Source organism: Equus caballus, chromosome 17, assembly GCF_041296265.1.
Source record: "Equus caballus isolate H_3958 breed thoroughbred chromosome 17, TB-T2T, whole genome shotgun sequence".
NCBI classification, from domain to species: domain Eukaryota; kingdom Metazoa; phylum Chordata; class Mammalia; order Perissodactyla; family Equidae; genus Equus; species Equus caballus.
In genome coordinates this window covers 40,920,329-40,992,417 of record NC_091700.1, presented here as the reverse complement: position 1 = coordinate 40,992,417, position 72,089 = coordinate 40,920,329, and the positions used below count along the sequence as shown (strand labels likewise).

The following is a 72,089-nucleotide window of genomic DNA, read 5'->3' as shown; positions in this document are numbered from 1 at the left end:
TACCAAGCCTTCAGTATGTATTATCTCATTGAATCCTCACAATATCCTGGGGGGTGGGCATTGTTACTCACAGGAGAAAGTGGGCTCGAAAGGTAAAAGGATCAAACCAGGGCCTAGGGTTCAGGTCACTTAACTCCAAGATTTATACATTTTCTTCAGCATAACAGAAAAATGATGGAGGAAAGGAGAAGAGAAATCCATTATAAAATTAGGTAATCTAAAGTTAAACTTCAGGAAATCTTTTATGGAACCATCTCCTTGAATCATAATTCCAGTTGCACATTAAGTTCAGCTGTAGGGAGACCTGAGTATAAACATCTGTTGATTAGCCTCGCAGTAAATCTGTGAGATAGAAAGTCAGTAAATCCTCATGTTACAGATTGCCCTCGCTACTGACTTTGACTCTCAGCTGTTAGATTGATCATTAGCAAATAACTTATGGGCTGTGTGCCCTCATCAGCTCTGAGTAAACTTTGGGATTTTTCTTTTCCTCTGACTTACAAAACCTGTGTGTGTCTTCCCTGGTAACCCCCGTAAGCGATCAGTCCGCCCACCCTAAGGTCAATATCCTCATTCTGTATTTATTTTCTCCTTGATGGTTAAATGGTATGTTGAATCAACATTTCCTCAAGAGCTTTCTTAGCACTTACAACTAAAAAGTTCTTAGTGAGAGCTGCGTTCAGTTCAACTTTCTCTGTGTTCCTTTCCCTTCTCTGGTTTAGTGTGTCGAAAAATCCTTTTGCATCAGCATTTGTGCAGCATATAATTTTTTTTACTCTCATCCAACAAGCACATTTGGATTTACTATTTCACTTGAACAGTTGGTGTTTACTGGCAGCAACAAGAACAAAATTTATAGCAGCAAATGGAAGCTGAACTTGCATGCTGGCTTTGCAGAGAAGAACTTCGTGTTTGCCATTTCCTAATTGTGAAAACAATATGTCCAAGATTTTGCAGTCATCAGCATTCTAATGTAACGATTTCCATCTGGTCAAAGGAAGAAATTCAGAACCTCTATCTCCTTGAATTTAATTTCACTCCAATGCAAAGGTAACTGGCTTAGGAAAATGTTGGAAGAGGGGAGAAATTCAGACTAAAAACGTTCTGAAAAGTGTCTGTAACTTTCACTTATCCAGAGGATAATTTTCCTGAAGAGCCAACAGGTAGGGAGAGAATTTGCCACAATCTTCTTAATGGAAGTGGCTCTAACTGGAGCAAGATGACAGGATTACTTTGAGGTGAGAGAGGATAAAGAACGCAGGATGATTTGTGGGGCGTTCCAATTGGAGGTAATAAGGAGTCAGAGATCCACAGAGACGAAGCAATCGGAGAATAATACCGAGGCAATGGAGGCCAACAACGTGGTAATAAGAAGCGGTTTAACATCCCATCTCGTCCCATCTGGCATTAAGAATTTGGCACTGGTTGTTGAAATAGAAAACTCATGATGGCCCTCACACTGCTCCAGTGACCTCCCTTGCTCATTAGCGTGGAGTTCAAGCCGAAAGAAATGTAGCATAATATTTCAAGTGCTTGGTTTGCATTTTTCCATATTCATTGATTCAACAAATATTTATTAGGCACTACATTGTATGTCAGGAATGGCATAGGTGCTGGGGGTATGGGTTATAAGCGTTTCTTGGATGTCTGTGATAGATAATTAAATGAGAAACATAAAATGCGCATAGAGTGGTCCTAATTTTGAGATGTTGTTTGCAGCTCAAACAACCTGTAAAGAAGACTTTTCTATATATTTATTGTTTTCTTTATACTTTATATTTGTCTTTTTCTTCTTGAAATGAGTACGGAAAGGAAACAGAATTCTAGAAATTACCTTATAGCTGGCCTTCACTTTATGGAGTTAAGTGAGCTCTGGTCAGGAAGAGGACTCTATCCATCATCTCACAATTCCTGAAAAGCAACAGCATTGTGAACAAATCAGCCTCCAGAGTGCAGGCCGTAGCCCTGCACGTGGTAGGCATTCAATCAAGAGATCTTGAATGACCAAACAGAGGAAGCTGGACTAGATTGTTAGAGGCTGTGGAATCGTGGTTCCAAAATGATGTTTAAGGGCAGCAACATGAGACAGAAACAGTGGAGAAGTTGCCTCTTGCCTGCCTCCCCCCTCGGATACACATCAGTCTGCATAGGTGGAAATGACCCAGATTCTGCCCAGCATGTGGCCTCCGTTACTGGGCAGTAGGGTCCTGCCCACACACAGACCATGGGTTCTGTCACAGAGCTGCCTCTTGAGCCCCCACTTCCCTCATCTCCATGCTCTGTTGGAAATCCAAGCTGTGAAATCATAAAACTCAGAGAGCAAAGGGTCACCTCTTATATGCACTCTAACTATATCTTCCCAGTCCATTCCATTCCTGCGGAGACTCTTGTAGAAAGACGTAAGTATCACGTTTCCCTGTGAGCCATTCTTCACCCAGAACCACCAAACACCAGCTCCCTTCTCATGCTGCAGTCTCTACCTTTGGCCCCACCAAGCCCAAGTCTATGGCTAGAAGCCTTGTTTCATCTATGTTAGCTAAGTCTTGGGTAACTTTCTTTTTGTCTGAATTGTCTCCCTTCCCATCCTGATGGTAAATTCTGTCTCTGGGATCACATCTACCTCTCCTTCTTTATCAGAGCAATCCCAATCTATCCAACATATTTTAAGAACATTAAACTTTAATGTTTAATGTTTCCCTAAAGAAAGGGCAGGCAGGGGCGAGCCGGTGGCGTAGCAGTTAAGTTCACATACCCTGCTTCGGCAGCCTGGGGTTCGCCAGTTGGGATCCCGGGTGTAGACTTATGCACCGCTTATCAAGCCATGCTGTGGCAGGTGTCCCACATATAAAATTGAGGAAGATAGGCATGGATGTTAGCTCAGGGTTAATCTTCCTCAAAAAAAAAAAAGGAAAGAGGAGGCAACTCTGCTGATCTGTACATGTAACAGGATATTAAAATAAGACTTTCCTTTTGTCTCAGTGTTACCTCAGCCCTAAAGCTGAGAATAAATATTGTTAAATACCCATCTATTCTAAAGAAATGTAACTTGTTAAGGAGTGACCAAAAAATGGTCCAGAGACTCTTAGCCCTTCTCCCAATGGCAGGTGTACAACGGGAGGTCTGTGAATTGATGAAGAGAGCCAGGAATTTATCAGAGACAATTTTTAGGCTGCTGAAATGTTTCTTCTCCCCTTGCCCATGCTTTTCCCTCATCCTAAAGAAGCGAGAGGAGGCTTCAGAGACCCACTTGAAAAGCTGACCTGTGTAGAATGTGTAAGTTTCCGATTGCTGCCATAACAAATGAGCACAAATTTAACAACCTAAAACAACAAATTCATTGTCTTACGGTTCTGTAGGTTAGCATTCGGGTGGGCTCAGCTGGTTTCTCTGCTTCAAGCCTCACAAGGCTGAGATCAAGGTGTTGGCAGGGCTGTCTTCCCTTCAGGAGGCTGTGGGGCAGGATCTGCTCCAGGCTCATTCAGGTCGTTGGCAGAATTCAGTTCCATTCGCTGTTGGACTGAGGTCCCTGTTTCCTTGCTGGTTGTCAGCTGGGGACCACCTTTGGCTCCTAGCGACCTCTCTCTGGTTTGTGCACAAGGTCCCTACATCTCAGAGCAGGCCAGAGCACGTGGAATCCTTCTCACGCTGTCGCATCTTTCTGCTTCAGCCAGGAAACGTTCTCTGCTTTTAAAGCTGGTGTAATTATATTGAGCCCACCCCGATAATCCAGGATAATCTCATCATCTCAAAATCCATAACCTTAATCACATCTGCAAAACCCCTTTTTGCCATGTAATATAAAGTGTTCACAGGTTCTGGGCATTAGGGCGTGGACATTACTCAGTCTACCACATATATATTGGTACCTGAGAAAGACAAGGCTACCGGAAGCCAGGCTCAGGGGAAGGGATAGCAGCCAGCTGGAGGAGACACCTGTGTGAGGAAACTGCAGTGGGAGCTCCCAGTGCCCGGTGGAGGTGTCTCTGAGGAACTCTAAGGATGCCTCATGAGAGAAAACATAACCCTCCAGAGAGCTCCACACCCAGAAAATTCTCTCAAATTACAACCTTGCCTTTCCTCCCTACTGCTGTCCCAATACTGGAGGACCAAAGGCAACATGAGAATCCAAGAATAGTAGGAAAGCAAGGTAGGAGAGGAGAAGCTACCCCTGCCTGGCAGCCCCCTGTACGTCCCGCTCTGAGCAGGTCTGAGCTGGGGGAGGGAGGAAGGTGAATTGAGTGAGCAATTGAAACTTCCATGTTAGACTGAACTGGACTTTCAAGATCTAAAACACAACGTATTTGTTAATATCTGAGAGTGGCTTAAAAGTTATGACTCTGCCCAGGATCCTCAAATGGGAAAACAAGTTCATCAGTCAGTTGTAGTGAAGAATAATGTCACTTTCTGCTTCTCTTTGTGGTTTAATAGCCCAGATACATAAATTACTCAGCCCTTCTCTAGCAACCTCTAAGTTCTGATTACCAACAGCCACCTCAGGGGAAGGGCCGCACATCTCCATCAATAGGAACTCAGACCCTTGTTGAGTTAAAATGCTGGATAACAGCTTAATGATTGAGATTGCAAAGCCAGAATATTGAGTTTTCATGTGATATATTATTTATGTGAAATAATACCTTGTTGCTACCATGTTAAGCACAGTAAATTCTCTGAGAACTGACTCTATAAAGAATATTTTAACTGGTCAAGAAGGGCTAACATTTTTTGATCTATGATCCTTGGGCTACCTTTTCTGTGATGTCATGGAAAGAACATTAGACTAATTGTTCTAGAACTGAGTCTTCAGATCGTTTCACCTCTTTGAGCCTCAGCTTCTTCATGTGTAAAATGGCTAACAGGAATGTCTGTCCTGCCCGTCTCATAGTTTTATAGGGAAAATCAAATGTCATAATAGTCATGAAAACATATTTCTAAATTGTAATCTGTATCCATAATAAGGTATTATTAGTAATTGAGCATTTCTATATATTCCACAAGAGGTTATAATTTGTAAAGAAATCTAAGTTTGTTTAATGGACTATTAATAGTCCATGCTTACCAGACTTCTTCTGGAAGGACACATAAGAAACTAGTAACAATAGTCCCCTCCAGAGAGAGACTTGATGAGAGTGATGGGGAGGAGAGAGACTTATTTTTCACTCTATTTCTTTTTGTGTCCTTTGAATTAATACCATATGTATACAGTGTGCATTCAAACAAATAAAATTTAACAATAATTTGAGGAATTGAAGAAAGAAGATGTGTTTATTCTTAATAATAATCTAAACATAATCTAGTCTTTCTGTAAAAGTACTTCTTAGGATCTTTAATGCTTCAGAATTAAATGAGATGATTTAGTTGATGCAACTAGCACAGAACTTGGCACATGGTAGGTGTTGAGAAAGGGGTAGTGCCTTTTCTCTTAAGTCAGTGTTATGACTATCAACTCCCAGTGAATTAGCTTTATACAAGCATATAGCTAATGGGATGCTGGATATTAGAAAGTTTATTGGATTTTACTGGGATGTTGGACACAGATGGTAAGTGGGAATGCCAGAAAGTTGATGAATCATCTGGTAAACTAGTGGAAAAGGTGAGTGGAGCCAGAAACAGGCCAGAGAGGGCAAGAAAACATGCAGGTCTGGAGAAAAGCAGCTACACTCATTATATCATGTAACCTGCTTTTCAGTTGCTGATGTTTCTAGAATGTTAAGAGCATTTTGCAAATTGGAGTTATTCTGATCTTCGTGGTATTAAATGCTCATTAAATAAAAAATATCTTGAAATCTCATTAGCTAAACTGTGGAAAATTTTTTTTTCAAGTTTATGATTTCTCCTCATTTTATGGTGAGGAGCAGTGAGTCCATAAATCAGAACACTTTATGGGAAGCTGTAACACCTAGCCCTAATGCCAAGACTGAGAACCTGATAACATGGTTATTAAAAATTAAGATCCCTGAAAGACTGCGCTTACTGCTAATAGAAATGCCCAAAGCAGCCAGATACGATGTCTGTCTTTTTGTTTTAATGTAGTTGCATCAATTCTGCTATTCTGTTATAAAGCAAGCACCCAGAAGGACTCTTAGAAAGCGAGCAAAATGAAAATAAAACAAAACTGGGAAGAACTAGCCCATGCAGAAATCACCACTGATGTTACGGCGTTGTTGGTGTTGTTGAGATGGTATGGGACAATGTAGAATCTTGCTGCTCCTGGTGTGGTTCCCAAACAGCTTGTTCCCAACACAGAATCTCAGGCCCTCCCCCAAGACCTACCGAATCAGAACCTCTAGTTTCACAAAAGCCCAGGGTGATTTCTATGAACATTTAAATGTATCAATGTGCCTTAGGCAAAAAACATCCTAATTGAAGGGCAGCATCCATTTTATCTCAGTAAGGAGAAATGGTCAGCTTTGGATTGTTCTTTGAGAATAAATAATTAGTAAATAAATTCAGCCAAAGAGATAACATGGAGGCACTTTTCTAAAGAAAAGGCTTTGGGACAGTGGAATCATTTGAGGGGTATGGGAATTGAAAGAAGGAAATAGATGGGAAAAGAATAAGCTTAAAGGTGTGAGGCTTGAAGTCTTGGCAACTGATCAAATGGAGACTCAAAGATCCCCATTCTGGTGACTAAGAGAATGAGGAGGCTGTTAGCTGAAGAAGGAAATCTACTAACTAGTGAGAGGCCAGTGAAACGAAGGCCCCATTTACAACCTAGGACATTTAAAACCTAGGACCTTTTCCTTATGGGATCGTCTGTTCTTCAAATCAGTGATTCTTCTTGACATCAAGAGTTGCTTTTGGTGCTTTCTCCCCATGGACCCTTGATTTAAAAGACTTCATCTTTCACTCTTTATTTGTTAAGAATATTTTTCCATTTTTATCCATAAAAGTGCTATTGACCAGTGTGAAAGCATGTGTGTTACAACTGGGTTGCCATAATTCCAGCTAAAAGCAAATAAACTTGATAATTTAGTTGGTATATGAAGTTTCCCGACATGATTTTGATGAGAAAATAATTCAAGGACTTCCCCTAAGTGTGAACATGAGAAAGATTCCACTGGTAACCTGAGTGAAAGTTCCCAGGGTTGCAGGGGAAGAAGAAGAACTGAGGACAACAATGGGGGTAAAATTAAGAAAAGCTTTTCCTGTTTCTGCCATGAGCGCCTTCCATTAAAGGGCTCAGCTAAAGGAAACGGGAATGAACATATATGCCCGGGAGTGCTCAGAGGTGTCCCACTTGGAAACAAATCGCAGAAAAGGTAGACATCAGCAACCAGCTGGAGACTCTTTATTTTGACTCCTGGTAATAATAAATTAATGAAAAAAAATTCTGAAATATCACTTCCAATGTGGAAGACCTTCATCATTCTAATTGTAGGGGACCAAGTGATAATCCATTACAATGAATAATCTCCCTTGGAAAGTCCCTACATAATAAACCAGACTATCAGGACACCAGCCAGCTTTATGTTACATTTTTGGTGACTCAAGGAATTTGTTACAACAGATGACGTTCCTGATAGTGGAAAGTTACTTACATAGAAGCAAAGTCTTAACCTCTTAAGTAATTTTCAGTTGGCAGAGATAGAAAGTCTTCTCTAGCATTCAACTACACAGCTTTTTAGTGATGGTTTCAATTAATGAAAATTAAGAAACTCTTTCTTAAGGTGGTAACTTTTATAGGTATGTAAACTAGATAAAAGAGAGTTCTGCGTTGGCAAGTTTGAAAGACAATGTAGCAGATGTTATTGTGGTTGATTACTTAGGTCCCAGCTTGAACAGACAGAGACAACTCTTTTTAAATCTCTGTTCTATGCATCCGTCTAGGTGCAATCATCACAGCTTTGAGTCATGCTTGTGGGTTTCCATGTGTTCCAACGACTGGGTGAATAAGCTACCATGTTTCAGTGTTAATAGGAATTAATATGCGGTTTAGTTAGCAAGTTAGAACTGTTTCACATTAGACACGACTTTGCAGCAGACAGTTTTATAAGGAGAATGGAATGAATTGAATACCGTCACTTGAATTAGAATATCTTTTATATTCTCTGTGTTCCCTGGGAGCTGACGACAAATCTACAGCAGCATGCTAGAACAAGCAGACCAGAAAATTAAATTCTTCTCATTCTCCCTTTGCGCAGGAGGCACGATTCAAAGTGTTAGCCTCAAATATCTTTCTGTGTGTTTTCTGTCTTCTTTTCTTCCTTTCCTTCTTTACAAGTCAGCCAGACTTGGTAAGATCATTAAAAAATGGGACTTTTGCAAACCTAATGACTAAATCAGGGAAAAATTGGGCTGGAAAGATTTTTTGAGTGAGTCAGGTCTGGTGCTTTGTCTCCTGCTGCCCAACGTCTCAGGACTTGTGGGAATCAAATGCGATGATGTGTGTGAGGGCACCAACAAAATGGAGCAGGCGAGTTTGTGTGAAGATATACATTGGTATTTTTATGAGTATGGCACTGGACCATCCCAGATTATTGGAAAGTTTTGTTGTTTATTTTTTATTTTTCTTTCTCATAGACAGGAGCTATTTAGTTTACTTAGTGGCTTAACACGTTTTTAAAACAAATTCTATCCCCATGTCCACCCTAATTCATCCCCTAAATATATCGGACCATTTTCCCATTCATTTCTTAGCATTGTGGGAGAAGAGCTGGTCACAATCCTCTCTCTAGAGTGAAAACTACTTAATTTGACACAAGGAACCTTTTAAGATGAAGAAAACTGACTCCCTAAAAAAGAAAAGAACTAGAAAAAATGAGCAAAGAATTGCCTGAACCAGCGTAAGGAAACCCTTTCTAAGTAACATAATGCCAAAGGCAGGAACTCTAAAAAAAAGATTGATAGGTTGGTGATATATAAATTTTAAACATTTGTATATTAAAGACTACCATAGAAGAAAAAAATGCAAATTATAAACCGGGAAATAATATTTGTAACTCATATGACAGACAAAAATGTATGTTATTTGTTATGTTTATTTTATGTTTTTTGTGTTACTACCAAAACGTCACTAACATGATGTTAAAGAGATAAAAATAATACAAAATGACGGAGAGAACAGAAGAAGAGACAAAGGCAGATAAGAGAAGAATGAATTTTTGAGAGATGGAGAGCAGATGGAAAAAGCAGCAGAACTGACAAGTGTGAGCATCAAGTATCTGAAGGAAATGCCAGTGGGAAGTGAGCTAATCCCTGCAAAGCAACAGCAGAGAGTTCAGGAACGGGAAGTACCAACTAGGGTGAAAGGCAGACTATTTTACAACAAGAAAACAGCAATAGCCAATAGTATGATCAATGTTTTCAAAATCACTAAAAAGAAATACAAATTAAAGAAGAGATCAATATCAGACTGCAAATGCTTAAAAAATAATATTTGGCGTTTGTTCATTCATTCACCAAATATATACCAGGAGCCTAAACTACACGCACGATACTCTTCTGGGTCTTCCAGATAAAGTAACAAATAAAACAGAGTCCCACCACGAGAACGAAGACCCACACTACAGGGGGATCAGTGAGGGGCCTGGACCCGCAGGCCTCTCTGCGGGGTGTGGGGGAAAGATCAGCAGACCTAGGCTTTCCTTTCTCCTTCATTCTTGGCTTCTGGGAGTTTCCCCTTTCAGCAGTAAAGTGTATCACTTGTCCCTTTACTGCTTGACAATGTGAATATGTCCCAATGGAGGTTCAGTCAGATGGGACTGACCTGGAACAGCAACAGAGACCCAAAATAATAGTGACACAGGGTGCCATGATTGGGCGTTTTGAGTACAGTATGGGTGAGCTTATTCGAGAGTGGGCTTTCATTACAGAGAAAAAGATAAGAAGATAGAAATTACACTCACCACAGTGGGAGGAGACAGAAAACAAACAAATATATCATGTCAGGTGGTTATAGACACTAATTAAGGAAAGGGAGCAGGATCGCTATTTTCTGTGCTGTGGTCACAGATGGCTTCTTCCTTCGAGCAGAAGAGACCTGAGGAAGTGAGGAGATTACCCCTCAGCTCTCTGGAAGAAGGGCGCTCCAGGCAGAAGGAATAGCAGGTGCAAAGACTCTGAGCAGGGAGAGTACTTGGCTTGTCCAAGAACAGGAAGCAGGCCTGGTCACAGGAACCACAAGATGTGGGAGAGAGTGGTAGGAAATAAAATCAGAGCAGCGTTCCAGGGGCCAGGTCATGTGCAGCCTTGTAGGCCATGATAAAGACTTTGGCTTTATTCTGAGTGAGACTAGAAACATTCAGAGTGTTTTAAGGAGGGAAATGATGGAATCTGATTTGTGTTTGACAAGGATCCCTGACTTCTTTGTGGAACATGGATTTGGGGCACAGCAAGGACAAGAGAAGGGAGATCACTTCAGAGACTGCTGCGATAATCCAGGCAAGAGACCAAGAGGTATGAAGTGGTGGAGGGGTGAAGGCGGTAAGAAGTGGTCAGATTCCGGATATAGTTTAAAGGTTGAGCCAATAGTACTTGCAGATGGATTGGATGTGGTGCGGGAGAGAAAGACTGGAGTCAAGGAGAACGATAAGATTTTGGGCCTGAGCAACTGGAAGAATGGATTTGCCACATGTTGAGATAGGAGGCTTGTGGAAGGAGTGTCTAGGCTTTGTGTAGCTGTGGTTACGGTTGCAGTTGGGAGACGCAGAATCAAGAGTTTGGTTTTGGACTTATTGAGTTTGAGACACCTATTAGACATCTAAGACAGATGTTAGGTGGCAGTCTGGGATTCGGAAGAAAGATCAGGACTAGACAAATCAAATTGCTCATCACCAGCAGAAGATGCTTACTCTGAGCCTGGGTACTTGATAAGCTTACTCGAGAGTGAGGGCAAATCGAGGTCTGAACTCGTGGGCAGTCAAATACTTAGAGTTCCCACAAGTTAGGAATATGAGGAAGATGTATCTGAGAAGACTAGAAAGGACCAGCCAATAGAACAAAAAGTGAAGGTAGAGCCAGCCAGAGAAGGAAAACCAAGGGAGGATGGCATTCCAAAGACAAAATAAAGAGTGTTTTGAGACAGAAGGAGTGAGCAACTGTATCAAGAGCTGCTGATAGCTCAGATAAGATGAGGACCAGGACTTGACCACTGGATAGGGCAATGTGGAGGTCTTTGCAAGAGTAGATTTAGTGCAGTGATGGAGAAAGAAGCCTAATCGCAGTTCAGGAAAAATGTGAAGGGAAGAAGTAGAGATAGCAGGTAAAGACAACTGGTTGGAGGAGTTTTGCTGTAAGGCCCATTTACATTTCTTTCACAGAGAAACGTGATGATAACTGGAGAAGAACATGGGATTGTGGTAATGGTTCCATTTCTTTACTAGTCCCTACGTCTATGCCCTTTGCTGTGTGACTTTGCATTGTCCTCTCAACATGGGTGGGGTGACCTGCCCCACCCTTGATTCTTGGCTTGCCTTGTGACAAACTTTGGCTCAAAGAAAAAAGAGAAAGAATGAGGTGGAAGTGATGATGTACCAGTTCTGAGCCTAGACCTAGGCTGTTCTCTTGCATCTTTGCTGTCACTGTGACAACATGCCAGGAGGAGGAGCCAATGAGAACATTCAGATAGCCACAAAAATGTTATCAATTGCACCATACCATTTTACAGTCTTCTGTTTTTTAACTTTGTTAACAAATCCCTAAGTCAATAAATATTCTTCTACAATATATTCTTTTTGGGAGATTCTTATATATACATAGATAGATAGATGTATCACCATACTTCCGTGAAACAAATGAACAAATTACAAGTACATTTTCTCTGTGTGATTCTTCTGTTTATTTACATTAAATAAGAGAATATCTTTTCGCAAATTAAGGATTGCTCTAATGCAGAATGGATTAGATGGTGGAATTAATTTCCAAAATACGATTTCATCTACTCAAAGTATACTCATCGCCATTCTTGGCCACCTTCACAGAATGCTTTACAATAACGGTGATCCATAACTTTAGAATTTCAGAATAAGAGCTCATCTCCAAGTATCATTATCCTTCATAAACCAATCCCACTAATTTTTTCATTTTTTAAAATTAAACTTATTTTGAGATAATTGTAGATTTGCTTGCAGTTGTAAGAAGGAATACAGAGAGATTCTGTGTACCCTTAACCCAGTTTCCCCCAATGGTAACATCTTGTAAAACTATGGTACCACATGGCACCAGGATATTTACATTGATCTGATCCGCTGATCTTACTCACATCTTCTCAGTTTTACTTCAATATATATACTGGAAGTCTCTACCATCATGTAACAAAATATTGAATGGCTGATTATCTGGGTGGCAGATTATAGGAAATTCTAGAATTTTTTCCTTCTATTTCTCTGTGTTTTCCAGTTTTTATTCACTGAGCATGTACTATACTTGTGTTTACAAAATATACAATTTTGAAAAGAAAGGAATGTTTTAAATTATGAGATACAGATGATCAATCGACATGTTTAATAACAAAAGTTTGGGTGGCACATAGCCCATCACTAATTGAAGAAATAGCTTTGAATCATACATTCTTTTAAACAAATTAATATAAAACTAATGAAATTCTACTGTATATGATGATAGACACTATCACTCTCCATCTACTCTTTTTCAAAATAATTATCAAAATTTATAATCTGTTTTCCACCAGTGTCTTATTTACTAATTTATATTGTAAAAATATTTTTGCTCTTTTCTGAATACATGCCATCCTTTATGTTTTATCCCTGGGACTTCTAGGTGAACTCAGAATGGTATACTTCCAATAATCTCCTTAATATTAAGAAGCCATTGGAGGGACAATGGGAGCTCACAATGTCACAGCTCCTCTACCGGAGAAATCTGGTAGAAAAAAAAAAAAAGCAACAAAAACTTCGATGACTACCCGAATGGGGCAAGAGTACATTGAAGGGAAAGTTGGTATAGTGTAAGGGAAGAGAGATACAGAGAATGAGTTGATTGCCTTGGAAATGATATTGGAATTTCTTTTAACCAAGATGTGTTAGGCTTTGCTGCAGTAACGAATAACCTCCCAAACATAGTAGTTTATTCCACACTCACTCATGCTATATGCCCATCGTATAGAGGTGGGTTCTGCTCATCATAATCACTCAGGAACCCAAACTGCAGGAGCAACCACCATGTCGAATGTTGCTGGTTGCCAGGCCAGAGGGAGATAGAGATTCTCCAGTAATTAAATGCTCTGGTATAAAAGTGGCATACATCATTTCTACTTGTAACCTATTGACTAGAACTATTTATATGACCCTACTCACCCCACTCAACAACAAGGGGAGACAAGGTCATCCTACCACAAGCCTAAAAAGGAGAAGACCTGAAAATATTTTCCAAACAGTGCTAATATCTACAACAGGTATGGTCTGTGCTGACTGGATGCATATAAGCCTAAGTCTGTTTAACACAATTCTCAAATCCCCCACTTGCTATGCTCTTGAGTCTCTGCCTGGTGCCAGCAATGGGTGACCCTGCCTCCAATGCCCGCAATTGTGAAGTGTATGCAAAGGGAAGCACGCTGAGGCAGGGAGGGGGGAATCTGGGTCCCAATCTTGGCTAGCCAGCTGCATGGCCTTGGGCAAGTCACACACGACCTCACTAGGCTGTGATTTCCCAGGAAATCTGTCACATCTCTTCCTGCTCTAACCTCCTTTGATTTGTAAGGATGTGCACTTGTGTACGAGTTTGCCAGATTCTAGCGAGTGTGAGAGGCCATGTCCTATTTCCGATTCAAGGTTTGGTTTTTCCCTCCTCCAGCCAAGATGGGCACTGGAGGCTGGGAACCGCTGCCCTGAGGCTGGACCTCAGCCCCCGCTCCCAGGCTGCTCCACCCCCAAGGCTTTTAAATACAAAGATATTAGCCATCCTTGAGATTCAGCGTGAAAAGTCAGTCCTCATAGCACAATTTAGTGTTTTTGTGAATTTAAAAAACAACAAGAGCTAGTAAGTTTAAAAAACAACAAAGAGAAGGAAGGGAATCCAGCCGTGGTCCAAGGAGGAGGAAGGAGCAAGGGGAAGGAGCGGCTGACTTTAGTCTCCCCAAAGGCCACCCGCTCAGCTGCTGGAACTGATCTGACTAGGTTGAGCTGAACAGTTTGACCAACTTTTTATGTTTATTTTTCTATTATTTCCATACTACATCTACCAGTAGATTTTTTATTTCACCAAGTCAAACAATTATTTCACCAGTTTGGGATTAGCCTAGGAATATTGAGGAGCCCTAATCATTAAAGTGTTTGTCTAGACTGGTTGGTTTTGGGTGGTTTGGGTTGGAAATGTATTCTTTTTCCTCATTTATTTATCCTATATTTCCTAAGCATTATCCTAGCATCAAGTATGTGCTAAACATTATTTTAGGCCCTCGGGATACATAGATCAATACAGTGTGATTCCTCACTTCAAGGGGCCCCTTGTCTTGTAGAAGGAACCAAAAAGAGTTGTCAGCAAGCAGCCTGACCACCAATACTGTCCCCACTGCTGTCCTGTGGCCTGGAATTAGGTGACATGGTTCTGCTGACCTTCTGGGTGCTGTTAAACTTGTGAGGTCTCCAGCCCAGCCTCCCCTCCCCGCCACCCAGCACTTTACTTGCTTCCTCTTACCGTTCTCCTGGGCAACATTCCCATCCCTTCCTCTCCTCTTCCAACACCCCCACTCACCTCCTCCTCCACAGACAATCCACCTCTCCAACAGCTTTTCCCAAATCTATCTGGGCATCAGCCAGCCCCAGTCTCAGGACTTTCCCTCTCCCTCTTTGTATATAGCAAAGGCTTCCATTTAACTAGAAAGACATGTTTTTTTACTTAAATTTCCCTTGAAAATACACAAGGGTTTAAATTAAGGGTAAAAATTGCATTTTCAAATCACAAAAGTTTTTGCCAAAATCCAAAATGTTTGAAAAAAAATAGTTCAAGAGGCTTTCTTAAAGCGTCAGGTTTTCCCATCTGCGGTTAGATTTGTGGATCACATGTGAGGCCCTTTCATGTGTGGATGTCGTCGTTCCAAGAGCCTGCTGGCTGTGCCTTTTATTTCTCCGGGCAGGGGTAGTGTGTCATGGGGGTGGGCTGAGTACCTGAGAGTCTAGGCAGCAGTTCCCAATTAGGGCTGTGACCTTGAACATGGTCCCTAACTCCCTGGGTCGAAGTAAATGAGGATAGCACCAGCTTAGCCCATAACTGAGCCTGGAGAACTTCGTGTCTCAAGGCACACTGCGATTCTTGGATAATACCCGAACATCCCAATTAATCTTGTTCTTATCAGTAAGAGGGAGGAGATGTGGAGAGTAGAATTATCTATATCCTCAATTTTACAGGCAAATTCAAACACTGAACTCTGTTTTGCAAGGCAATGTTTTCAGCACTGTATGTGCTGAGCATCTGCTCTAGATGTGGGGCAAAATTTACAGCAGGCAACGGAATGAAGACCTTCCTCCTCTGAGCTGTAGAATGATGGGCTATGTCCTCTAAGGGCAGGGGCCTGGAAAGACTGCTGTGCTGAAGACTATAGCCCTATGCGTTCTGTGATTTTATTTTTGCCCTTAATACGTTAATATGCGCTGTTATCTGAAGGAGAATAAGAAGTTTCGCGTGTGCATGTGTGTGTCTGTGTGCGTGCATGCACCGGGGTTTGTGCATGTGTGAAAATGAGAAGATTAAGAAATAATTTTGTGATATTCACAAATATGAGATCTCGGCATTTTTTCCCCTCTTTTTTTTAAGGGAGCATGTATGCACATATACGTGTACTGGAGCTGAAGAATTAACAAAACCTTCAATTGAATACTAAGTCAGTTTGAAGGTAATTCAGGACGAGGCCTGATTTCACATCTGCATGGAGTCACAGTATTTTCTCTTCCACTGAGTTGTTCATCTGGGAGACGGGGGTCCTTGACACCCAGCTGTTCTTGGGTTTCACATCAGTGAAGAGCTGTTTAGATGCTCTTGCTGGACTCTCACAAGAAGCAACCTCCCAGCCTGGGCTCCCGAAACCCTTAGCGCTCCTGTGTCTGTTGGTCTCAATTTTCCGGGTCAGTCCTCTTCCACTTACCTGCAGAGATTTGAAGTTACCCCCTTGCTTTTCTCCAACCCTACCCCGACCACAACCCCACCCTCAAAATGAGCAGAGCCATCCTCTACCCTGGGCTCCAGTTAGTCAACTCTCAGTCAAAGCCAGCTGGCCACGCTGCTGACTGGGTGCCTTGCCCACGCTCCATCTTCTTCCAGGACCAGCAGTCTTCTCCCTGCTCTGAGCCTTCTGGCTCACCGCAATGTGCTGTGCTTTCCTCCAAGCTCCTTAAACTTCAATGTGCATGTAAAGCGCCTGGCAATCTTGTTCAAATGAAGAGTCTCCTTTGCAAGCCCACTGTGGGACCTGAGATTCTGCATTTCCAACCAGCTTTCAGGTGAGATGAATGCAGTCTGGCCAGGGACCACTCTTGGAAAGCGAGCTTTGAAGTGCAGGTGAGGCTGCAGGTGTTGGTACCCAGCAGGGCCGTCCCATGGGCCCCTAAGCAGCCCTGGCCACAGGCGCACCTCTCGGGAAACAGGAAGAGGCCAGTCCTTGGATTAGAAAGGAATCACCTTAGACTGAGCTTTGGAAGAAAAAACCCAGGAAAATGCAGCTTTTTCCAATTACAGATAAGAAACTAGTTATTTTAAAGAGAAATAAGAAACGTAATAGACTAAAATTGCAGTTTCCTAGGTATATTCTAGGAAATATTGGTCCTATGGGATGTTAACAGGAGTTGTGTGCAAAAGAGGTTTCTATGCTCAAATGAGTTCTAGAATCTAGAATCTAAACATCGGGTTAAACAAAGTTTAATAGGTTTCCTTACCGCAAAACCCTTCGGAGGCTTTCATAAGTTAATGTGCACTGTAGATCTCCAAAGAGGACGTAAAGCACACAACATTCCCCAAAAGTATTTTCCAAGGAAATCCTATTTTTGTTTTTCAGGGAGGCTAACAGGACTAAAGCTTCGTGGAATGCTCTCTGGGAAGGGGTAGCATAAGCACGTGCCCAGAGTCAACTTCATCGACCTTCTCACTTTTTCCTTTTCCTGCCCTGGAGATTACAAAATGGGAAAGTGTTTGTTTTCTCAGATCAGTTTGCTGATAACTTAATCGTTTTTAGGATGTTCATGGATCTATAAACATCTGGCCATTATTATCTAATTTTTTTTTAACCAATGTCACACATTTTTTTCCAGTGCTCAGGCCGGAATGTAAAAATCATGACATCTGTTCATCTCCACATTATATCAAAACTGAAAAGTATTCATTCCCCACTGTTCCCTCGCCTTACTAGACAAGTAGAAGGGTTGTGGGTGGGAGCAGAAGAAAGGTTAAAGGAAGAGTGTTTAAGACTATGAGAGGAGCACATTTCTCTCATGGCATGGCACCTATAATTAGAAAAGCCTAAAAGGCTTGATTTGGTTAAACATGTTTGAAGAAGCTTCAGAGTTTCTCTTTGAGATTCAGGAGTTTGTCTGAACAGATAGTGGGGAAATGCAGAATAAGTAGCCCCTGAGAGCAATGCTTCCTCCAGATTTTGCTGAGGGGTCTGCATCCTTGTGAGTATTTAGTTGCACATAAAAGTCGAATACTCTCTGGGGAGTCTCCTCTCTTTTTAGAGTGAGGCATGCAACTGGAAGTTCTGTGGTTCTGTCGCAGGCAGCAGGGAGAGGCATTTCACACGGTCACAGCCACAAACCAGTATGCAGAGGGGGCATCCAGTTTGTTAATGGCTGCATCCCCAACCAAAATTCTGTTGGTAATCTTAGGTGGCAGAGATGGAGCAGCTGGAGTGGTGTGTGTGTGTGTGAGTGTGTGTGTGTATGCATGTGTCTGAGCTGGTAGGTAGTTGAGATTGGAGATGGGTGGATTGATGAATTGAATAAAACAATAAATATCATACTTAAACATAGTGAAAGTGGAAAATCACGCCTCCACTGTGATAGCATATTTCTCCCCCCTGGGAAAGTATTGGACGTATTAGAGCTGGCAGGGTGGGGCCTTTAGCGTTGAGGTTGCTATGACAACTGCAATAAATGAGCTTTCCTCTAAAAACCTCACTAGCCCAAGAACAAGCCTGGGCAAGCCGTCAATTCAGTGGCTTTAAGAACTTTTCTTATTCTAAAGTATTGCAGTGATAATTGCGAAGAATCATAAACAGAAGAAGGAGAGACTATTTGTGCTCGTCTTTTCCTCCTGTTTAGCACCTTTCCTCACATAATGACCTTTCCCTAATTAGCTAGAAACCTCAACATGAGGCACTCCCAATTATAAATTCAATGTCCACTTTCCAAAATGTAAAATTAAGAAAAAAAAAATTCTGCCAACTTGAACATAGAAACTTTTAGGCATCTCCGTGAAATAGTTAAAAATCTACTTGGAGTGTTTAGTTTATTAATTTACATATATGTATATTAATTGCATAAAACTGAAAAGACAATTATATTTATTTGGAAATCTTGCTTTATTCTACTCTGACATTTCATGAAAAGATCTGATTGAAATGTGTCATGTGTATCTTGGCTCTCAGAGACTTTGCCATCACTAGAAATCCCTGTCGATTTTTTAACAATTTCCAAAATATGTGGTCTTCTCTGGCACCCAAGTTTGACAACATAGTCATTGTCAAATCCAGATGCGATGCTATCACAAGAAATTTTATCCCAGATTGTAAGTACTCATTTCCACAATATTAGGACAGATTTTCTTTTTGTAATTCATCATTTACTATTTAGTGATCTCTGTGATGTGACCACTTACTGTGTTGCCTTTTTAAAAAGCTTGTTTCCAATAACATACAAGATTTGAAAGGATGAGCTTGAACCATCCAAAGGAAAAATGATTATACTGTTAAATTTCTTTGACTCCTTTTTATTAATTTAAACTTAATTCTATTCAATGATCTAACAAAATAGTTTTAGTAACAATAACTAATACTTCCTGAGCTCTTATCATTGTGCCAGGCACTATTTAAACAACTTATGCATAGAAGCATCTCCAAGTGTGGCAGTTGAGGCTTCCTGAGCGGATACAGCTGTGGACCAGGCGAAAGCATCCCTCACTCTGTGGTGTGCTGAGGGTATTGAACGGTGTCCACTTGTGTGTGAATTACTGCTGCTTAGTCACCTGGTTACCAAGCACACCCACACACGCACATGCACAGAAAATGAGCATCCCCTCCTTTCCCCAGAGGGGTATACAAGGACAAGATCTTAACAGCATGCCGTTGTTTTAGATTAACGGTTCTCAACCCTGTCTACACATTGGAATCATCTGAGAAGCTTTTAGAAAACAGTGGTGATGCTCAGGCATCACCCCAGAACAAACAAAGCAGAATCTCTGGGGTGGAGTCAGACCATCAAAAGTTTTTAAGGCTCCACAGGTGATTCTAATTTATAGCCAGATTGAGAACCAAAGTTTTAGATGATTAGGCATAAACCAAACGTCCTCATATGTCTACCTGGATAAACCAAATGTCCTGATGTCTCTAACTAGGCAGTTGGGAAATACTCAGTATACTCTGCAGATTTTCAAAAGTTCTGCTTTACATGAACGTCTGGTTGGCATGTGTTTTCTCCTTTCTGTACTTCCATCTTTCCTTCGCCCCATCCTTTAAAACACCCACCTCACCTGTACACTGAGAACACACCCAAGTTCTTCTGGACTAACAGCGCCACCCAGAGACTGGTGCAGGGAATTCATCTCCCACCAGCTCCTTCCCACTCACTGGGGGTTGCACCCTCAACTCCTCAACTCTGTCCCCCTCTGCCTACACTCACCACATTTCCTATCTCCTGTCTCACAGTCTTCAGCTGATAAAACTAGAGACATTCTCTTTCTCATGTAACAGCTTTCCTCCCACACTTTTCTTCTAATAAAGTCCACCTAACAAAATAATAATAATAACTTCCATTTTGACCGTATTATCTGTCATACATTGTGCTAGGCACTTTACATCATTTATGCTCACAACAAACCTAGGAGAGTCTCGTTTTGCAGATAAGGACACTAAAGCTTAGAGAGAAAAAGTAACCTGCCCAAGATCCCCCAGGTAGCAAGTAGCAGATCTGGGATTCATATTATGATATATTTGACTGGAAGCTCCAAACTCTACCATTACCATACACTCTGACTTCATTGACACGCAACTCGTACAGTTACACAGGGCCCTGTGCTCAGAGGGCCTCACGCTTGGTGTAGTGCTCTCTGTCACTGTCTTGAAATTCTCAATAATCTTTCAACAAGGAGCCCCAGATTTTCATTTTGCTCTGGGCCCCACAAATCAGGTAGCCAGCCCTGCTCCCCATCTCCCGTCAAAAATAAATAAAGGCCAGTCACTCCTTTTCCTTTGGTAACCAAAACATATTCAAATCCTGATCATTTAGGAAAAAAGAGCATTCACATTTAAAACAAATCTGTGAACTTGGAGATAGATCAAAATTACCCAATCTGAAAGCCAAGGAAAAAAGAAGAGAAAGAAGAACAACAGAACAACAGCAACAAAGTCTCAGGGACCTGTGACCCAAATCCAAAGGTCCAGCACACTGGAATTCCAGAGGAAGAGAAGAGAACGGGATAGAAAACTTATTTGAAGAAACAATGTGCAAAAATATCTAAAATTTGGTGAAAGGTACACATTCACAAATTAAAGAAGTTAATAAACTCTAAGCTGGGTAAATAAAAAGAATACCACACCCATATCTACAAGAGATAAACTTTACATCCAAAGACACAGGTGATTGAAAGGAAGTGGATAGGAAAATATATACCATGCAAACAACAAACCTAGGAAAGCTGGAGTAGCTCTAATAATACCAGATGAAGTAGACTTCAAGACAAAGAGAGTTACCAAAGGAAAGAGAGACATTTCATAGTCATAAAATATCCAATTCATCAGTAAGATTTTTATTCATAAATGTGAGTGTATCTAATAACAGAACTTCTAAATACATGGAATAAATACTGACAAAGTTAAAAGGAAAAATAGACAATTCCACAGTCATAGCTGGAGAGTTTAACACACTTTTCTCAGACATTAATGGACCAATTAGACAAAATAGTTCAATAAAGACATAAAAGGTATGAATAACATTATCAATCACCTTGACCTAATTGATATTTATAGAGCATTTTATTTAAAATAGAATAGAATAGGCATTCCTTTCAAGAGCACGTGTTCACCAAGAGAGATCATCTGCTTGGTCATAAAGCAAGTCTCAATAAACTAAACAGTATTAAAATCACGCAGAGTATATTTTTTTATTACTATGGAATTAAATTAGAAATCAATAACAATGAGACATCTAGAAAACACCAAAACAATTGGAAATTAAATAAAATACATCTAAGTAATTTATGGATCAGAAAACATACAAGAAAAATTTTAAAACATCTGCAACTGAATGAAAATAAAGATATAATATATTGAAATTTGTGAAACACATCTAAAGCAGCTCTTAGAGGAAAATTTACAGCTTTAAATGATTATATTATGAGAGAAAAATGATCAAAAATTGATAACCTAAGATTCTACTTCAAGTAAACAGAAAAGGAGAGTAGAATAAACCCAAAATAAGTAGAAGAAAGGAAATAATAAAGATAAGAGCAGAAATCAGGACAGTAAAAAACAAACAATAGAGAAATTTACCAAAGCCCTAACTGGAAAAAACCAAGAAAATTGATAAACATCTAGCTGGACTGAAGTGGAGAGGAGGAAGAGAGAGAGAGAGGAGAGAGAGAGAGAATATAAATTATTAATATCAGGAATGAAAGAGGGATTATCACTACAGATCCTACAGATAGTAAATGAATAATAACAAATAATTGAATAGATAATGCCCAAAATTTAACAACTTAGATAAGGTGGACAAATTCCTTGAAAAATTCAATTTACCAAATCTGACACAAGATGAAACTGAATTCTGAATGGCCCAATATCCACTTTAACATTTGAAGTTGTTCTTAAAAATATCCCCACAAAGAAACCTTCAGGGCCAGATGATTTCACTGGAAAATTCTATCAAATATTTAAAAGATGGAGGGAAAGCTTCAATCTTACATCAAATCTCTCAGAAAATAGAAGACGAGAAATCACTTCCCAACTCATTCTATGGGACCAGGAAAATTGTAATACGAAAACCTGTCAAAGACATTAAAACAACAATAACAACTGCTAGATCAAATCCCTCATGCACATAAAGCAAAAATAATTAACAAAATATCAGCAAATTGAAATTATCAAAACATATACAAGATAATATATCATGACCAAATGGAGTTTACCCTAGGAACTGGAGGTTGCTTTAACATTCAAAATGTAATCCACGTAATTCACTACATTAACAGAATAAAAGAAAACCCATACAATCAATTCAATAAATGTGGTAAAATGTCTCACAAAATTCAACGCTCATTCATGATAAAAGTTCTCATCAAACTAGGAGTAGATAGGAATTTCCTTAATCTGATAAAGGTTATCTCTAAGAAAACCTATAGGTAACATCGTACTTAATGGTGAAATAGTAATTTGTTTTTCCTGTCTAATATCAAGAATAAGGAAAGAATGCCTGCTCTTACAATCTCTATTCAACACTGTGCTAGAGCTCCCAGTAAGTGAAATAAGACAAGAAAAAGGAAAATAAGGCATGAAAATCAGAAAGGGTAGTAAAACTGTCTACTTGCAGATGACATAGTTGTGTATATAGGAACCTAAGGAATCTAAAAAATGACTACTGAAACTGTTAAATTAATTTAGCAAATTTTCAGGATAAAAGGCTAATGTACAAAAATCAATTGTATTTTTAAAAGCGTCAACTTAGAAGTGGTATAGGGCATGAGAGCTCCCCCTACAGGCCTTCCAACTCCAATTTAGTTGTTTTCTTTTTATTAATTTCTACAAAAACTAGCAGCTAACCTTTGGAAAATAAAATAAAAAGCAATCCATTTGCAATAACATCATAAATTATTTGGGAATAAGTTTGACAGAACAGCTATAAGACTGTATACTAAAACTATAAATATTTTTAAGAGAAATTAAAGAAAGACTAAATAAATGGAGAAAAATACCCTGTTAAAGCATTGGGGAACTCAATATTAAATTGTTAATTCTCTCCAAATTGGTCTATAAATTCAATACAACCTCACTCATAATTCCAGCAAGATTTGTTATTAAAAATAACAAACTTATTCTAAAATTTATGTGGGAATACAAAGTAGCTGGAATATACAAAGAAATCTTTTAAAAGAAGGACAAAATTAGAGGACTTGTACTACTTGACTACAACATTACCACAAGCTACTATGGGACTGGCATTAGGAATGATGAATAGATCAATGGAACAAAATTGAGAGCTTATATGGCCATTTACTTTTCAATAAACATGCCAAAGCAATCAGGGGGAAATGGAAGTCTTTCACAAAAGGTGCTGGAAAAACTGGACATCCATGAGGAGTGGGCTGGGGGTAGGGCGAAGAAACTTTGCTTCTACAACACTTTATGCACAAAAATTATCTTGAGATAGTCATTGACTTAAACATAAAGCTAAAAACACAAAGTTTTTTGAAAAAAATATAGGAAACTATCTTTATAACTTGAGAGCTGGCAAAGATTTCTTAGATAAGACAAACCAAGCAATAGTAATTAAAGAAAAAATTGATCAATTCGACTTCATCAAAATTAAAAGTTATATCCCATTGAAAGACAACATTTAAAAATGGATAGGCTAGCCATAGACTGGCAGAAAATATTTTCAAATGTGTATCTGACAAAGGATTGATATACAGAAAATATAGCTGTCTCCTACAACACAGTAATAAAGGAGACAAACAACCCAACAAAAATGGGTAAAAGATGTGCGCAGGCACCACGTAAAGGAAGATATATGAAGCACCAATAAGCACATGAAAAAGTGCTCAGCATCATTAGTCATAAGGGAAATTCAAATTAAAACCACAATATCACTACAAACTTGTTAGAATGACTAAAATTTCTTTGAAAAATCTGAAAAGAACAAATGTTTGTAAGAATATAGAGCAGCCAACACTCTCATACATTGTTGATGAGAGAGCAAAAAGATACAACGACTTTGAGATAAGGTCTTGCAGTTTCTAATAAACCAAAACACATACCTACAATACAAACAGTAATTCTACTTGTAGGCATTTTCCCAAGAAAAATGAAAATATAAATCCACAAAACACCTTGTACATGAAAGTTCACTGCAACTTTATTCATAATAGCAATGACCCAGGAAACAACCTGGGTGTCCATCAATAGGAGAATGGATGAGCTAACTGTGGAATACCACCCAGCAACTAAGAAAGAAAAACTGCAGATAAATGCAACAATGCGGTTGAATCTGAAACATATTACGTTGAGAGAAAGAAGTCTTATACAAGAGAACGTATTGTATGATGCCTTTTGTATGATTCCATTTGTATGATCCGGAATAGGCAAAACGAATCTGTTGTGAGGAAAATCAGAACAGAGGTTTCCTCTGGAGACATGGAGAGGGGGATTGCCTGGGAAGGGGCATGAGAGAATTTGTTGGGATAATGGTCATTTTCCATATCTCGATGGTGGCTTAGGTTACACAGGTGTATGCATTTGTCAAAATTCATCAAATGACGCCCTTAGGATTTATGCATTTCACGCTATGCGAATTTTTCCTCAAAGGAAAAAAAAAATCCCTAAACAAACATCAAACTCTTATAAACAAGTAGTAACTCTAGTTAATGATATGCATAGTGAAATATTTAGGGGGCAATGTACTCATGAATGCATCTTACTTTGAAATGTATCCAAAAGTTGATTGATAGATGAATCAAAGGATTGATAGATGCATATAGATTTAGATGAAGCAATAAAACATGTTAATTTTAGAAAATAGATGATGAATTTTCACTGTGAAATCATTTCAACTTTTTCAATGTCTGACATTTTTTGTAGTAAAATGTTGGAAGAAAGCTCAATGGCAACCACTGCAATCGTTTAGAACCTAGGCCCACAGGAGATTCTTTTAGGGAGGAGTATTTTATCACTGACATTGTTTAGAATTGCCAGCACATGGTGATAATAAAAAGCAGATTGACTTTCAGTCAGGTTTATTATTGTTTTTAAATTCTCAACAGCAACGCACTCCCTTATAGCCTGCACCCAGGGTGGGCCTTCCTACTACACTGCCCTGGGTACATGGTTAGTGTCATAGAGTTGGAAGAGCACAGGGACAGGAATCAAAGCCAGACCTGCCTGATTCCAAAGCTCCTTCCATGCCAACAAACCCTTTCCACATTATCCTGCTAGCTACGCTGCAAATTATACAAAGATGAAAAAGGTCTATTTCTTGCCTATAAGGAGATCACAGTATAGTGGAGACAGATCCATATTTATGTGTTTCTAATAAACGATGAGTATTATAGATTTTCAAACACCATGGTGGAATGGGAAAGTTTCTTAGAAAAAGTGGTGTCTGAGGTGTACTTTGTTCACTACTTAAACCCATTTCGTGGCTTCCATCGTTCATAAGCTCAAGTCCCAAATCCTTAACATGACCTACAAGATCCTACAAGATCTGGCCCCTTTCTAATTCTCTATCCTTATCTTGATCATCTCCTCATAGGCACCCCTCCAAAAATAACACACACATATGCACGCACACACACACACAGGCACACATGACTCTGGCTCCTCTGGCCTGCTTTCTGTCCTCTTCATCACGTTCCTCCCTGCCTTGTGGCCTTACTCAGGAATTGCCTTCTTCCTGAAATGCTCTTCTCTCATTTTCTCCCCTCCTGTCACCTAGCCCAATCCTATTTATTCTATATGGCTCAGATAAAAGGCTGCTTTCTCAGCACAGCCTTCTCTGACTTCTCAGGCTGAGTCACCTCCCCTTCTCCTTTGAGACATAGGACAGTTGTAATTATAGCATGTCTTGTGTAAATCTGGCTGTGCTCTAGATGATAAGGTCTGGAACCATATTCGACTCGTTTTCATTTTGAATGGAATTGAATGACTCAGTAGATGAATCCATAAATGAATCTTATCACCCAGTTCTAGGTGGGAGATGGAGGGGAATACCACTCAGAGAGAGGCAAAACCTTGCCAAATTCCAGAGGGAGGAGGAATACGAAGAGATGCAAAGACATGGGTGTTGGGTACTTTCTGAGATGGAATTTTTTTAATGGAATTTTAAAAATCAACCCTCAAGAGGCTCTTGTTCTTGTCCTGGCCAGGAACCAGACACAAATTACATTTTGTAAGAAGCAGGTAGATTAGAGGAATTCAGGAGACTCTGAAAAAATTCTCACCAGCCCTGTCTGTAATTAGAGTTTCTGGGGGTTGTTCCTTTTCTACTATATCTTACAACTCCAAAGAGACCAAAACCGGGATATGGTCAGATCCCTGGGAATTCCCACTTTTTCATTAGCATAGTCCAATCCTAGCCAGTCTCTTTGGGCCAAATGCTTAGATATTTAGTAACACTAGAGTCTGTCTTCAGGGCATGTGAAGCTTCCCAAAGAAATTATTCTCAATGCCTAGAATGTCTCATTAAATCAGAAACTGGCTAATGGCATGGTGTGTGGAGAGAGAGTGTAGAGAGGTGAATTCTGCCTTATTATGGAGACCCCATTGATATCTGCTCCAGTTCTTTAGTCCTGACAGGCCCATGAAGGTGCACTCAGCAATTTAAATGTTTCTAAAAGGCTTGAAAATGTATGGAGAGTTTTATTCCAAAAAGGTGCTCACACTTTTTTTTTCCTGCACTATTTAGGCTTCCATTTATCGATCCCTCGGTACATTCCATTCTAATGATGCACAAATAGGAAAAGGATGGAAGCTAAAACAGTACACACAACAACCCCAAATCATAATAATGTAACAGTAAACCCTTCTCTCAACATCTGGAGTCCTGTAGGCAACTTTCCTAATAAAGGAAATCAAGAAGTCGTTTAAAATCCATGTCCACACAAAGATTTACAAACCATAAACTTATTTCTCTCAATCTTTTCTGAGGTTTCTCTGTGACTAAATCTGAATTTCAATTTCCTGGTGTGTAAAATTAGGATGTTAGACTAATGGAGTTTTTCCTACCCCTATGACAGACAGACAGACATTGCTAATCATTCACAGAATCCTTTGCAACACAGTATACCAGAAAATCGCTACTACTAATCAGTTGGAGATTGCACAGGAGTTGAAATCCTTTTGCTTACTAGAACTGGGAGATCTCTTAGGCTTCTTATAGCTAACCTTTGAAAGCTGTGGTTCTTAAGCATGCCTATACAAAGCAATAGTGCCAAATTCAGAAGGACATCAATTTACACACTTTTGACTTAGGAACTTTCATAGATACAAACAAATGAACCAGAGCAAATATGCATCAATTCTATTAAGAACCCTAAGGTATTACTTTGATCTTATGAGTAAATGGAGGTCTGCAACCTTTTTTGGACCTTACCAGCTTGCAAATGGAGAGCCTCTATACACCAGAGTTTTCCTTTCCATTTTCCTCCCTACATCCTCAATTCTCTCCAAAGTCATAGAAACGCTTAGAATAGCCTTATCCACTTTGGGTGCCTCTCCTCTCTGGACTCTGGGCAGCAGAGTCCCTAGCACCACCTTCTCCCTCATCAAAGTCTCTCTCAGGGAAGATCTGACAAAGTCAGCCAAACTGAGAGAGAGACGATGGCTAAGGTGCCCGTGATCAGCTCCTCTTAACATGTTTGTGCTTTATCAGGACAATATTCCAAGACAAAGGAATATGCTTCCACCTGTCGAATTATCTTTTGTTTTCCAATTAGAAGGATTAGAAAGTCATTTGGGAGAAACAGCAAGGGGAAGGGTCCCATCAATCCCCCTAAACTATCCCCTGAAGAGGAGGTCTAATCGTCCTCAAATGTCAGCTTTACTTCCATCTACAGTTGTTCTTAAAAATGCCTGGAGCGCCTTTCCTGAAGGTATGGCTTGTGAACCCCCTAAATGAGAAGGCTATGGGTATTTGGCAAATATGTAGAGGGGTGACTCTACCCCTAAATCAAAAATCAGAGTCTTTTAGGGTCGGTCCCCGAAATGTGCAGGTCATCAAGCTCCCCCACCCCACCAGGAGAATTCCTACACACAAATAAATTTGAGGACAACTGTTTCAGAGCAAACGCTCAGCAAATCTGGGCATACCGACATTTACACTTTTCCTGTCTTACTGCTATTTCTTAGCAAGATTATAAACTGCCTGAGAGCAAAGACTATATCCCATACTTTCATGAATTTCTCACAGCTGCTCTTACCTCAGACTTTCAATGATTTTATATTTTGAGCAGTGCTTTCCCAATTAACATCATAAAAGAAAATGCATTATCTCATTAGAGATTATGAGAATCCAACGAAGTAGGCATTAATTAGATATTTAAATTATGTATGAATTAGGCAAGCACCTCAAAACACAGTAACTCGTTGTCCTTTGTTCATTTTATGAACTTTTCTTCCAGGGTTTGCGTGGGAGAGCCAAATGCAGCGTACACGCAAATCATCAAACAGAGCAGACTCTTGGGTGCATTATTGTGATTTTGTTATATATCAGAGCCAAAATTACTCTCTCCAAACTTGGAAATCGTGATCTCATATATAGACGTTTACTTTCCACACAATTTCATGAGTACGTATACTCAGTTAAGTGAATCTAAGCAATATTTACTTTGCCCTAAGATGTTCAAAGAAATGTACTTAATATACTTAAAATGTACTTATTTTCTCAGAATCTCCTTTTTCTCCATTGGTAAATTAGGTAAAATAATGCTTGTCCATTTGTAGGATTGGAGGGGTAGTTAAGGTTCCTAAGGATTTTTAGGGCTTTAGAACAAGAATGGTAGTATACAGATATATTTGTGTTTTTAGATCATCTGAGAAGAAAAGAAATACAATCAATGAACTGATAAAAGAGCTAGATTAAAAATGACTCACCTTTTTTGTGTGTAAAAACATTTGGTGGAAAGTTCATTGTTCTCCTGTGTGAATAATCCTCTTTGAAACTGAAGACTTTGGTTTTGCTCTTTTTAAAGTTTAAAGAAACCCTAAAATGACTTAAGTACTCACCCCAGATCCTTTAAAGATCAGGCAACACCTTCCACTTGCCCAAGGAGTGCATATTTCTTGGAGAGGGGAAAGCATATTCAGGCTAACACAGGAAGCCACACTCAGGATTCAAAGTCTAGAGTTTGTACTTAGTGCGGTTTGCAGCCCTATTTTCCTTATGTGGGTGATGACTGAAGAGAAATTTCCAACCCCAAGTCACAGAGATGAAACAGTTGCGGACACTGCAACATGGGTGAGGTGGGTGGGAGATCAACTGGGCTATTGGTCCACATAGACCAGAGGCCAGTCAACTCTCTGTAAAGGTCCAGATGGGAAATATATTGGGCTTTGAGGTCATGCAGTCTCTGTTGCAGCTTTCAATTCTACTGTTGTGTGAGAGCAGCCATAGACAATATGTAAAAGCATGAATCAAGCTGTGTCCCCCAAAAAAGATTACTTAGCAAAACAGGTGACCCTCAGGCTGAAGTTTGCTGACCGTCAGTATAGACTGTGAAACACTTCTCATGGGGTGAGAAAGAGCCCCAGCACTGGCGAAACTGTGTTTGGAAGTTCAGAGTCATCCAATATACACCCCTCCATATTAGAGTCATTCAGTAAAAAGTGGCAAAAATTTCCTACTTAAAGGGCTACAGAGTGACCAGTTCAGTCGTTTTTCACAGTGTCTAAGTCTTTCTTTCCTGTGGTTGAACCATTAATGGAATTTGTAAATAAAAAAGAGAGAGAAAAGGAAGGAAGGAAGGATAAAGGAAAACTGGATCAGGAAAGTAAATGAACAGATTCTGGTGGATCCGTCTTGTGGATCCAAGGCAGGTTGGTGAAGGACAGCTAAGACAGAAAAGAAGGCACAGTGAGTCTCTTTAAAAACAGTGGTCAATGCCGTGTGAAAGACTGAGCACGTGAGGTTAGTGGTTAAGAGCACAGGCTCTGGAAACAAACAGACCTAAGTTTTAAATCCTGGTTCTATTATTTACCAGCTGGCTGATCTTGAGCTTGCTGCTTAACCTCCAGGCCTCTGTTTTCTCATCTATAAAGTGGGAATGAGGACACCTTAACTTGCAGGATGTCTGAAAGGAATAAAAAGTATGTTGAACCTTTAACGCAATGTAAGTGCCCAATAAATGGAAGCCACTGTAATAACTGAGCTTTTGAGCAGGAAATTCATACTGAGAGCAACTAAAAATTAAAGTATAATTAAAGTCCTAAGAGAGTAAAGAACAAAGTCATAAACTCAAGCATTGAACTTCCTTTTTAGAATTCTGTTTTCTAGGCTCATTCTTTTTTTCCTTTTTGCTGAGGAAGATGAGCCCTGACCTAACATCTGCTGCCAATCTTCCTGTTTTTCATGTGAGCCGCTGCCACAGTATGGCCACTGACAGAGGAGTGGTGTAGGTCCGCACCCGGGAACTGAACCCAGGCCGCCAAAGCGGAGTGCACTGAACTTAACCACTAGGCCACTGGGGCTAGCTCTAGGTCCATTCTTTTTTTATTCAGCAAATATTTCTCAACACATTATTTTCCTGGCACTGTGCTAGTTTCTGAGGTTCAAAAATGAACAAAGGTTCTGCACTTCTGACAATAGAAAGTTAAAAAGGCTTTGGTGACGGTACCTATAATCAAGCTTTTGTCTTAGTAAGCCCACCCTTCTATACTCTGCTTAGTGATCCTAGGGGTGACACTAAGGAAACTACTTTTCTCCTTTGCCGGTTGTTTCGTATTAGGCTCTGACAATAGGATACCTGAGGGAGGGTGGAAGGCTGGAGGAAGGAGAAGGGAGGTACACTTTTTTTTCCCATTTGTTTCACCTTGCGTCGGCATCACCACCACAAGCCTTCTTCACTCTGGCAACGGCAATTCATTTGCAGTGTTTCTGCACTCCTGGACTCAACCTTATCACTACTCCTCCAAAATACCAGCCATGGGGCGGGGCCAGCCCTGTGGCCAAGTGGTTAAAATTCCACATGCTCTGCTTCGGCAGTCCAGGTTTATGGGTTCGGATCCTGGGTGCAGACCTACTCCACTCATCAGCCATGCTGTGGAGGTGTCCCACATACAAAATAGAGGAAGGTTGACACGGATGTTAGCTCAGCAACAATCTTCCTCAATCACAACAAGAGAAGGATTGGCAACAGATGTTAGCTCAGGGCGAATCTTCCTTACCAAAAAAAAATTACTAACAGAGGTCTGGGTCAACCTCACAAGCCCCTCTCCCCCTGCTAAATTTTAATAATCCCTACCTCTTCCTTGTATTCGCTGAGCCCCAGGGATGGTAGCTGCTTCTGAAGTTACTATCTCAGTTCTCCAACACCTGCTTAATGGTTCTTTATGTTAAATTCACTCTATTACAATCATTGGTGTAGCTTCTGTCTCCTGACTGGACCCCAACTGCATATGGTGATTCAAGTCTAGCTCACAAAGGTCTATTGACAATTTCACAAATTGTGTATCCCATTAAGGGAACAGGCTCAGTAAACATATTTCCATGCACGAAAAGCCTTAGACAAGGAAGGAAGCTTTTTAAAATACAGCACTGTAAAAGTAAAAGGCCAGTTTAAAAACAAGTACAGTGAAAAGGCAAATCATGGAATGGGAGAAAATATTTGCAAATTGTATAGCTGACAAGGGATTAATATCCAAAGTACATAAAGAACTCCTACAACTCAACAACAACAACAACAACAGACAAACAATCTGATTAAAAAGTGGGCAAAGGAAATCAAACAATACGATCAAAAAATAGGCAGAGGATGTAAACAGACATTTCTTCAAAGAAGATATACAGATGGCCAATACGCACATGAAAAGATGTTCATCCTCACTGATCATCAGAGAAATGCCAATCAAAACTACACTAAGATATCACCTTACACATGTTAGAATGGCTATAATAACCAAGACAAAAAATAAATGTTGGAGAGGACATGGAAAAAAGGGAACCCTCATGCACTCCTGGTAGGAATGCAAACTGGTTCAGCCACTATGGAAAACAGAATGGAGATTTCTCAAAAAACTAAAAATAGAAATACCATGTGACCCAGCCATCCCGCTATTGGATATCTATCCAAAGAACTTGAAATCAGCAATTCAAAGAGTCTTATGCATCCCTGTGTTCATTGCAGCATTATTCACAATAGCCAAGACATGGAAGCAACCTGAGCACCCATCGACTGACGACTGGATAAAGAAGATATGGTAAATATATACAATAGAATATTACTCAGGCATAAAAAATGACAAAATTGTCCCATTCAGAACAACACGGATGGACCTTGAGGGTATTACATTAAGCAAAATAAGCCAGACAGAGAAAGACAAACATTGTATGATTCCACTCATATGTGGAAGATAAACAAACACATGGACAAAGAGAACTATTTAGTGGTTACCAGGGGGAAGAAGGGTGGGCACAAAGGGTGAAGGGGCACACCTATAAGATAACTGACAATAATGTACAAGTGAAATTTCACAATGTTGTAAACTATCATAACCTCAATAAAAAAATTAATTAAAAAAAACGGGCAAAAGACTTGACTAGACGTTTCTCCAAAGAATATATACAAATGGCCACTAAGCACATGAAAAAATGTCCAACATCACTAATCATTAGGAAAATGCAAATTAAAACCATAATGAGATACCACTTCACATCTATTAGGATGTCTACTATCCAAAAGTAGAGAATAACAAGTGTTGACAAGAGTGTGGAGAAATTGGAATCCTTATGTACTACTGGTGGAAATGTAAAATGGTGCAACCACTATGGAAAACCGTATGGAGAGGTCCTCAAAAAGGTAAAAATAGAATTACCATATGACTCATAAATTCCACTTCTGGGTATAAACCCCAAAGAATTGAAAGCAGGAAACTCAAAGAGATATTTGTACACTCATGTTCATAGCAGCATTATTCCCAATAGCCAGAAGGTGGAAACAACTTGAGTGCCCATTAACAGAAGAATGGATAAACAAAATGTGGTCTATACATGCAATGGAATATTATTTACCCTTAAGAAGGAAGGAAATTCTGACACATTCTGCAACATGGATGAACATTGAGGACATTATGCTAAGTGAAATAAGCCAGCCACAAAAGGGCACTGTGTGATTCCACTTATGGAAGATACCTAGTCTACTTAAATTCACAGGGACAGAAAGTAGAATGGTGATCATCAGGGGCTGGGGAGAGGAAAGCATGGGAGTTATTGTTCAATGGAGACGGAGTTTCGGGTTTGGAAGATGAAAAAGCTCTGAAGATGAATGGTGGTGATGGTTGGACAACAGTGTGCATGCACTTAATGCCGCTGAACTGCACATTTAAAAATGGTTAAAGTGATGTTTTATGTTATGTACATTTTGTCGCAATTAAAGAAATACACATATTTGTGGTTACCTGTGTTAGCATGAATTCACCATCTTGTCTAATATCCAAGCCTCATGTTAAAAATGCTAAGAGAAGTCAGGGCACCCCCAAATGAAGCTAAGTGACAACAGTGAAAGGAAGTTTGTCTTCCTAGTACTTTTTTTCTGTTCTCTTTGAGATGGGTATTATCAGCATCTAGCTGGCACTCTCTGAATAGTGGTGGATTTTCTGGTTCTCTCAGTCTGATTCATAGGAAATAGAGTACACATAACTGAAAGGAATTAGAATTAGAACAGGGAAAGGAGGCCAAGACTTTATTGTAGTTACAGTAAGGCAAATTTTACAGAGGTAATAAAACTGAAGCAATTTACTAAATAATTTGAAAACCATAATGAAGTCAGCTGTGATATATTTGGGATCCGTAAGGCTTTATAACAGTCTTCTACACCAAGGTCATAGAGGGATGCACTCCACCAGTTAGTACTGAGCTGTGGGCTTCTCTTTCCTTATTTATACAAGGTAGATAATAGCAATAACTACCTCTTCGGGTCCTTGGGAGAATCACGCTCTTAGAATTGCTCCTGGCACACACGCTATATACACATCTGTAAGAACAAATATTTGTTTGTTTAATAGCAATTAACACTGCTTAAATATTTCATTTTACAACCCAATTTCATATCCATTAACTTATTTGATTCTTAAATAATCCTACAATGAGAGAAAAATAACCCTGAAAATACTAAAAAAAAAAAAACGTAGTCACACAGGTGAATCGATACGTGTAGCTTTGTCAGCCTCACCTTACTTTCTTTAACCTCCAAAACAGCTATAATGCGACCTTATTCCTCTCTCACGGGTGTCAATGGATAAATTTAGTTTCCTGATACAATATGCAAGCTTTCAAAGTTCAGTAGTTTCACTTAAATAATTAGCTTAATTAATGAAATAGAGACAAAAATTATTAACTTTTTGGCTTGTCCTTTCTAGATATTAGTCACTTTTTAGTATTAGGCATATACATAAATACACCCCTTAATCAGTGTAATTTTACTTTTTTCTCGAAAAAGTCCATTTGGGCTTACAAATTTTCGTGGATTTATCCCTTTTAGTAAGACTCTCTACTCCCACTCTGATTTCCAGGGCTGTCTAAGTGAAGATTGGCAGGAAGAAGAAAAGAGGCAGCCTAGGAGATAAGAAAAGAATGAGTTTTGACATCAAAACGATCTGTATTCAAACCCAAGCTGTGCCAATCAGCTGAGAGACTTTGGGAAAATTACCTAGCCTCTCTTGATATAAAAGCATCCAGCGCAGAACAGATACTCAGCAATGTATATATATATATATATATTTATATAAGCATCTACTTGTAAAATATGAACTTTAGAATTACCCCTAGACATAAATTTTCTTGTAAGGTAACCAAAAGGAAATGATAAGAAGAATTGGAATGCATTACAGGTAACATTTCGATTATTTCAGTGTGGATGACAATCACTACCGCCAGGAAACGGAATCATAGGTGATTAAATCAGAGTGTGATAAGGTGACTTCTCAAGCTACTGTAACTATGCTAACTATGCAGGTTGGGCAACTGTCTTGGGGGATGGGATTGATTTCATATCCACACCTCAGGGCATTCCATTCATGCTGTCAAATCAGTGAGCATTTAAAAACAAATAAAGTAAAGCCTTATGTGTGTGTCTGGGCACATAATATGAATGTATCAGCATAAAGAATGTGTTTTAGAATCACAGAGTTTGGGAGATGAGAGGGATCATACAGATGCTCTCTCAACCACCTCATTTTATGGATGAAGCAAATCCAAAATGTTGCAAGCCACATCCAACATCTAGTTGGTGCCAAGAACACAGGTTGTCATTGCTTCCCACTCCGCTACTCATCCGTCTTCCTTTACTGTCCTTGCAAAGTCACCAGAACAGGTTGGCCCGTGAGCCTGTGCTGTGATTCTGTGAGTGATGATTTTCCATTCACACTCCTCAGGCCTATTCCAGCTGGATAGATGGGCGTTGTAAACTTTGACTTATGCTGTTGAATGAGACATTGTTTGATGGAAGTGTGTGGGCGGGGAAGCTAACAAACCCCAGTTGCCAACTTTTGAAGCAAACATGCTCTCTTTATCCCCCAATGTAGTTTTTGACGTAATGAGCAGGCTTCCAATTTTCCTTGCAAATCAGCACACTGGTGACCATGGCAACTGGCATGCTCAAAAGATGCCCTGTCAAGGGGCTCTGAAAGGCCTACAGACATTTGTATCAGATGGGCACAGCCACTCTGGCCAGTGCTTAACAAATAACCAACTAGACCACGTTCCCCAAAATAAAGCGCACAAACATTTGTGTTTCATTAAACAGAAATTAATAAGACTCCAATAGGAAGAAGCGAAGGGAACTGTGTTTTTGTGTATACAGCTGTGTTATGAAGTAATACAGAGAATGCTCCTATGAATAATGATTGCACATGTGTGTTCAATTTATTTCTGTTACTTCTTACATGATCTCCTTTAACTTTTTTTCAGAAATCAATCACAGGTTTCACAGCTGGCCAGGACAGGGGTCTTGACTGCTCCTTTCACACAACAGAGCCCCAATAGCACTTCTCTATTTAAAACCACCCTGGGTTATTAGTAAGTTATACCTTTAGAAAATGTAAATGTTTTCTTCCTTGATGATGAAGGACGTGAGTCTATTGGGTTGACTCTATTAGAGAGGAAAATAAATGTTGAAAAGTCCAGTCTAGAAACAATGAGCCTTTAAATTAAAAAAGAGTGTATATCTATGGCGTTTGGTGCAGCTAAAGACAAAACGATTCACAAGAGCTGCAGACTGTCCTCTTGTCACAGAGCTTCCTCAAGCCTCCACCCCACCTTTTGGAAGGGTTGTTTGTGTCTCCTTTCAGCACAGAAGGAGGCTGGGGCAAGAGGCTAGTAAATATTTTTGAAGGGGAAAATGGAGGGGAGATGGAGAGAAAGGAGGAAGCAGAAAGAAGAGAAGGAGAAGAAAGAGAGAGAGGAGAGAAGAGAGGAATAAGGGAAAAAAGAGACTGAGAAATTCATTTTGCTGATTGTATGTGCTTCATGAAGCTGTGATAGTCTCTTTCATTTATTCAGGCAGGTCCACCAAAATGCTTTTCTTAAAAGGAATTAGCAAAAAAAGATGGGGGTAAGGGAACTAATTGGGCTTCTAGCCCAGCACCCAGATATAAACAAGCCGTTCTTTCATCATAGGAGCCTTGAATTCATTTGATCTTCACTGCTCACCACTCTTCTTGACTTCTCCCCTCATCTGCCATTCTGGGTTTATTGACAGACGTCCAAAACGATCACAGCTCCCTTTCATTTTGGCTACACGGTCCTTTGGAATTTCCCCACCTGCCACACCTCCATAGAACTTTTCTTTCTAAACTCAAGAGCTCGTGCCTTTAGACCAGGTCTATTTCTTCAGGCATGCGATTTGGCCTTCTTGTTACTGCAAGCAACTTCTGTTTTCCTCTAAACTTCCATCTTTCAGACTGAACTTGATCACAGACTGGGTAGGCGGGAGGTAGAACATGGAAATATTTCTCCTTCTACATGTGATTATAAAATAGGAATTTTTATTCCTTCTGCAGGCATATCTCCAGCTCTGCAAATAAGCAGTGCAGTGTCAGCAGAAGTGCAGGAGCGTCTGGAGCAGCTTCCAGGACTGACCAGCTGTTGGGCAGGGGCACCCAGGAAGAGGAGAAGCAGCGTGGCCCAGACGGTGATTCACACCTAAAAATACCAACTCCAGCAGCTCTTCAAAAAGATTCGAGACCTGGATCCAGATACAGGAAGTTGCTGAAATAATTTACAGCTGACTTGGCCCCCAAATGTTTTTCCTCATTCCCAAGATGTATTTTTAACTACACTTGGGGGTGAGCAATGCATTTAAGGAGAAAATAGATAAGCGTTTCGATTTTGTGGTTTGCAAGCCTATTGTTAACAGTGCTGAAGAAAAGTTAAAACATTCCAAAGTTTGTCTTCAAGACCGTGACACACATTGATCAAACTGAGAAAATAATCAGTTAATTAAGATTTCTTTTGTCCTTACTTCACTTTTGTATTAATTATCTATTGCTGCATAACAAATTGCCCAAACCTCAGCAGTTTAAAACCACAAATATTTATTGTCACTGTTTCCATGGGTCAGGAATTTCGATGGCACTAGCTGGGAGCCTCTGGCTCAAGGGCTTTATGAGGCTTCAGTCAAGAGGTCAGTGGGGCTGTGGTCTCATCTGCAGTCTCCACAGGGGAGGGTCCAGCTCCAAGCTCACTCACCTGGTTGTTGTCAGGCCTCAATTCTTTGTGGGCAGTTGGACTAAAAGCCTCTGTTTCCCACTGGCTGTTAGCTGAAGGCCTCCCTCTGTTCCCCACCGCAGGGCTGACTGAAAACATGGTGGCTAACTTCCTGCAGAGTGAGTGAGAGAGAGAGAGAATACTCAAGACAGAAGCCATCGACTTTTTATAACTTAATCTCAAAAGAAACACTCCCTTACTTCTGTTGTTTTCTATTCATTGGAAGTGAGTCACTAAGTCCAGCCCACACTCAAGGGGCGAAGATTACACGAGGAGGCAGGGATAATTGGGGACCATCCTAGAGGTTGCCTACTTCAGCCCTTATTTCTGAATATTGTGTAATCCATGATGGAGAACGTCTTATTCCAGTACACTGAGACTCATGCAACAATTAGACACCATAAGCAAAACTGAGTTCCTTTGGGAATTTACTGTATCAGAGGAGCTCAACCAACTTGCAAACACATGCTTTTAGAGAAGGGTCAATTTATTCCCGGTCCCCCTTCCTCTCCTTCCTCACTTCTCACCACACACATACCTCCAGTTTAAAACCCAATCTTTTTTTGTATGTGTGAGGAAGATTGGCCCTGAACTAACACCTGTTGCCAATCTTGCTCTTTTTGCTTGAGGAAGATGGTCTCTAAGCTAACATCTGTGCCAAGCTTCCTCTACTTTGTACATGGGACACTGCCACAGTATCCCATGGCTTGATGAGCAGTGTGTAGGTCTGCACCCAGGATCCGAACCTATGAACCCTAGGCTGCTGAAGCAGAGTGCACAAACTTAACCACTATGCCACCAGGCCACTGCCAAAACCCAATCTTTTAACTGGGTTTAGAGTTATTAGGAAGTAAAAAACAAACAGAGAGAAAACTTGACTGACTTTATCCCAACTAGCTGTATGGCTTTGGTAAAATCACTTAACTGTTTCAGGTCTCAGCCCCCTCCTCTGCTGAAAGAATGGTTTGAACCCAATGATCTCTCTGGTCTCTCAAAGCTTTAGAAGTGTATGAGATTATGGTTCCGCATGTGCGAACTTGGAATGAAATAAAATGTGTGACAGAAATAGGAACTTCAGAGGTCTATGGCAAAGGTCAAAGGGATGAGCTTTGGGGATTTTACAAAGCACTTTGCACACTGTGAAGTGCCATACACATGTAAGGGCTTATTACTATTAGCCTTCATCACGAAAGGGTTGGAGTCGGGCAGACAGTAATAAAAACCATCTTACCATTCAGCCAGGCAGTTGGTGTCAGGTATCACTCCCTTAGATCCATTTTTTCATAGTGGAGAAACATCAGCATCAGTAAGGGAGTTAAGAGGGAAAAAAGTGACCTGCCTCCTCCCTCACACTGAAGACTCATCCTTCAATATTTCAGATTCACCGTGTGCTGGGCCCTCAGGGGTGTTCTCTAACTTATCCGTCTTGCCCCCGATCTCCATTCTCGTTTCTCTGGCTGCCCCCTCCACAGCAGGAACTTCTCTACTGGCCCCTCTCCTGCAGATTCTCTTTCCTCTATCACCTCTTTCCTCAGCCTTCTGTTTTTTGGACCCCTTCTCTCGGAGAGTTCGCTATCCTTGAGGAGTGACTCAGTGTGGGTCATCAGTCAGTGTCAGCTCCACCTGGCTCCACAGCAAATTGATAAATACGAAGGCCTTTAAATATCTCTGAGTATGGATTTTATGCACAGAAAAGACCATTCAGAGTTTGTGCTGGTTTATAAAAAGCAGTATTAGATTTATTAAAGTCATAATTTAAAAATGCATTCATCCTTAAGCTTTCGAGTGCAACTTACAAATCATATTATTTTATTTATAAGTCTAGCAAATTTTAGCAGTCACAGTTAAGGGTCCCTTGAATAATATTTGGCCTCATTTTATAAACCAAGTTAATTAAGCACCCTTGAATATTTTGAATTCATTTATAAATGTATATGCTTTTAAGTACTTGACTTGTCTAATGGTAAACCTTTCCATGCATTTAAGTATTTCCTGTGATTCTAATCAAGCGAATTTCTAAATGTGATGAATCTTAAGTTCAATAAAAACGTTCCAATGTTGTTTATAAATTTTGTAAATATGTTAGTCAGTATAGGCTAGGCTGCAATGTGAAAACAAATGAAACCTGAAATCTGGATGGCTTGACACTGTCGAAAAGGTCAACCAGAACACCATTAGCAGAAGTCTTTATCAAAAATTCCAGGCATAAGAAGTTTCCAAACGGGATTTCTAACTTGCAGAAGGAGGCCAGAATGTTTTACAGGACTTTAGCGAGAGGGGGTCTGCTGAAGTTCAGTTTCAAGAATAGTTGAATCAAGGAGAATTTTCAGAAGAGAGAGCAATTATTTTTGTGGATTAGCAGCTGTGGGTGGGGAATTTGGATGTTATCAAGAGGGGTGGAGAGGAGCAATCAGGGACCAAGTTTATATGCAAGAAGGGGTGGGGTGCAGGGCACAGCTATTGAGGACAAGGATATGCGAGAGCCGCAGTGGAAATTCTGTCTTTCATGGTCTCTCACAACACCATGCAGGTTTATTTCTCCCTCAGGTGGATCCAATGTGATTGACATAGCCCTCCCCCATCTAGTACGTACACCAGCCAGGTCACATGCTTCCAAGGTCAACTTCACAAGGAAAGGAAGGATGAAGGAGACATGCCAACTTTGATTGCTTCCACCCAGAAGTCAAACCAAGTAGGCAGAGATTTCTTAAAGTGAAAATACGAATGAAACAATTTTGATTCTTTAAACGATTTCTCTATTTAGCTCTGTGTCTTCACAGGGTTTCTGACTATGCAATACCAAGTATTTGGGGGGAGAGGGATCTGAGACTGTATCACAACTGGAGATTTTGGCCAGGGTGCTTGCTGTATGAATTCATGCCTGTAACTGAAGCATTATAATTTAAAAACAGACTTGTCACCCTCAAAACCTATATAGCCCATGGCCCTATGGAACTCATGGAATAGGGCAGAACGCAGGTCATAACCTATCTTGACTACATCACTTATTTGGACTTTGCATTTCTTTGACTCTGAAGACATGCAAGTGTCTTTTTCATCTAATCCAAATACTTTTTCTTTTTGAGGAAGGTTAACCCTGAGCTAACATCTGCTGCCAATCCTCCTCTTTTTGCTGAGGAAGACTGGCCCTGAGCTAACATCCGTGCCCATCTTCCTCTACTTTATATGTGGGATGCCTTCCACAGCATGGCGTGACAAGTGGTGCCGTGTCCACACCCAGGATCCAAACCAGCAAACCCTGGGCTGCTGAAGCGGAACGTGTGACCTTAACCACTGCGCCACCAGGCTGGCCCCTAATTCAAATACTTTTGAACTTGATGTAAACGTGAATTCTTTTCACAAGCATTTATAAGTACTAAAATATTAAATGGAGGAGAAAGAAGGTATACACATCTTGAAGGTGGAGGACAAAGAGGGAAGATGCTACCAAAGTGGTTTAAGAATAGAACCTCTCCCCCCACCACCCACAAAACAAACAAACGACAACGAAAACACAGTCTCACACCATAGAGCTTAATTCCCTGTCGCTTATTATGCTAAAAAAAAAAAAAGCATCAGTTGCCCCCTCATCGTTACAAAAAGTCCCCCTATCCTTGGAAAGATTCACATTCAGGAAGGGACATTGAAAAGCTAAAGACTCTCATGCAATTGTCTCTCAGACTGGTGGGGGGAGAGAGATCTGCAAACCACCAAATAAGTATATGATGGGAGCTTGTGGAAGAAAACCCTAAGTCTGCTGGGGCCAGTAGGAAACGAGACAGCGCTAGAGAGACGAGGAGCCATCTTCTGGGCAACTGATTAGGGTAGAGTGGGAGAGGCAGCCAGCTGCCGGCAGGACAGTGGTGTGTACAGATATAGAGTGTGCAAGAGCAAGCAGCAGCTGAGTGTTGCTGTGAAACGGTCCTGGAGGGATGGGTAGGGGTCGAGTTAGGAAGGATACGATACATTGTAAATAGGAGTGGATTTAGTCCTAAAGGTGATTGGGAGACACTAAGAGATGTTAAGTAGAGAAAGAACATGATTACATTTTCATTTAAGGAAAATCAGTCTAGTGTGAACTGCTGGGCAGTGGGAGCTGGCTGAAGATAGGAACAGAATCAGAAGGCTCTGCAGGTGTTCCTGTGAGACGAGGTGAGGGCTGCATCAGAAATTGTGCACGTGCAGACGGGAGAAAACGAAGAACGATTTTAGGAGATGAACATCAAAAGAAAAGCAATTCTTTGGGTGAAGTAAGAATTTTGGGTCAGGATTTAGGTGCTTATAAATATGCCCTAAACAGCAAAATGGGAAATAGAACTATCAGAAAATTCTGCAATTCCCAGCAAACAGAATTCAGCCTCTGGATGGCAAATCTCAGCTGCTCATACTGCCCGCTGTGCCCCATCCCCATTGACCTTTCACCAATCGGATCTCCCTGATCAGCCCTGCGGGTTCCCCAGCGACCTGGCCCATGGCCCATCTTCCTTCCAGAATCAGCTCAGACACTGACTTGCTGTCTGACAAAGAGTCAATCCCATTATCACTCCAGAGCCCAGGGTCCACACCTACAAACTGCAAACAGTAATAATACCACTTCCCACGGTCACGGTGAGGACTAAATGAGAATGTGAAAGCACCTGGTAAATGTGAAGCACCATACTAATGTGAGGTGTTGTTATTGATGAAACTAAAATAAGACAGGCTGGTAGAGAGGAAGACAGGAGGGGAGGGGGAACAGTGGATGGAGCCATTTCTGGAGCTGGTCACTATGCACAGTGCTCTGGCAAAAGAATTGAGTAGAGACTATGTCAGAGTCCCACAGTGAGTTGAAAGCACTGCAGACAGAGTAGAGTGTGCTAGAAAGCATGTGGGTTTTGGACGTAGCCAGGCTCGGGTCTGAATCCCAGCTTCACCACTCTCTAGCTCTGTGGCCTTGAGCAAGTTAACTTGAACTCTCTGAGCTCCTATTCCTTTATCTGTGGTATGAAGATAATAACTCCTCACTTACAGTGTTTTTGTGAGAATTAAATGAGTTAACACTCAAAAGGTGAGTAGTATATAGAAGGAGTACGACAATGTTGGTTTCCTTCTTCCACTCCTACTTTCTTTCTTCCTGAAAAGTAGTATAGTTCCAGCAGAAGCTCAGCTTTTACGAAAGTTGCTTTTGAAACCAGCAAACAGCCACTGGTGATTAAGTAGCTAGGAACTAAAATTTTTTTCCTTTTTGCAATTACTGATTATAGCCTTTAGCTCTTCAACCTGCCCATTGTAAACTGTGCTGCTTAGGCAACATGCTGTCTGACTCCCACTAGGCTCCTACAGGATAACATCTCCCTGGAGCCTGGGTCACCATGGTAATGGGTGTGTAAGCTGTTTGTCAGGAATTAGAACTCCTTGTCCACTTCAGGCTGATTGAGACCACCAACTCATCAACTGGACCTGCACAGATGTCTTATAGGCAACCTTTTGACATCAAGAGGCTAAAAACTCCACCCTCAGATCATGCTAATGCCGCCATTTTGTGAGCACGCGTCCTGTGAAAAGGAGTGAAGTCTGAATACGCTTGCGCGGATCATCAATTACCTCTCCTCACCTCCAATCACCTCTCTCCACATTTCAGACCACCTTGCCCCTATCCCATAAATATACCTGAGTCCCTGTTTTCAGGGAAGCGGATTTGAGACTCAGGCTCTCGCTTCCTCGCATGGCTGCCTTGTGATTAAACTCTCTCTCTCTGCAATCTCGTCGTCTCAGTGTATGGCTTTCTAGGCAGTGGGCAAAAACGAACCTGGAGCAGTAACACTTTCAGAAAGGAAAATATGCTGACCCGAATTTTCATCCTCCCCCTTCTAGTGCCAGGAGTGGTTGCTATCAACCAGCAAATCTCCAGATGGCCCAAGGGCCTAGATTATTCAGAACATGTGAACTGCTGATGAGAGGACAGTGAGTCAAAAGAATAAGGGACTCAAGTAAGTCAAACATCTTTAAGTGTTACTTAAAGTACATATATGTGAACCCATAATCTCAGTAATTTCTGGCACAGTTGTTCTCCATAAGCATTTGTTCATTATTCAATAGAAGATCTGGCAAATTTATCTTATGGAGGAGACTTTGGTCAAATCTCTTGAGTTCTCATGACATCAGACCGTCTGCCAAATGTGGATGAACATATAACAATTCTTTATAATGTCAGTGCATTCCCTAATTACGAATACTGAAAGCTTAGGTATATTAAATGTATCATGCTGCATCTTGGTATGAAGTTGTGTTTTGGGCTGTAGAGGAGTTTTTTACTCAAAACTAAGAATCACTAAAGACGAGATTAATAAGAAATGAGAAATAGCTTTTAATTCTATTACTTGAATGACACTGCATTCTCCATGTTAGTGTTTCAACATAGAGGGCTTGGGGTGAAGGAGGAGAATCCCAGAGGATGCAGAGAGGGGACCAAAAATGAAAGAAGAGAGATGGAGGAATTCACTTTCTTCACACTCTGGTTAACAAACTTTATCCTCTTCTGGCAATAACTGGGCACTGGAGGAGAGAGGAAAACAGACAAAAAAGGGGAATGAGAAGAAAGGAATAAAAAGAAGAATAGGAGAAATTTGGAATGAAGGAAAAAGAAATGTAGAAGACATTAGCAAGAATGCACGTCAAATTGATGCTAGACTAGAAGTTAAGCGCACTAAGTTTAACAAATGTTGAACTCCTAGTGTGTGCCAGGCCCTGTGCTGGGAGCTTGGAATACAAAGAGACACAGTCACTGTTTGAGTCACTCACAGGGAAGAATCAAGGTTGGGAAGAAAATAAGTGAAGGCCAAGAAAACTTGGCATTGCGCTGATCCTTAGGAGATGGAAAGGAGGTCAAGTGCTTCTTCTCCAAGCACTTTGGGTGATGAATTTCCTTTCATCTAGTGTGGTTTCTATTGACATTAGCTTTTGGACATTTTTAAGAGATTTCTTAAATTTACTGTTTAGTAGGGAGGCTGGGGGAGAAAGGGGTGTGTGTGAGTTTGCATCTCAGCAAGATTCATCCCCTTATCCAAACAGATGTTGTTTGGCTAGAGCAGCACAGCATAAAACATGACTACTGGATTTGGCATAAAATGCACCAGTTAACCTATGTTGGTTGAGTCATGTAAAAGTTACAGGACTCCCTTACCAGTGGATGCTGTTTAAAGAAGGACAGTGTCAGCCGAATTGCTCATCACCCATCATGTTCATCACCATATCCCGTACACTGCTTGGCTGCACTCCACCCAAGGCTTACTGTCCCGTCAGTCATCCTGGGGCCTCGTAGGCTTGTGTTGGGCTTTTAATGGGCTTCAAACACAAAGCTCTCAAGATGAACTCAGTGCAGCTGCTCCAAGAGTGTCTGCCTCAGGTCTGGAATAATGAAGATAAATGGTCTCTTTCCTCCTTCTCCTCCTTCCATATCACTCACCAAACTTTGGGAATCTCTTTTTTTCCCTTTTTAGCTCTTCCTTCTCCTCCTTTTCTCTTTCCTTTCCACTTGTTCAGCACCTTCTCTTTATGAGGGTGACAGGCTCAGGGGTGTTCCCACACTCTTTAGGCCTAGGGCAGTGGTTCTCTTAACTGTTCATAAGAAATCCCTGGAAAGCTAGTTAAAAACGCAGGCAGGCAGTCCCCGCCACTTATGATTCTAATCGAATCAGTTTGGAGTATGGCCTGAGAAAGCACGTGTTTATCACCGCTCCACCCAGGTGATTCTGACGCAGGGGCTGATACACAAAGAACTGGGAACACTGGAAACACTCTGATATGCACCGGTATGCACGCAGTCCAGGAGAGAACTGGTGGAGACTTGACCCCAGCATCCTGGTTTTCCTTCAGCCTGTCTGACCCCTATGCTCTGGCCCCTCTTGCTGTCCTCACTTCTTCCATGTTGATGGTCCCCAGGCTTCTCTTTTCTGTCCATTTTGCTGATTGTACGCGCTCTTCCTGTTTGCTCTCCTCCAGGCCTGTGACTGGAAGCTCCTATACATTGAAGACTTAAATGTTTATTTTTAGCCCAAATCTTGCTTCTAGATTCCAGACACATATTGCCACCTAGACGTACAACAAGTAGCTCAGGCTTAACATGCTCAAAACTTAAGTCATGGTTTTTGATTCTGGGTAAGATAGACATTGGTTCAAAAAACCTTGGGAGTTCCCAAGGTAAAATTCAACACTGGCCCCCAAACACAGAGGGCAAGGAGAGAGCAGAGAAAGAGGCAGACCACTCCAGATTGGTAGGTAGCAGTTTTAATAAGCAAGAGCATTTACACGTGAGGCTTGTCTTGCACAGATACAAAAACAAGGAAGTCTCCACACTCACCCACCAGAATCCTAAGGGTTTATATAGAGGCCTTAATGGTGTTCAGTCACATATACTGTTCAGATGGTCTCAATAACATATTACTGTTTCAAGGCTGCGCCCTTGAAGTGGCTCCTAGCATGGGAATAGGGGGCAAAATGTACAATCCAAGGACAGGGAAGAGTGTAAGGAGCCTCTGATTGCCCAAGTCCAGGTCATGTGTCCATGGATGGTCACCCCCTCTTGATGACCTCCTCCAACAATGGTTGAGCACACTCTATCCAACCTGTCTCACTGAATGCAGCTCCAAAACCTGGACCAGCTATCTGAGGACTCTGAAAAGCAGTGGATAGATTGAGAAATAAGACCAGAGTTCAAAGTACCACTGAACTGGTGGTGAGTTTCACGTTTTTCCTCCTGTGTCCCCGGCCTGAACATGAGGCAGCCTGAAACCTAGATGTGGGAACCAGGATGCACAGAGGGAGCTCCAGGAGACACCCTTAACGCTGGCTTAAAGAGCAAAAGGAAGCTCTGGAGAGAAAATCTCCCATTGTTTTTCTTCTCACTGTTCCTAGCACCCAGCTCCAGGCAATCTCTCCAGAGTGGTGGCAGTGAAAATGGTGGCAGCAGGTCCCAAGGGGGCAAACACTTTCTACTATCCCATGACTTGTGTTTATTTTCCTAATGATGTATTTTGAAGGACAGATGTTAATTTTGACAGTCTTCTATATCTTTTGTATTTACTCAAATATTTACAATTTTTTTCGTACTCTTTTTTGAGGAAGATTAGCCCTGAGCTAACATCTGCCACCAATCCTCTTCTTTTTGCTGAGGAAGACTGGCCCTGAGCTAACATCCGTGCCTATCTTCCTCTGTTTTATATGTGGGACGTCTGCCACAGCAAGGCTTGATAAGTTGTGCATAGGTCTGCACCCAAGATCCAAACTGGTGAACCCCGGGCTGCAGAAGTGGAACGTGCAAACTTAACTGCTGCACCACTGGGCCAGCCCAAAATATTTACAATTTTTGATGTTCTTCATTTCTCCCTGTAGCTCTGAATTTCTATCTGGTGTTATTTTTCTTTAGCCTGAAAAACATCTCTGAGAATTTCTCATAGTGTGGGTCTGCTGGCCACAAATTCCCTCACCCTTTGTTTATCTAAACATGTCTTTATTTCACTTGCATTTAAAAAAAATATTTTTGCTGTGTATAGAATTTTGGATTGGCAATTTTTTCTTTCATCACTTTAAAGATATAGTTCTACGTCTTCTAGCCTCATTTTTTATGAGAAGTACCCATCACTCATATAATTATTCTCCCTAATATCTTGTGTTTTCTTTCTTTTGATGCTTTTGAGATTTGCTCTTCTGCTTTGATTTTCAGCAATTTGACTATAATGTGGTTAGGTCATGTTTATTTGCACTTACCCTGCTTGCAGTTTGCTGAGTTTCATGGATGTGTGGGTTGCTGTTTTGAATAAAATTTAGAAAACTTTCAACCAATATAGTTGCAATATTTTTCCATCCCCATTTTGTCTCTCCTCTCTTTCTCACGTGAGTTAGTCTTCTTGAGACAGTGCCACAGCTCAGTGAGGCTCTGCTCATTTAAAATAATCTCTTTCTCTCTATCCTTCAGCTTAGATGATCTCTATTGACCTGTGTTCAAGGTCATTACTCCTTTCTTTTGTTGTATTCAATATTTTGTCAATCCCAGAAAATGAATTTTTTTCAAATAGTGTGTTTTTCAGTTCTAGTATTTAAATTTGATTCTTTTTACAATTTACCTATCACTCCTGACAATTCCCCATCTCTTCACCCATTATATCCGTGCTTTACTGTAAGTTCATTAACATATTTACCATAATTATGTTAAAAACCTGTCTTAATTTCAACATCTAGTTGGTCTATGGGTCTCTTTCTATGATTGACTTTTCTCTTGACTATGTGTCACTTTTCTCTGTGTGTTTGAATGACTAGCAAATTTTTGTTTGATAGTAGATGTTGTGGATGACACTTTGTAGAGACTCTGGATTCATTTTTCTCTGAAAAGTGTTGACTTTTTGACAGTTAATTTACTGACAGATAACCTTGATTTTATGAAGCTTGATTTTAGGCTTTGTTACGGTGATTCTATTACAATTTTGCTGCTAGCCTAGGTTGAATCCTCTAGTCTGAAGTCTTAAGGCATAGCTTCTGGGTTTTAATTTTAAAAGCTTAAAGCTTTTTTCAAATCTGTTTAACGTGGCAGGGCTTGAATTCCAAACTATGTCTGTAATAGGCAACTGTTGAAACCTTGCTCAGTTCTTTTGGCTTTCTACCTGCTGCTTTCTCCCTGGGCATCTTGGAGTCTCATCCCATGCATGAGTAGTCTAGGGATCTGCCAATGATTTGAGTGGTGTTTCAACACAGATTTTGGGGCTATCTATGTGGCTTCCTCCTTTCTGGAAGCCCCTCCCCTCAATTTTAGGCCTCTCTGGCAGACCCAAACTCCATCTTCTGATTCCTCAGTTCTTTCTGCCACTTTTTGCTTCACCTCCAGCTGCCACTCTCTGATGGACATGGGAGTACCCTAAGGGGAAAAACCATATAAATGTGCATCTCACTCAGTAAGGATCAAATCCTCACCAGCTCCTGCCAGCTTTTATTCACCTCTCAGTTGCTTGTTCACTTTTCCCAGAGTTTATAATTGCTGTTGGCAGGAGAGCGTCCAAACATTCCACTCCGCCATTACTCTCTTTTTCATAATTTTCATCTGTCTTTTCTCTGCGTTATGATCTGGATATATCACATATATCTTGCCATGCATTAAATTTCTCTCTGGCTTTGTTTCAGTGACTATTTAATCTGTCAATTGAGTTTTTAATTTCAGTGACTAGGCTTTTCATTTATAGAAATTCTTTTTCACATCAGCCTTTTTTCCCCAAGGGCCTTGTTCTTTTTTTATGTTTTTGATTCCTTTCTAAGTTCCTAGTCATTTTGACCATACTTATTTTATAACCTCTATCTGGGAGTTGTATTATCTGCATATCTGGAGTATCAAATCAAGTTAATTATTTGGTCAATTGACTTCTGTTTATGGTGGATTGTATCATTACGTGTTTTGAGTTTTTGACTCAAATTTGCATTTTGTGTGTATCTTCAGCTGAGCTTTATCTGTGGAAGTGATCTGTGATCCTTGGTGAATGCTATAGCCCCGAAAAGAGGTTTTTCATTGAATTGCCAAGTATCTCAGTTCTATTACTGGTTTGGGTATGCTTTTTAACTAATTTCTTAGCTTCAGGGTTTCTGTATCTTAGGGAACATTTTTCCAACCAGAGTCCAGATTGAAGTAGACAGTTTTCTTTGACATATCCTTATGCTGATGGGTAGATTTTTTTTTTTTATAGTTCTCCCTTTTAATGAGGGATTAGCCATTTAAGAATACTACCTGTAGAGGAGGTTTTGAGCCTTTTGTGGGCCCAAGATCTCAATTCCTATTCCTAAATGGTCATTAAAACTCAAGCCTCTTCACTTCACCTCCCTTAAGGTAGCTATTATAAAACAAAGTAAAGCAAAATACAGAAAACAATAAGTGTTTGCATGGCTATGGACAAACTGGGACCCTGTGCACTGCTGGTGGGAGTATAAAATGGTGCAGCCACTGTGAAAAACAGTATGGCAGTTCCTCAAAAATTAAAAATAGAATTACCATTTGATCCAGCAATTCCACTTCTAGCTATATACCCAAAAGAGTTGAAAGCAAGGAGTTGAAGTGATATTTGCACACACGTATTCATTCATAACAGCAATATTCACAATAGCCAAAAGGTGGGAACAACCCAAGTGTCCATTGATGAATGAATGGATAAACAAAATATGATACACACACACACATATATATGAATACTATGCATTCTTAAAAATATAGGAAATTCTGACACGTGCTACAAGGTGGATGAGCCTTGAAGACATTATGCTAAGTGAAATAAGCCAGTCACAAAAGGACAGATACTGTATGATTCTACTTATATGAGATACATAAAGTAGTCAAATTCATAGATCCATAGAGTAGAGTGGTGGTTGCCAGGGGCTAGGGGATAGAGTGAAAGAGGAGGGAATGGGGAGTCATTGTTTAATGGCTGTAGACTTTCAGTTTGGGTTGATGAATAAGTTCTAGAGATAGATAATGGTGATGGTTGCACAACACTGTGAAAGTACTTAACACTCCTGAATTACACATTTAAAAATGGTTACGATGGTAAATATTATGTTATTTATATTTTACCATAATTTAAAAGCAAACAATTGAGCAGAAACCCTTTAGTTTCTAAGACTGGAAACATCCCCAAATCCAGGAGCGGCACATTGTCAGCTTGTACGCTCACTACTCTAGGGATTTATCTAACTCTTCAAAAGCTTAACTATATATTTAAGCATTATTTTTAACATTTTATCTACAGTTAGTAGACATTTTGTTAAGGGAAGTTCTCTGCTATTTCTATGTTTGTTCATAAGTAGCCTAATCGAGTGAAGATTCTGAACAGAGGTTACAAATTGGTGGCTTACAGATTTTATTTGTATCTTTGTTACTCTGGACATTTCACACAAAAATCCAGATTTCCATCTTCTCTTGAACATTTTTAATCTTGGCCAATATTGTGCCACATTCACATTCTCACCTATCAATGGCAAGCTGAAGCTAAGTTGTGGCTTTCCTTTGAGACAGGATAAATGAACTGGAGTTTCCCACAGTCACCACAGCACCCAATAGACATACAACTGACCTGTTGTATTTCCTGGCTCCTGAAAGCATTAGAGTTTGCAACCACGGGGCTACCAGGACTCTATCAGATTTTTACGTGTGGCAATCAAGCAAATAATTTCTTCTTTTAGGAAACCATTTTTTATTCAAGCCCATAATCCATTCTTTAAAGTAGTCTCTTCCTGTTGTTACCTAACAGAGTTAGAAGTCTGATTGAAGATGTCCGTAAGAAACAATGAGGTGTCACAAAGTTTTGGATAAGGAGGGAGCTTTAGTCTATGCAACCTCCACCTTTCCGTCGACCTGCTGTCACCCTTTGGACCTTTCCCCTCCCATGTAGTAAACAGTATGTTTTCACTTTCCTTAGAAGGGGCAGGATAAAGGATACAGAATGCTGCACTGGCAGTCAGAACACCCGTGTTGTATTTCCAGCCCTGCCTTTTACCAGCTGGGCACATTGCTCCCAGAAAGACCAAATGACAAATTCAAATTCCCCATCTCCATGCCTGACTTCCTCTGTCTGCTGCTGCTTCCTCTTTCTTCTTCCCATCCCACAGGTATAGAAAATCAGGTGAGTCACCTTCTAGTAATTTAACAAGCTTCTTTTAAGGACATAGATGCATTTGGGGAACTTAGAAAACCAGCCAGATAGTGTACCTTGTGAAGAATAATTCTAGGCCCTAAAAAATAAACAAACAGACAAAAACCAGTCTTCATATCAGAGAATAACATAATCTCTGCCTTTAGTTGCCAGCTCTTTTAACTTTTAAGGTAAAAATCTCCCAGTTTTGAAAATGTTCTCAACTAATTCACTTAAACTAAACCCTGTGTGGGAAAAACAAAACATACCTATGGACCCAATTTGGCTAAAGAGCCCTAAATAAGAGAAAGAAATCCTAGATAATGGAAAAATCGCTTTTTGATTTATGTGTTTAATAAGTTAGATATATTAAACCTCAAAATGTAACACTTAGTTTTATATCATTTTGCATTCCCTGGTGATTTCATACATAAATCTCTAGCCTCTTGTTAGTCCCAATGGGAAATCAAGCCCTTTACTTCCTTGGAATACCTCATGAGGACCTAGCAGGATGTGAGATAAAGACCATATGCTTAGTCCAGCCAATGTTTTCATGAAATTGTAGACTTGGGAAATACCTTAAAAGTTTCTGGTCCAGAGATAGCAAATAACATGGTGCATATACAGCCTCTGTCCTCCATGCTCATGACAGACATTGCCCGGCACAGTACCTGAAACGTCCACCCTTAGAGTTTATATTCCCTTGGAATAAGTTTGGAATTTCCCCAAGTCCTCTTTTTAAAGAACAGTATTTCCAAACTTGGATTCCTCCAGCAACTAGTTTTATGGGATATCCTTAAATATCTAATTGTTTCTGTAGTTGTAATAGTCAGGGTTTAGTTGCAATCTGGATTCCCTCTAGCTAGCTTAAGTAGCAAGATAATTTATCATTATTATTATTATTAATTATTATTATTATACCCTGGGAGGCCAGACTTGTATGTTACTCAACCGAAAACAATGCAGCCAGGGCCAATAAGAGACAGAGAACAATGCCCAACCACACTGCACGCTTTTCTGGCAGAAACACCATTATTGCCATCGCCTGCCACTTGGCACCTATGGCACTTGAGGGTGGATACCAGGCACTTCTCCATAGCCCCCTCAAGAAAACCAGACACCTGCAGCACTGCGCTTGTCAAGAGATGCAATTTTCCCCTTTCAAGCTCGCTTCCTCTACCACCTGTCCCATGGACGTACTTCTGATAGGTTGCATCTAGGTCATCTAGGTCTGCATCTGACCTTCAAGGGAGTCCTGGGAAATGTAATTCTCAGAAAACAGAGGCATGCACACTGTAACGGGTGCTGGAGTGGAAGGTGAGTGAGCCGGCCTACAGTATCTGCCACCTAATCAAATTCGTGTAAGCTAAATAGCCATCTTCATGGAAGGTCTTTTCAAAACTTTTAAAATGTTATTATTCTGACTCTCCAAAGAAAGTTTTTAAAAGTTATGTTACCATGAAACACTTTTTCCTAACCTTCTAGATCTAGTGTGGTCTATGGAACACAATTTGAAGATCACTACACATCGCCTTTAATACATCAACTGTGAGTTTACCTGTTAATGGTAACAAACCCCTCCCTGAAAAAGCCTGAGCCCTTGGTAAATTTTGACAGACAGCTAGCAGAAGGACTAGGTGGTCAGTGTCTTTGAGATGGTAGACTTGGGTTTACAGCAATGGTGGGAACTCTGAGCACCTCTGGGCCACCCAGGACCGTACGACCTAGCTGTGTGTCCTGAGGGTAAAGAACAATTCTGTCTGCATCATTCACAAGTAGTGGTTTTTGCACCACAGATTATTGCTCTGTGTGGATTCATGAGCTGAGCCCACCAAATGAATGTCATCAAGGACTTTTTGATTTAAAACCTGGATTTAACGGCATTCCCAAATGTGAAGGGTCATTTTCTTTTCTACTAATGACTCACTTGTTGAGAGCAAGAATCAGTTTGCAGATTAGTGAAAAGAGCATTTACTAGTAATTTGCAATATGTTATCATGTGGGAATCAGATTACAGTTAAGATTTCCTCATAAAACAAGCTTTAACATTTACTACATTGCTGGAGAAATATATGTGTTCTTTGCCTCTGTAAGGATGTGGGTGCAGCCCTTATATGGGTTGGGGGTAGGGAGAGAACACCATCTTGATGCTTCATGGTTGCTGAGATGAAGTAAACTCAGTCCAGAAAGTAGAATTAGCTTTGGTCCTTGCCCAAAACGATTCCTGCAAAGATGAGACGAGACAAAAAGCAGAAAGGAGGATGAGAAGGCATTTGCTTGATCTCATGGAAATGGAATCTGCGGGCATGCTGAGGGAGCAGTGAGGGCCTGTGATTAGGCAGAGAACAGCCAGGGAGTCCGGAAGTGCAGTACTTTGTCTTCCTCTGCGCTCCAGGTCCTCCATTTTCTTAGTGATGGGTCTCCATTTCCCCCACCCAGAGTTAGCACCCTGTGGTGGTTAATTTTATGTGTCAATTTGACTAGGCCACAGGGTGCCCATAAATTTGCTTAAACATTATTCTGTATGTGTCTGTGAGGGTATTTCTGCATGAGATTAACATTTGAATCAGTAGACTGAGTAAACCAGATTGCCCTCCCCAATGTGGGTGGGCCTCATCCAATCCATTGAAGGCTTGAATAGAACAAAAAGACTCAAGGAAGGAGAATTCTCTCTCTCTCTCTGCCTGTCTTTGAGCTGGGACCTTGATCTTCTTCTCCTTTGGACTGGAACCATACCATTGGTTTTCCTGGGTCCCCAGCTTGCTGACTACAGATCTTGGACTTCTCAGCCTCCATAATTGCATGAGCCAATTCCTTATAATAAATCTGCCTCTCTCTCTGTCTCTCTCTTTCTCTCTCTCCCTGTCTCTCTCTCGTTCCAATGGTTCTGTTTCTGTAGAGAACCCTGACTAATACAGTACCCAAAACCGGTTTTCTTCAAATGAATTCCCAGGCCATCCATCTTTCCATCTATCCTTGGCATCATCAATCAATCAATCAATCATTCTCTGATTTTCTGCCTTGGTTTCCTCATCCAACTAATTGGGACATGTCTGCCTACATTCCTTAATGCAAGTTCCTTGGGCATTTTTCCAAATCAAATCAATAAATATCTATAAAGCAGTGGTCCTAATACTTGTTGATCCTAGGACTTCTATACACTCTTACTAATTATTGAGAATCCCAAAGAGCTTTTGTTTATGTGGGTTATACCAATCAATATTTACCATATTGTATATATAGCACCTTAGAAATTAATTAGAAATAAAAAAGAAATGTTTCAAATACAATAAAAAAGTACATTTTACACTGCAGAAATGATATCATCACACATCATTTAGGTTCTGGAAAACTCCACCATACAGCAGTGAAAGAATGAAAGTGAAAAGGCAGATACCATCTTAATATTACTACCAGAATAGTTTTGACTCACAGACCTCCAGAAAGGTCTTGGGGACCCCCAGGATCCCCAGGCACTCTGAAAAGATAAGGATAAGAAATAGATGGTTTTGATGTTAAGATTTTTTATTAGTCATCACAGAAATTTTAAATTTGATGTCATGTCCATTACACACTTTAATTTAAGCTTCCGTAAGACATTAATATCCTTTAACATTTGGTCAGTCCTTCACATATATATCCAAACTATAGTTCTATTTATATACATAGGGATTGCCTTCTGCAACAAAAGTATGTTATCTGCCCAAAAGAACCTTCACACAAATGTCATCTCATGCCTTCCTTAGCATTCCTTCCTTCCCCTAGAGGTCTACCCATGAGCTCCTAGCATACCTGGATGTCCACCTCCTTCACAGAGTCCATAAGCCCCTTGAAGACATAAGCCATTTTTCATTGGTCTTTGTAACTAGACTTCAATACAGTGACCAGCATGATTCCTGTGACACAGTAGACTTAGACTCCCTAAAAAATGTTTGTTAATAAATGGCTGCTGGAAATCAGACCTGTATGGATGTCATCCATGGTGATCATTTTCCCAACCTTGATACCGTCTTCCAACATAGCTCTTCTCCCTAACATGCAAGATTCTGTTCTGACAGCATGATACTCTCAAATAGCCATTGTCAAAACTTCAGTCATCTATGAACCCTTCCCCACTCTCAACTCTTTCATCCAACTAGCTACCGAGAGCTCTTCATTTTATCTCTGCAGTGTCTCTCACATCCATTTTCTCCTTTCTACCATCCCCTGCCACAGCTTGAACTTACTTATTATGTCACTTGACCAGCAGCATAGATTCCTCATCTTCTGACAGCAATAGCCCCAGTTCCCAGACAGTGAGCTTCTTGAGGGCAACAGATTTATTCTTTACCATACTCTTGTCATATTGCACAGGACTCAAAAAATGTCTTTTGAATAAAATGTGAACTTTTACCTATCATATACACTGTCTCCAGAAAAAAAGTCTTTTCAAAGAAATATCTAATCACGTCTTTAGCAATTAAAAAATTTTATGTGTTTCCCACTAATTACTGAATGTAGGGGATGCTATTGATTCCCTGGGCCCACATTCCCTCACCCCCCCAATTTTACCTGTAGCTATGGGGTACAGTTCCCGGGACAATTCTTCACCTTAAAGGACTCTCTCTCCTCTTTTGTTCCTGAAAGTTTCCCCTAGCATCAAGGGAGCTTGTTCTACAAAAGGTGTAACTCAGAGGTTGGGAAAAGTAGACACCCCTGGAGTAGCCCTTAGCCAGTGTGGACCAGGAGTCACTGGTTGAATGGCTCAGTCTCCTCATCCCTCAGTAGGTCAAGTAAAGTGTGCTCCTCGGTTTCTCAGAGGGCCCGCAGGACTGAGCCCCAGGTGCCCACAGCAGTAAATCACCCACTAACAAACGCTTCATTGGCTTCTCTCCCTTCTCTGTCTCCCTCCTCCACTTCTTCCTCTATTTCCCCTGTGATCACCTCCCAAATAAACTCTCTAAACCCAAACACTGAACAAAATCTAAACTTCTTGACCTCTCATTCAGAGCATCCTGTAAGTTGAGTCTAACCTACCTTTCCAAGCCATGCCATTGTGCCTTCCACATATGACCCCCTCTGGCCTAACTGGTCTCCAAACCCTCTCACTCCACATTGTAATCATTCTACTCTCTCGTTTATTAGTAATGGAGGGAGATCACTATGATTCCCTGACACCACTAAGGTTTCTGTCCCTAGTGTGGGGAAGGGCCTAGCCTCCCTTACTGGGAGCCTCTCAGAAAAGGGTGAGTACACTGTGGTCCTGTAAGCAAAAGAAAATGGAAGGTGTAGCTGATGAATTGACAGCCAATAGTGTCTTCCACAAACAGGTGGCAGGAAGACAAAAAAGAAAGAAGATAGGGGGCCACCAAATTCAACACAAGATGCTGGAGATGTACTGGTGAGCTGAGGTTTGTAATCTGACATTTGCACCAGTAACAGACACTTTGTAGGTGCCCACAGACCCAGACCCATCCCCTCCAGCTGTCTCCCTGATCCCCGCCATAGGCCCCTTCCCACAATGGCCTATACTGTACCCAAGGGAATACATGTGGGGGCATCACCAGGCCCCCTAGGGCTCTGCTGTCACTATTCCTGCCAGAATAAGGATCACAAAGCTACCCACTCCCTGTTTTTCAGAAGTTGCCGCCCCCTGCTGCAAATTCTCCTTGTAAAGCCATAAGCTCCGGCTTCAGTTCAGAGACCCACTCCTGTGTTTTGCCTGGCACATGGGTTTCTGTTCAACTTGGACGCAGAGAATTTCCAAACGTGCTTTGGAGCTGCCGTGGGCTGTGAGATGTTAATCAAATACCCACTTGAAGTGCTTTGGAAGCACTTCTGCTTTTTGGCTTATTGACGTGCTCATGTTGAGTGAAGATATATTTCTGGTCCAATCATGAGTTCATTTCAAGACATATTAAAGAAGGATTTTTCCCAGCTGCTTACTTCAGAATATTGGTCCTTAGAGACCAGGTGCTTTTCACAGCTCCTTAGAGGCCCATAAGGAGTGATGGAAAAATGCAGCCGGGCATCTCACATGGAAATCAAACATACTGGAATTCTATTTGCATATCTGCCTTAGTTTAGCCCGGTGATTGACTCTCCTGGGATGCTCACTTCACACCTTCCCTCATCTCCCTCAGCATGTTTCCATCTCAAAGGAGGAGGAGCAATGGGAATTTTGAAGCACATTTTCTTCAAGAATGACATGTGTGACCTAACTAAGTCATGGGCATTTTCTTCCACGGAGCCTGTCACACTCAGAAGTGTTCAAGGACACTTTCCTATAGGAACACATGGCAGCCAGTCCTGGAGACCCTCATAGATAGATTAGATCCCATTGCATTTGAAAGCCTGGACCATCATCCCTGATTTGCCACCTCTCCCTAGTTGTGGCCTCAGACAAGCCACTTGAAGCAAGTCCATTGTCTGGGCCTCCTTTCTTTGATCTGCAATAAGGGATCATTCTAGCTGTTCAACCTCCTTCCCTGGACGCCTGCCATATAATCCCCTCCCTGGATCTGTGTAAACAGTTAAGTGCTTTATGAAAGTAAGTGATTCATAGTCTTCTCTGCCCTGCACCTCTGGATAAACTGTTCCTGCTTAGAGCTGTCAATCACCACCCTGAAACTGGCAGTCTTCAGCTGCACAAATTAGCACTTTCCCAGTGGAGGACAGTCTGGCACTCCTTGTTCTTCTCCAGAATTAATATGATTGTGTTTCTATGGGGGCCAGTTATAGGATGAGAAGGAATGACCCCTCAGTTTCCATCACGCACCACAGAAGTGCCATGACACTTTTATATCACTAGTATACCATTTGGTCCACTGCAGTCAGAGTTTGCCAAGGGGCAATCTACCAGGTGGCCTGTGTTAATATTCTTCCCCCCTGACTCAAGCTGAAGAGTAACTCACCCAGCCACGATATCAAATCATTTGGAGGAAACCCAAATTCAGCGGGCACCTTGGGTTGGAACAAGTGAGACTCAGAGATGGATGCACCAAGAATGAGGAATGAGGCCAGATACTCACTAGCATTTTAGTCATTTAACATTTTGAGGAATTTTAGCTTAAATCAGAAGATGTGAAAGTTCATAATAATTGCAGCTAGTATAATGTTATCATTTCCTTAAGTGTTATTGATTCTTTTGAGGGGGAAGGGAGGATAGAAAAGTTTTCTCTGAGAGTTTTGCTGTATTAGAGGCCAAATATGTTGGTAAAAGTTAGAGTCAACTTACCCCACTGGAAATTGGAATCTAGAAATTAAGATGCTGAATAGTTGTTACTACGAGTTCCTAGGAGTTGTTAATAGGAGTTCCATCTCCAGCTATAGAAAGGATCACCCAAGGCAACTTGGGAAACTACTAGATGAGTAAGAGGCTGCAAAGCTAAATGGTAAATTAGGCATCATCATTGTTGGACAGGCTGGGTGAGGAACACTCCTGTAGCATCACTTTCTTTCACTTGGTGCTCCAGGAGAATTTCCTGACTTTGGAAGTTGAAGTTGTCATCCATGAAATGGAGATAAATACCTCAAAGTATAGTAGGAAGAACCTGTTTTCCCCAAGTACAGAACATTTATCACCAGTACTTGCTGAATGTTCTCAGGGAACAGAGAACTCATATTACAGATGTGGCCACAGATACCCAGTCCCTTCATTCTGTGCTTTTATTATCTAAAGACAGAGACACAGTTAAAACAACAATAGAACGTGCTGACAGCTGAAATAGAAGAAAATCACCAATTATAATTGCTTGGAGATATTCTGTCATAAAGGACCAGCATTCAGATGAGATGGCAGACATCAGGTAATTTTGAAGCAGAGCAAGGATGATGCAGATTTGGTCAAAGGGAACCTTCCTATAACATCATTTTGCATGCCCAGCTTTACAAATATGAATTCCACGGGCCCAAGGTTCTGGAAGAAACCAGCTTTTGCAATTTACATAGACTCTAACTCCATCATCTAAAAGCCTGATTTTTACCTCTTCTGGCTCCTCCCTCTACTGGTGGCAAGTATACTTGGTTCCCCACATGCATCGACAACCAGAAGATCCTGACAGAAGGCACAAGGCAAATCAAATGAATGCCCAGAAGATTCCTTGCCTGGTTTTTTTCAGAGCATGGGCATATTTTCAAGAGCTTGTTTTTAAGCTTGTACTACACAACGTTAATACAATTTACCAGAAGTAAATTAATCCAGAAACTGCCACACAGTAGCAACCCAGTATCTATTTGTTACATAAATTAAAAGCCCTTGGATTCAGTAGAAGGAGAAATTCAGAAAAGTCAAGAATGGAGAAAAGTGTTCAACAAATACATGGTGAGTGAATAAGAAGACTTTTCTGGAACCAAACTACCTGAGTTTGAATCTCTGTTCCACCACCTGTATCTCTCCTTGGCCAAGTCCCGTAACTTCTCTGTGCCTTGATTTATTCATCTGTAAAAATGGGACAATAGTTTTCAAAAAATGTAAAATCATTTCTTTTTTTACTCATTAATAGTGAAATAACTAATAAGGTATGATCAATTTTAAGAGCATAAATAGAGAGAGAATCAAAGGGCCAAGGCCCTCACCCGCCACATCCAATTGGCCAACAAGCCCCTTGAGAAGTCTTGAGCCACCTCCTCCTGGACACCTGCTCTGACACGTCTTGCCCAGGATGTGGGAGCAGGTTCCTCACCTGGCTCCCTGCCTCTCACTATTTCCCCCGTTCCCTTCATCTTCCACACACCACCACAACCTGCTGCCTATGACATGGATCCAATCATGTCGCTCCCCTGAACCTCAACCTTCAGCAAAGACATGTTCCCTGGGTAATTCCCCACCATCTATGCTCAACAGCCCATTTCCACCACAATCTTCGTAAAGCGCTCTATGGCCCCACCCTACCCCCCATTTGCATTGGACGCTTGCCACTCCTTTCCCAGCTCAGCGGCTTCCTTCTCTCATCCTCGCCATCCCTTTACCCTCCTCACAACACTGCACTCACCCTTTGCAGACTCACTCCAACGCAACCAGGCTGTGAAACCTTCCCTAAGCCCAGAGGACAGGCGTTCCCCTGCTTGCTACTCTCTCAGCTCTGTTCACACCACTAGCAGGAATTCCCCACCATGCTGTGTTACACGCCCTGAGAGGAAGTGATCTAAACTGTCAGTTTCACTTCACCTCGTATTTCCCGCCTCTGGTCCAGTGTGGGCACAGTCGCCGGCAGTAAATATCACTTAGCGAGCTGTCTAGCTTTGCTCCAGCACTTTTCCTGGGGCAGAGCCTGGCTGGATCTCTCAGGGCTTGTGACTAGACTACATTCCTCAGCCTCTTATTAGGATGGATGTGGAAATGTGTGCACCAATTCCAGGCTGGCCCATAACATCCTCCCACATGTGCCCTACCCCAGTCCCTCATGTGTGTGTGTGTGAAAACACTGAAAAATAATACCAAAGCAGTGAAAGAAAAGGATGAAGGCGAGAAAAGTCATTCCTAGCATTTAATAGAAAGAACCTCGTTGTCAAGTACTCTTTTTAAATATTTAGGCTCCACCATCAGCATGCTTTCCACCTCTTCAACTCTAATACTTCACTTCAAACGCAGAACTGCTATACCGCTCTCACGTTCCTGAAGTGAAACGCAGAGCCAAATTCTATCACTTTTCAAGGGGCCAAGAAGTGAAAATATAAGGGAAGAGATATTTCCTGAGAGAAACATAGTGTCAAGGGCCCCAGCCTGGGATTTTCAGATGTGGAAATGATAGATGGGAGAGTACCTCAGAGGGGGATGATAAGAAATGTTGGGTTCGGGCTTCTCGTAATACTGAAGACTTGCCCCTATTGCAAGTGATGTGAGGAAAAGGGGTCTGCTCCTTGTTCATAGGGTGCTCTGCAAGGGCCAAAGCACAGGGAAGAACAAGGAGAAGGAAAAGTCCCGTGTGCTCTGGGACGGCCTCCGCCTCACGCTCCTCAGGACTGTGGAGGCAGCCACTCCGCCAACTGCGCCTTATTGTCAGCCATAAACAGAGAGGGGAGCCCGGGTCCTATCAAAGGAGAGAGTAGCTACTAAGAAGTCTGCAGCCGAGTGAGGTTTATTTTCCCTTTGTATGTCTGTAAATAGATGGTTTTAATTTAGGGAAATGTACATCTGGAGTGTCGTTGTATTGCCAAACAGACAGAGCCTCATCACAATATGACAACAGCATCCAGAAGGTTGTCTGTTTTTCGTGAAATGTTGCCTAGAGGGTGATGGTGTCTCAGAGCTCAGTGTGTTCAGTGGATGCCCATCACATGGGCACGTTAACATGTTAATTCTCAGAAAGAATTAACCAGGGAAGGACTTGTGCGATGCTGGGGTCAGAGTGTGAGCCTAGAGTTTCCAGAGTTCTTGTCTTGGCCCCAGGGCTGCCCTGACTTCTCAGCAACCCCACTGAACCTCTCTTTGCCTCGGTGGCATCGTCTGGAAAATGAGATTCAGTGCAGCTCCAGCACCCAGTATTAACATACTTCCGTCTTTAAGAAAATTGAACTTGACATGCTAGATAAATAAGCTCTACAAAGCTTCATCATGGGATTCTTGAAAGCAGAAAACTTCATTGTATTTACAAAATAGTTGATTCATTTTAAAAATATACGTTTCATTCACATTTCAAGAACACAATTGTTTCCTACAGAAAAGTGCTTTTAAGAGTTACGCGTCCTGTGAGTGCTTAATCAACGCCTGTTGACTTGATTGCAAGGCACCTAAAAGATACGAAACAAAAGAAAAGTTAACTAAATATCAAAATAATGTTAACATCTTTAGTATGAAATCATAGAATGTTAGCCCGAAAAAAAGACCTTGGAAATCATTTTGTTCTAACTCTTCATATTGTAGCTGAGAACACTAAGACCAAGTGAGACAATTACTGGCCATTTCTAATATTTCAAAATATGTTGCCTATATAGCATTCTTCATAACGTTAAAGTGCTGATCAGGTAAATTGAAACATCTCAGAATGAAATAGCAGGTATTTCCACAAGTATTTATTTCCCAAAATTATCTATTTACGTGACTATTTGTTTGTCTATTACCATTCACATCTTTTTCTTTGTTGAAAAAAAATAGACTAGATCTGAAGGGGAAAAGCGTAAGAGCTGTGTGGGAGAGAAGTTTGTTTTTCTTCTTTCAGATCCTTTTTTATTCTTTGCATGGCAAATGTGGACTTTTAGAGTTACTTTTAGGCCCACAAGGATCTCATGTGAACCAAAATAACACCCCCAGTTTAAGGAGACCCCCGCTGCTTTTTCTTATTATCTTTGCCATGGAGGTTTTTGCCGTGAAGTCTGAAGTCATTCTTGTTCAGAGACAGCGCTGAGAAATTCTTGGTCTCTCGGACACTAGTAGGGAGGAAGCACGTTTGGGGAAAATTCAGAATGGCAGGGAGAGTGGACAGCCAGGCCCTAGTGGTTAGGCTGGGGTGGTTGGCATGGGCTTGCAAACTTGCTAGTTAGGGAAGGAAGAGAACTCTACTCCTGGCTATTCAATCAATGAGGGGGATACTATCACTAACCCATTTTACAGATGAGGCAATAGCAGCCAGAGAGGCTACCTGGGGGAGATTAGCCATGGATGCTGTCTCTAGGTTCCACTTCATTCCGGAAGGAACAACCAGGACTGAGCCTTTGTGCTCATTAGGAAAAATGTGTCCTCTCCTTAAGTAAGAAAAAAATTGCTTAGTGTATCATTGGTCAACCTGAAAAGACTCACTTGGGCTGTGCCCAAGGAAAAGCAAAAGAAGTGGTAGAGAAGGGGGCATGGCTAGCCCCTCTTCCATCTGAGCTAGTGACTCTGGACAGTGGCTTGCAAGTGGAAGAGGGACGGGAGAGGGGAGGGGAGTAAGGAGACAAAGGAAGAGTGAAGGGGAGCTCTGGCTCTGGGGTTTCAGCAGTAAAATTCACCATAAATGTACTCAACCTGTGGTTCCATGAATCACTCTTTATTAAATCAACCATATGAGTCCCATTAGGATTCAGGAGAATTACTGCTGCTTAGACACACCCCCCCTGCTTGGCTGGGCTCTTCCTTGAGCTGTTCGCAGGGCCAGGCAGGGCTGTGTGCACAATCAGAGCACCTACACTCTCCCCCACCCACACACCCAGCACCTGCCTCATGCTCCCCACCCCATCCTCCACGGGCCCCGCAGGAGATGACCGAGTAGAGAGAAGAAATTATGGGCAGTGAGACTTGTACCCCCAGAAGAAGCAACCCCAGGGCCACCTGGGGAATAGTGGGGACCGGGTAAAGGGACAAGGTAGAGCAGGGTGCACATGTGTGTGCCAATGAGTGTGTGTACTTGCTCTCAGCCCCTCCAGGAACATCCAAAACTCCCCTCATCAAACCGAGGGGCTGGCAGCAGGGCTGGATTCAAGTTTTCTGGAGCCTAAAAATCACACAATTGGAGGGCTCTCTTGAAGAAGAAAAAATTACAAAATTATGAATAACAATTTGTGTGGAAATAAAGATTTAGAATGAGAAAAGAAACTACAACAAATGGCAATTTGATAGATCTGACAAATACCAGAAAAATCACAAAATTTAGAAACATATCTTCATTAGTTAACAGCCTGACACATTTATGTGTTTCCCATGTTGTCTTGGCTGCTCTTTGACCCACTTCTCCTAAGACAACCACACTGTAAGAGCCTTTTCTACATAGGGACTGGAGAGATAATTCAGTGTCAGTCTTTCTAGCTGAAAACTCTCTGCTTCACAACTTCTTATTGGCAATGTTTCACTTTTTGGTTTTCTGGAATTGTTATCAAATGTGGGGAAACATCTCTCAAGTTTCTTTCATATATGAGCTGGACATTGGATCTAAGGTCATTTCTAGTTTTCTTGCACAGTGACTGATCCTAAATATTCTTTAAATTGATGACGTTCACCAGCCAGTGCATCATACATCCTGTTGTAGTGGAGAATATGAGTTCCCTGTTCTCTACATCGATGTCAATGTTTTATGTCAGATAGGAAGGAAATTAAAACCTTTTCAATGTGTTCAATAAATCGTGTGAGTGATTTATTCCTCTTCATTAATTGAATTAGCAAATAATCCTAGAGTCTACCCATTACTTCTGTCCAAAATTCCATCCTGGAGGATACTTCTACTCAGGAAATGTATTAGCTCAATAACCATACAGAAAAGTGACTGCAGTTCACATAAATACACCTCACTAAACCCAAACTAAGTGAATCCCCACTGCAACTTCCATTTAGCTACTTCCAAAAATGTCCTCGGGGAGAAGTGTGATGGAGAAGACACGCTGGAAATAGACAGTAGTCTTAGCTGCTTGCAATTTAAATATCTTTCTTTTGCAAATTTTTCTAAAACATATGACCACGTGAACACATTTTGTTCTCCCAGGGCCTTGCCAGTGCCTCTTATATGTGAGGACTCTGAACTGCCAGCTCCACTAGCTTCAAGGTGAATGTGCCCCTGGCCAGCATAGTGTATAGGTGATGGAGCAGGCTCCCTTGGGCAATACTTTACCTAAACAATACAGACAACCCAGAGGAAGGGAGGGAGGGGGCAGGAAGCCTTTCTGAAACAAAGCTCCCATTTCTCCCTGGGCCCTGGAAGACGTAGAGCCTGTTTGGACAGAAGCTCCACCAAGACTCAAATTGTGGAAGACAATTTTTCAACAGGCAAAATTTAATGCCAACACCAGTCTTCTTTTAAAATTCCAAACATGGCCTGTGGCTTTCTGGAAGGAAGATATCTCACCTGTCTTAGTGGCTTCAGCATTAGATGAAGAGAGAGAAATTTTAAGTACAAACTTTGCCGCACAACTTCGCCACTGAAGGTGTCCAGTCTTAAATGGTGGAGAAGGTGAAGCCATACCAAGTGATTGCCCTGCATGGCCCATGTTGGCACTGTGAGAAAGATGGCACCTCCTTAAGAGATGTCGCCAGGATGGAAGAGTTCTGAGATAGCTGAACTGGACTGATAGTAGCTTCTCCTTACTTGCTAAAGGATGACAGACTTATCAGTCTTCTTAATACCCATATCCCTCAGAGCCTAGCTTCCATGATTGGATGCCAATTGTGTAATACACACGGAGGCATGCATGTTACACAGATTTGACATGGAGGTAAAATTATGGCTGATTTTGAAAATTTTTTTTAATGTGACTATAATCTCATTACAATAAATAAAGTTTGAAAAATGATAAGTAAAGGGGCAGGAGATTTGGATGGAGAGGGAAAGAAAGAAGGACCATAACTTAGACAATCATCAAGAGGCAGGTGTAGACAGCCAAATTGTGAGATGAGAAAACTATCTCCTTAGCACCCTCCTGCCTTCTTTTCCTGGGTCTGTTTCTTCCTTTCACCATCCTACTCTGCTCACTACTCACTTCCAAAAGGATAATTTAACTAAAATTTATGAATGGTGCTTGTGCAATCATTTTTGTCATTCTATTGTTTACAAGGTGTTGTAGGGGAGGAAGATATTTCCTCTACCTGCTCTGTGTTCTTCTGGCTGGAGAACGCATTAAATTCACATGAGACAGAATAACAGGAGAAAATTAAACAAATCTTTATAACATGTATACATGGGAGAGCCTCAGGCAACCTGAGCAATTCGCCAATATGGCTGAAGCCACCACCTTAAATATCCTCCTCAGCTAAAGACAAAGGAGGATGTTGGCAGTGGGGGGAGTCAGTTATAGGAGGTTACCAGACAAGTACAGTAAACAAGAATAAGATTATTATGCAGATTTAAGTCCTTGCTTTCTGCATTGATTTATGAAGAGTTTCTAGAGATAAGGTTATCCCCTCTTCTTCCTAGTACAGAGAGGGAGACATCTTTACAGATGGAGATTTCCTTTACAATGTAAAAGTCTTTTAACAAAGGATAAGTAAATTCTGCTTTTCAAAGTTTCTTTCCTGACTGCAGTTTTTAAAAGTAACCAGCCCAAAATAATCCTCATGCCAAAGAGACATGTCTTGGGGTGGCCAATTCCACTCCCCCACAGTGTCTCATAACCAAATACGTCCTTTGCGTCTCAGCTCAAATGTCACCTTGGAAAGGCCTTCCTTAAGCAACCAGTTTAAGCCATCCCCTTTCTCCCTACTCACTCTCCTCACATTGCTTAGTTTTTGAACTGCTTATAAGGATTTGAAATCATCTATTATTTATTCATTTACTTGCTTGTTGTTTCTACACTTCTACCCACCCTTCACATTCACCCTTGTATCACAGCTCCTTATCAATGCCCAGCACAGCAGATGACATCAGTAAATATCGTTGAATGAATGTGTCACACCCCTCAGCCCCGGTCATAAGAGTTGAGTGTTTTTGAAACTTGCATAGAAAGGACCCTGTTTAACATGAGGTGATTGATCACAGTGATGGACTCACAAGCATTGTGACATTTGAGTCTTCTATAAGCTTTGGGAGGTAATTGGGGCAGGGATGATGTTCTCCATTTTACAAATGAGGAAGTTGAAAGGTTAACTTGCCCACATTCACACAATTGACTGGAGCTAAACTGGATCTAGAACCCAGGGCTTCTGACCCCTGCTTCTGTGTTCCATCTACATCAGGCTGTCCTACTGCCATTGGCATCTGGTGAAAATGTTTAGTTCTTTTTATATGAGGACCATAGCACTGACTTGCTACTCCTTGGAATTGCACTTTGAGTTGCAGGAATTGGTAGTGGGGATAGATTTTGCTCAAAAAAGAAGAGCAGGTGTTCTTTACATGTTCTCATCCAACCTCATGACAATCTTTTATCTAGTAGTTCCATTCACTAAAGCTCAAATTGATTACCTTGCTGCAGGTCACAATAAAAGTCAAATATAGGATTCAAACCCAGGTATACACCCACCTTGCCCCCGCAAACAACCCTCACACATAAACTCCTTTGAGATTAAAGGCCCACATTTGCAAGCTGACTGGCTGGGGTGATAATTAAGTATATTGTTATCAAACACAATAAAATTATTTGGTGAAAGCTAGGCTGACATATGATCTCCATCTAGTTAAGAATTACCACACACAGGTCTGGCTTCAAAAACCATAAAAAATGATCCCAAACTATGAAGTCCTTGACTTGCTTTGTGAATTACCATTATGAACCAGAAGCTGGAGATATGCTAGCTCATATCGTCAATAGGAAATCTATACATGCTTTCCTAGAGAAGGAGGCTGACCTGAGAAAACCAACTTCTGGTCAATAGATTATACATTTTTTAAGCCACACAGATCCCCTTGGGCTTTAGTGGCCTTCTCCCAAGAGTCCCTGGCTGTAATACTAGGGGCTACAATGAGATTAAAGAAGCAAATTCACCTTGAACTCATGCCCATGCCGCCATAGTCCCCCATTGCTGTCCAGTACTTTGCTTACTCTCCCAGTCAGCAAATGCAGCTTGACAGTAAAGGGCAGAAAGAAATGTGGCCCCTCACCCCTGTTATCCTTGTTCCAGCTACCAGTGCTATTTCCTGGAAGAGAGTGATGGAGATGATGGTGAAGATGGACTGAGGCTAGACTGGGAAGGAGTGTGACATTTCTCTGTTTTTGTCCAATATATCTCAATTCAAACTATAGTTAAAATATTAAAATTATCCATGTCACACCATTCAGTACTATATGTGTATAACCCTTATTTGGGTTTCTATTGAATTCATTAATAAGCTGCAAGTGCTATTTAAATATTCTTTTATCAGCAATCTAAAATGTTAACTCTTATTGAAATTATTTTAAGCAAGCTACAGAATTGAGATCAGGCACACAAACTGGAAATCGGAGATAATTGGTATGATTACTATGAGTGACCTCTGCTTACTCATTTTTCTATTCTTGAAGTTAAAAAACAAAAAAAGGGACTGCAAGTAAGAGTTAGGCGAGATCACTGTGGCCAGATCTAGTTAGGGAACAATTTGTCTTAAGCATCAACAGACACTGTTGGCCTGAAAGTTTTATGAACCATGTATCTTCAGTAAGGAAAGTGAAAGTCCTATCACTGTGACTCAGTTTACTTGTGTTCACCAATATGTGCTCTCCTCTTCAGTCTCAGCTTACTACCGGATTACCTATTCCATTTGGGAGTGGTTATGTAACCGAGTTCTGGTCAATGGAAGGTGAACAAGAGTGAGAAATGCCACTGCAAGTCCTGCTCATGAAAACGCCGATGTCCAGTCCTTGCTCTTCCAACATCCTCTGGTTGAGTAGAGAGGTCTGTGGAGACCTAGAGCAGGGTAGAGCCACCAGATGGAAGGAAAATGGGTCCCTGAAAGACCACACAGAGCCAAACCCCAACTCCCCTTCTGACTGCATTGCACTGTGTTGTGAGCAAGAAGTAAAATTTTTTGTGTTAAACCATCTCAAATTTGGGGTGGGGTGTTAAAGCGGTCAGCCCATCCTGACAAACGCATTGAAGAAAACATGCCATAGACAAGCAGAGGAAAATTCAGCAATTGAAAAGGGAGATCCGTTACAGGTTTTGAAATAAACTTGATATATGATCAGGCTTGAGATGATGTAAGACCTGAACATGGAGCGCATTGGATGGAGTTGGTTTATTCTGGGACAAGCAGGCAGGAATGTGGGTCCAGAGAGTAGATCTAGAACCTGAATTCAACCCAAGGAAAGCAGTTGGCATTAAAAAGTGTACTGGGGTTCACTCTTCTGGAAACCCGGGCTCGGTGCTAAGAATCCCGCCTGGAGTCCAGGGCAGGAAGCTCTGTCACTGGGGGAAGGACGTGAGGGAGGAAACGCAGCCAAAGTCAATCTTGAGAGAAATCTAATCTTTTTCTGAAACATGCTAATATAATAAGAGGTCCAGACACAGGGGCCTTGTATCATGCCTCAAAGCTTTCAATTACTGAGGAACACTTGAAGCAGAATTTTTTCTTTGCAAGTTTTTACATTTTAATAAAAGACTCAGAAAGATTTTTGAAGTAGGAACGGGAGACAGAAAAAGGGTAGGTGTTTGTTTCTTCTTTGTAGTATTTAAAAAGCATTTTTGTGTTTTGTTAAGGCTTGAGTTCAATAGCAATTATTTACTCTCAAGGCAGGAAAAGATTAAGGGGCTTGTTCTGCTCAGATCTTTAGACACTTAACTAAGGAAAATGGACGGAGACGCAGATTCGCCTTTGGAAAATGCTAAGGACACTGAACATCCCTTTGGTGTCACATATTTTACCTCTTTTTATTATTATTATTTGTTCATTTACTCAACGAGTATTGAGCCTTGATTCTGTGTCCCCAAATCTGCCAGAATCTGAGAGGGGCACAAAAGAATTGTAAGAATGAATGACTGCACTCTACCATTAGGAACGTTCTTTAATTGATCTAGCAAATGTTGATTAAGCCCCTCTTCCAGGTCACACCGTTTGGGCATAGGGCAACAACAATGACTAAGGAGTTCACAGTCTAATAGACGGGTAGATGAAGAATTAAGCAATTGTACAAAACTCACAAACCTCACTGCAAACTCAACTGTGCAAAAAGTAAAACTTTTTATACTTTTGGTTACTCAGTTTAATTTACAAATAAAGTCCCCTTTTGGCTAGCACAACATAAACTGAAACCTAGGCAATTCGCGATTCCATGTGCGTTCAGGGCAGGGTAGGTGGGGGTGAGGGGGTCCAGTGCAATTCCAGGGCTCTGACAGAGCATTTGACTCTTCATCATCACCTGAAGATGCTCCTTTCCACTGAGATGACCACTGTCCTATCTGGTTCTTAGCCCACAATCCTTCAATCATGTTTGTAGGGCCTCATCCAGCCTGGGGCTCCCTTATGCTATGTCTCGGCCATTCTTGAGCTCATGAGAAATATTTGGCTGCTCCCAAACTGCACCGAGGCATGAAAACTCTTGGAAGCTGTCCAGAACTCAGAAGCAGGGCCTTTCTACTGGTCACCCTCTACGTGGGAGCACTGGGAACTCCATGGAACTGTCAAAGCACTAGTGCCCCATAGCTGTTGCTTCTCTGGAGTCTTCCACACACTGGGATCCTGATCCCCACTTGCTCTTGGATCCCACACATCCATGTGGGCATCCTTCCCTCCTCGCCCCACCTACAGAAAAGCTGCGTCCCTGTCTAAGCACTCCTTTCCTCTCCTCCAACTCTTCTCTGTCACCCCAACTGGGGAAGCTATATCCTTCTCCTGGAAGCTTTATCTTTCACTTGGAATCTTTGCTTTTAATCTTCCTTGCTTTTTTCTGGGCTTTGGTTTTAGGAACTCAAAAGCTGGAAGAGGCTCCCCTTTCTCTGTTTTCAGTTAACACATCCTTTCAGAGTCAGTAAACCAAAACAGTCGATAAGCTTTGCCTGGTTGGGAATAGGGCAGTGGATGGGTCAAGATGTAGCAATATTATTCTACTACACACATGTGCACACAGACACATACTCCAGCCTCTAAGTAACACAGTCTGGTTTCACTAAACGTCATTCTTCACTAATGCATTGATAAAACCCACACCACAAATGTCCATGTAAAGCACTCGTGCCTCGCTCGAGTCTGGAGTCTTGTATTTGGTTTCACTGCTTTGTGTTATTTGCTGATGCCATTCTCTACTCCACTTTGGTCCATGTCCCAGCTTAACTCGGTAGATTGGTCCAATAAGTTACCATCAGAGTGATTTTATTAACTACAGAGAATTCCGTCTCTCTGCAATTGTAAAGGTTCTGACATTATGGTTTAGATTCTACACTATAGATTCTCGAAGAACTTCATTTCTGTAGTGCTAGCTATTTCCATTCTTAGTTAATACTGCACAGACCTGAGCAAATGCAGAAACTTAAGGAGGTTTGGATCTCCTCTGCAAAGCCTTTATAAAATGACTGCTATAAAATGTCCTCTCTTTATGCTGTTACGGAGGGGCGTGGTACTATGGGCCTCTCTGCTTTGGGGACAACAATTGAAAAATTTTCTATTTAGAAACTATCTAGGAAAGCCTTCTCTGCTTTCCTCCACTTATTTCCAGTCTTTCAGTCTGTGACTACTGCCTGTATTGCATTGCCCTCATTTTCTCAACGGCAATAATAGAGATTTTTGGTGATCCATCTCCCACACTGCTGAAGTTTTGCTATTTAACTATTTGATGTCCATACATTTGTGTGTATACACTATCAAAATGTATGTAATACTCTGGAAAGATAGAGAAGGGAATGATTAGTTTTGCCTGGGAAAAAAGGATTGGCAAGGGGCATCGAAGGTTTTATGCAGGAGGTGACATTTGAACTAGGTTTGGAGAATAAGTAGAATTGCACCATTCAGGAAAGATACCTCTCCTGGGAATGGAAGATTGTAGGGCACACAAGGAAAGGAGTGTGACAAATAGAAAGTGGCATCGGCGAAGGCATAAGAGCTGTGGTGGGAAAAGAACAGAGGCAGCATCTGGGAATTAAAGCACATGGTACTTGCATCAGAGGAGAAATATCTAGGGCCAGTGCTCACCCCTGGTTGACTGAGTGTAAAAAAGAAACCGAACTCTTCAAAAAAATAAACAGCAAAATGTAAAGAAGCATACCAAATTCAGAAACCACGAAAGCACTCCTTCCCTTTCAGGTTCAAGAAATGTGCTTTGCTGATCAGAGCTTTGAACAGGAATCACACACTTTGGGGAATAAAGAGTGCTCTGTGATGTCTAATTTTAAGTCACTAATTGCTACCTACACCCTCAGGCATTAACAAATACAGAGCTGCCATCCATCCCT

General features: G+C 41.1%; 1 long non-coding RNA gene across 1 annotated transcript; it reads right to left on the bottom strand.

Moving 5' to 3' along the window:
- Positions 1-33,729: 33,729 nt before the first annotated feature.
- Positions 33,730-60,720, bottom strand: LOC102150008 (uncharacterized). The gene is made up of 4 exons (XR_288636.3): positions 60,388-60,720; positions 59,755-59,834; positions 37,761-37,890; positions 33,730-34,047 (listed from the first exon to the last, which is right to left on the bottom strand). It is a non-coding gene; the product is annotated as an uncharacterized lncRNA (long non-coding RNA).
- Between the last annotated feature and the right edge of the window lie 11,369 nt (positions 60,721-72,089).